At 33.4% G+C, this 66,133-nt stretch overlaps 6 protein-coding genes and 1 long non-coding RNA gene across 15 annotated transcripts; 4 read left to right on the top strand and 3 right to left on the bottom strand.

The window, feature by feature from the left end:
- Positions 1-10,062: 10,062 nt before the first annotated feature.
- Positions 10,063-18,161, top strand: LOC116137489 (ethylene-responsive transcription factor CRF1). Of its 3 annotated transcripts, none has more exons than XM_031423181.1 (3): positions 10,063-10,116; positions 16,388-16,587; positions 16,747-18,161. In XM_031423181.1, exon 3 carries the CDS (start codon positions 16,960-16,962, stop codon positions 17,956-17,958), a length of 999 nt encoding a protein of 332 aa, XP_031279041.1. In that variant the 5' UTR covers positions 10,063-10,116; positions 16,388-16,587; positions 16,747-16,959; the 3' UTR covers positions 17,959-18,161. The 3 variants fall into 3 exon arrangements, with proteins under 3 accessions (XP_031279041.1, XP_031279039.1, XP_031279040.1); XM_031423179.1 differs by lacking the exon at positions 10,063-10,116 and adding an exon at positions 16,115-16,235; XM_031423180.1 differs by lacking the exon at positions 10,063-10,116 and having other exon boundaries at positions 16,252-16,587.
- A 10,782-nt stretch (positions 18,162-28,943) lies between these two features.
- LOC116137512 (carbon catabolite repressor protein 4 homolog 5) lies at positions 28,944-34,551 on the bottom strand. 6 transcript variants are annotated; one of them, XM_031423211.1, is made up of 14 exons: positions 34,122-34,549; positions 33,806-33,969; positions 33,476-33,541; positions 33,320-33,372; positions 32,785-32,866; positions 32,386-32,432; positions 32,174-32,261; positions 31,676-31,768; positions 31,538-31,570; positions 31,321-31,418; positions 30,745-30,877; positions 30,533-30,618; positions 30,367-30,451; positions 28,944-29,107 (listed from the first exon to the last, which is right to left on the bottom strand). In XM_031423211.1, the coding sequence occupies exons 1-14, from the start codon at positions 34,459-34,461 to the stop codon at positions 29,039-29,041; spliced, it is 1,437 nt and encodes a 478-aa protein (XP_031279071.1). In that variant the 5' UTR covers positions 34,462-34,549; the 3' UTR covers positions 28,944-29,038. The 6 variants fall into 6 exon arrangements, with proteins under 6 accessions (XP_031279071.1, XP_031279072.1, XP_031279073.1 ...); XM_031423212.1 differs by lacking the exon at positions 28,944-29,107 and adding an exon at positions 29,127-29,430 and having other exon boundaries at positions 34,122-34,550; XM_031423213.1 differs by lacking the exon at positions 28,944-29,107 and adding an exon at positions 29,441-29,806 and having other exon boundaries at positions 31,381-31,418; positions 34,122-34,551.
- A 261-nt stretch (positions 34,552-34,812) lies between these two features.
- LOC116137508 (lysM domain-containing GPI-anchored protein 1-like) lies at positions 34,813-37,502 on the top strand. The gene is made up of 5 exons (XM_031423205.1): positions 34,813-35,698; positions 36,540-36,654; positions 36,752-36,913; positions 36,994-37,025; positions 37,112-37,502. The coding sequence occupies exons 1-5, from the start codon at positions 35,053-35,055 to the stop codon at positions 37,375-37,377; spliced, it is 1,221 nt and encodes a 406-aa protein (XP_031279065.1). The 5' UTR covers positions 34,813-35,052; the 3' UTR covers positions 37,378-37,502.
- A 2,543-nt stretch (positions 37,503-40,045) lies between these two features.
- On the top strand, positions 40,046-41,910 carry LOC116137471 (zinc finger protein CONSTANS-LIKE 16). 2 transcript variants are annotated; one of them, XM_031423166.1, is made up of 2 exons: positions 40,046-41,216; positions 41,365-41,910. In XM_031423166.1, exons 1-2 carry the CDS (start codon positions 40,194-40,196, stop codon positions 41,575-41,577), a joined length of 1,236 nt encoding a protein of 411 aa, XP_031279026.1. In that variant the 5' UTR covers positions 40,046-40,193; the 3' UTR covers positions 41,578-41,910. The 2 variants fall into 2 exon arrangements, with proteins under 2 accessions (XP_031279026.1, XP_031279025.1); XM_031423165.1 differs by having other exon boundaries at positions 41,314-41,907.
- Positions 41,911-49,961: 8,051 nt separating this feature from the next.
- LOC116137506 (NADH dehydrogenase [ubiquinone] 1 beta subcomplex subunit 10-B-like) lies at positions 49,962-53,891 on the bottom strand. Its single transcript, XM_031423203.1, has 3 exons — positions 53,568-53,891; positions 53,404-53,476; positions 49,962-50,271 (listed from the first exon to the last, which is right to left on the bottom strand). The coding sequence occupies exons 1-2, from the start codon at positions 53,854-53,856 to the stop codon at positions 53,442-53,444; spliced, it is 324 nt and encodes a 107-aa protein (XP_031279063.1). The 5' UTR covers positions 53,857-53,891; the 3' UTR covers positions 49,962-50,271; positions 53,404-53,441.
- Positions 53,892-55,810: 1,919 nt separating this feature from the next.
- Positions 55,811-56,902, bottom strand: LOC116137507 (LOB domain-containing protein 41-like). Its single transcript, XM_031423204.1, has 2 exons — positions 56,595-56,902; positions 55,811-56,496 (listed from the first exon to the last, which is right to left on the bottom strand). Exons 1-2 carry the CDS (start codon positions 56,782-56,784, stop codon positions 56,018-56,020), a joined length of 669 nt encoding a protein of 222 aa, XP_031279064.1. The 5' UTR covers positions 56,785-56,902; the 3' UTR covers positions 55,811-56,017.
- Positions 56,903-62,560: 5,658 nt separating this feature from the next.
- Positions 62,561-63,071, top strand: LOC116137487. The gene is made up of 3 exons (XR_004129194.1): positions 62,561-62,647; positions 62,718-62,875; positions 62,973-63,071. It is a non-coding gene; the product is annotated as an uncharacterized LOC116137487 (long non-coding RNA).
- Positions 63,072-66,133: the final 3,062 nt, after the last annotated feature.

Below are 66,133 nucleotides of genomic sequence, written 5' to 3' on the forward strand. Positions count from 1 at the left end.
CCAAGTGAAGGGATTTTTTTTTCCTCAGTTTAAAATATTTTTATTTCAATGATTTGAATATATGGGTTTTTTTTTTTTTTTTTCAGTACGTGGAATAATAAATATGACCTATCAATGTTAATGTTAACAGAAAAAAATACCGTGTGAGTGAATACTATAATGATTAATTATATATAATTTCATTTTCGCAATCTGATTGCATAAGATTTAAGAATGAATAAAATAAAGAAACAGGTGTAGCTGTTGATCAAAACATGACCATCAACAAAACTATATGATGAGACATTTAAATTCACCTAAAAATACTCGAATTTCAAAAAAAAAAAAATATATATATATATATTTGCAAGTTTTAATTTGTTTTCAACTTTATCATATTCCAAAAAATGATTTATTTTATGTAATAATTACCTTAATCAAATTGTAGATTGTATAAATTAAATTAAACATTCAGTATTCAAAGGGTTTACAAAATATTTACCCACAGATAAATAAAAGAAAAAAATCTAGAAGAATTTAATGGATTGAAGATGGGATGAGAATCAAAACTTTTCTTAATCCAAAGGTATTTTCACGTCTATTAAAAAAAGAAAAAAGAAAAAAATGATTCATATTCGATTCCTTATTCCTATTTCCGAAAACCAAGCATAAATTCTCTGTATCATCATCCCCATAAAGTATTTAATTAATTAATAATAATTAGAAGTTTAGTTACCGGATTAACATCCCATTTACTGCTCTGAATTCTGATTACCATATAACATAACATACAATGTAATAACTAATTAATTTAGCAGTGCTACTAGTCAAACCAAAAAAAAATAAAAATTGCAAAATAGCATAATAATAAAATAAAAAAACTATTTGCTCAGAGATGGAGAAACCACCACCGTTAATGAGGCTATAGTCCGGCATGCACAGAATAACTCAACCGGATGCGAAGTGGCTTTCTCCTCCCGGCACGGAGTTCAAATCCAAAAAGCCATTCTGATCTTCCTCCACCACAACCACTCTTTCACCTTTCTTCCTCGTCACCATTTCCTCCTTATCATTTCCTTCATCGTCACCGCCATTAATATTATCATTCTCAACCACCTCCGCCGCCGCATCCGGAGCCACCTCACTCTCAACCGCCGTCCTCCAACCTTCTCCAAAATACTTCACCGCCGCTTGCATCCTCTTCAGTATCGCAAAAAACTCCTCCACCTCCTCCTCCGTCGCCGCGATCTTCTCCGCCCGCTCCAACTCCTTGCTCACCGTCTTCTTCTTCTTCTTACTCTTCTCTTCGCTATCTTTCTCCAACCTCCTCCTCTTCTCACCACCACTGCCTTCCATAATTTCAAATCTAGCAACACAAAGTTATACTACCAGAAATTATAACACTTTTCACGAGTCTTACATGCTATATAATCTAAAGATTCTAAGCCTGAGTACGAAAGTTACATGTAATTATCAACGGTACTGTAAAAAAACTAGAATCACGGGAAGAATTTATTATTATTATTTTAAAAAATTTGTGACCAAAGGGGTGTATTTTTCTGGTTTAATCTCTAATACTTATTCTGACGATGAATTGTCGTTTTCTCGGAGGGTATGATGACGAAGGGAGACTTTGATGGAGCATGCGATGTCGTTTTATGTACTGGTGGTTGAGGAAAGACTGTGGCGTACGATGACCTCATGGAGGTGACGTTATCGACGTCTAATGGGGCTTCTGTAGTTTGGGTCCCTTGGGAATCCTAATGTCAGACGCGGATTAGTCGACGCGTTTGCATCATGTGTTGGTAGGTTGATGGGGCCGGGGCAAAATATCGTGTAAGTTGTAGTTTTGGTTTGCGCGTGACTGGTTGCGCGTGGGAATGGCTGTTTTAAAGTTTCTTGTGTTCCTTGGTGTGATGATTCCACGAAGAAGTCCAAACAGATCCCTAACGAGTCAACTTAATTAATGCGGGAAAACAGAAGTGACGGCTGTTACTCAGGTGCATATAAATGTGCTGGGCTTTCGCCTGAAAGTACGCGTGGCATATAATTATTGGGATATAATATCTTGTTGATCCCGCAAACAACTACCATTGGACCTTTTCAGTTTTAACTATCTACTTGACAAGAGTGGTTGTAATAACCCATATTAAAGGGTTAGAATTAGATTATTCATTATTATTTGATTTATGATTTAAAAATAAACTTTAGGATTATATTTAAATTTATTAACAATAAACTTTTTTTAAAAAGTTTATTTAAAAAAATTATATTTAAATTCTATATCAACTAACTTTAAAGAATTGGAAAAAAATAAAGACACCCAAGAGTAGTGTATTGAATCTGTGCACCAAATGACGTGGTATAATCATGAACGTCGATTAATTATAATTTAATATTAATCGACGGTCATGATTGAACCACGTTATTTGATGCACAAATTCGATACATTACTCCCGATAACTGTAACATTACTCTAAAGAATAAAATTACATGTTCAAAAGTCTATACAAAGCTATATATAGAATATGATTGATATATTTAATACAAAAATATAAATTAATAAATTCACTTTAAATGATGGAGAATAACATATTGTAATATAAGAGTAGTGTCATTTCACTTTATATGTAAAATTTTGTAAGTGTAATATTATTCAAATTCAAATTCTATATTTTTAAGGTCTTTTTTTTTTTTTTTAACCAAGGTGTCTGGACCAGCTTGTGTGCATCTCAACTAATCCTCGAGATCTATTGAGCATCTTATAAGTTCAAAAAATCAAATAAATCATAATGTTATTATGATAGATAACACCAAGTTTTGAACCTATGAACTCAATGAAGAGAGCAAACATCTTTGATCGCCAAACCAATCTTTTGGGGTTAAGGTCTTTTATTAAAGGGTTTGTTGTCGCTTCGATCACCTAATTTTGTAGATTAAATTTCATTTTTACTGTTAATGTGTGGACAAATAAATTTGACAAAAAGAAAAAATGTAGAACAAAAGTTCAACTGAAAGAGAGTTGTGTATTGGTTTAAAGGGGGGGCCAATATTCATCCCAAATACAAAAAAAAAGATACATTTGAAAATTGGTGTGAACAAGAGAAAGATTAACAATTTCCAACTATATGATCATGGAAAACATTACCAAGTGTTTCAAGCCTATCTGTGAGAGTGGGGCTCTTTGGTTTTCTCAAATAATTGAGTTCCACCGCTTCAATTTATAAACACGCATTAAATTTTATACACATGGTAGTGTTTCACTTTCGCCTATTGAGATTAGGTAACCATCGTTTCACTTATTAAGATTAGACCGGTTTAATCATTTTAAAACGAGTTAATGGCATTTTTCTCCCCGAGGTATAATTGAATGACAAAAATGCCCATACTGTTATATTTTAGTTGTAAAATAAACAGTAAAAATATATTTTGATAAATAGTATAAGTTTTAACAGTTTACTAACCCTTCATTAACAGTAGGAGTACTTTTGTTATATTAAAAATACATCAAACCTCATGGGGGTGTATGTCTTTAATTCTTTTAAAAGTATTAATTTTACATAAAGGTGATTATGGAATATTAACTTGTATAAATTATTTTTAGAAATAGATTATACTGGTTTTAAAATTCAAAAGCTGCTTATATAAATATCAATTCCTAAAATACCCCAACAATTAAGCAAATTTTTAATTTTTAATAAATAATTATTCAATTAAATTATAATTTAGTAAATAATATAAGAATCATGGATTGGTGGGGACCTCTCTAGTCTTATTATGGGCCCAAAATTATATATATGTGATATGGCCGACCACGTTAGCTAGTGCTGTAAAATTCTAAAGTTTATGGGCCCATTTGTAAAGTTTGCTTTGACCAAATTTGCTCCTTACTTTTCTATGCAGTCTAATTATTTTATTTTTATTTTTTTTTTATCGTCGGCAGTTGCATATACATAAACTAATCTTGAAGACCCATTGAATATTTTATAAGTCTAATATTTAAAGGTAAGTTACAAAGTCCAATATTTTAGAATAAGCTACAAATATAGTAAGTGACCCTATTGTGGTTCGAACCTAATAAGTCAATAAAGGGAGTTAACTTTTTTGACCACCAAGTCAATTTTAAGGGTTAAAAACCTTCTTCACCGTTAGGTCAATCCTAAGGGTTAGAATGTGCTAAGTGGGACAACTTTTTTATGAAAAATTCCTATGCAGTCTAACTTTGAGGATTTTATGGGATGTGTAATTTCAACTATATTCCAAAAAAAGATATTGAAAAAAATAGAAATATGTAACTTTGACTGTAAGATTATAATAATACATATTTTAAGATATATAAATAATATTAAATGTAAAATCGAAACATGACATGTAAAATTTAGGATAATCAATCTGAATTAACTGTTATTAGTCGCAATGTTGATTCCATGACTTATAATTTTGATTTATATTCTTATATAATGTTATTAATTAAGAATTTTAAAGGAATCCTTTTTCCAACCATGTAAAGACTAAAGAGAGATTTGCTTTTAAAAATGAATCTAAGGAAATCTTATTATAATATTTTTAAGGGGTTTTAATTTTAAAATTATTAATTGTTTAAATATAAATTTAAAAAACAAAAATAAAAAATTAAGAAATTATATTATGACAATATAATTTCTTAGTTTTTTGCTTTGTTTTTAAATTTATATTGTCATAATTTCAAGGCTTCAGAAGATTATTTGAGATGCATATAAATTAGTCCGAACACCTCAATCAACAAAAAAAAAATTATATCGTCATATTCTACGATGATAGTCAATAGAACATTTGTTTAGATTGGACAACCACTCAAATAAAATACAAAATAGAGAAAAAGTTTTCTACATTAGAAACTTCATAGTAATTTTAAAAGGCATGCTAGGCATGTGCTAAATTATTATTAAAAAAAAAAAAAAAAAAAAAAAAAAAAGTCAAGTAGTGACATTCATAGAAATCTTTGGAATTTTGTATAGAAAAGCTTTCCACTTAGCTGACCTATTCTTTTTTGTCATCGATAAGGACAAACCATTTGAAATTACTTAAATCCCCCTAGAAAAAAAGTGCTGGTTAATTCATCAAATTTTTGAGAGATAATTAAGTCGTACTATTCCAACGATTTAAAAAAAAAAAAAAATTGAATACTCTTTAAATATGAATCATTGGGTTTTTCTTTTTTTTTGGGGGGGTGGGGTGTCAGACTATTAGACACACAATTTATGATCATTAATTCATATATAATAGTTTTTTAAAATCTGGAGACTAAACGACCCCTCGAGGGCGGATGTAATGAACCTAAGAAAGTGGCGTCAAGCTTCCAAGAAACATTCAAATTTAGAACACTTTAAAAAAGTCAAGTGATAATTTCCAATCCATCTCGTCAAATCTTGCGAAACAATTAGTTTCTAAGGTTTAATGTTCTTCTATTGCCATGAAATTTAAAATATGTCAAGTAATTAATGTGTTGAATTTAAATTTTATAATTTGTCAATTTGCCTAACTAACTTATTGTGCAAGAAAATGAAATGTATTTATTGAATTAGTCAAATTAATGGTTTGTTCCAATTACTTGTATTTTCATAATAGTATTAATTTAAAAAAAAAAAAAAACTCAAATTGATCTTGTATTACTTTTACTAGCAAATAGATTAGTCAAAATTAATACTCCCAATAACGGGCCAAAAATCAGTCAAATATCATATAACATCGGTTTGATGATGTTATCGACTATCTTCAATTTTTGGATCTAATGCTTTTCATTAGTTTCATGGAAATATAAAATGGATTTTCAAAAGTAAAAATCACTTGTCCAAAACATTTAACATTTAAACCAAAATGAAGTCTTATATATATCACGTCTCAGAATGTATCATATTATTTTATATTTGTTACTCATTATCAAATAAATGTATCAAATATCTTGAAATTAGAATATTCATTAATAATAATATACAAAAATATTCATGAACTTTATGTATTTTACATTCATGAATCTTTTGATTGTTATAGTAATAAGTTTTTTTAAAATAATAAAATAATTTATTGTTGCAGGAGATACTTACAAAACAGCTGAGATTTCTCAAGAGTCAACATAGTTCAAGGTTTCTTCTTCGTCTTCTTCTTATTAATGAAAACAAAAGACACGGTTTAGATAATTAATTTAAATAATTAAGTTGGTCTAGGCAATTAATATTTGAGGTTTAGATTAGGTTGTGTTGTCGTTTTGACTGTCCAGTCAGATGGAAACAATTAGCATATATTTAATAATATAATTATAAAAAGCAAGATATATTTAATATGTGCTCTGCAGTCCGCAGGTTAGGGTTTGTTTGTTTTCCAAGAAAATAAAAAAACAAAATTGACGTCACACTTCCAAGTCAATACGACTTTAGTATTTTTATTTTGCAAGATTAAATTAAATTTAAATACAGTTATTTGTATTTAGTTTGATTTAATATTGGGTTATCATTTATTACTATATAATTTGTATTTAGTTTGATTAAATATTGGGTTAACATTTATTACTATATAATTTGTATTTAGATATTAGACTTATCTTGTAATTATACCCTTTACACTAAAGTATTGGGCCAAAATTTAATGGTTGACCCTTGGGCCAAAATTTCAACTAGTTCCATAAAGTATTAGGCCAATTCACTTTGACCTTACGAATGGTTTACACAAAGTCCAAATTCTTTATGGGCTTAATTGGGCCGAGGGGTGTACGAGAGTGTCTGGAAATAAATTTAAGATGGAATTGGGCTGATTTTTCGGTAAACTTAGAAATAGTATAAGGTTATTTAGCAAAAGCCTAAAGGAAATTGCAATCGGAGAAATTAAAAGAGTTATTTATCTGGCGAGAAATATCATGTTGGCTTAACCAGCCTTGGGTGGCCAACTAGAGTTGTGTAAAAAAATCCGATATCTTATATCCAATATTCGATTGGTTTCTATTAGAAAAAATCGGATATCCAAATTTCTGGATCGACTGTGCTAAACAACCAGATATCCTAAAATACGGATCAGATTTGGATTAGGTTTTATCCTAATCCGAATATTCGAATCGGATCAGAAAATTCCCCAACCGGATTGGATGTCCGGCTTGGCCCACCCCTACAAATAACTCTTAGAAATAGTAATATAACCTCTTGGTTGTATTACTCAAGAAGTTATGAGTTTGATTCCACTCGATTACTAACAGGGATGGTCAGTAGAGAGTTTATCTGGTCATTAACTTTAGGGCCCTAGGATTAGTCCCCTTAATTGCTAATAGGGTTGTCCACTGGAGGGGGTCGTTAACTTCAGAGTCTCGGGGGATTAGTTGAGGTGTGCGCAAGCTTGCTCAAACATCCCGGGCAGGGGTGTAGCCAGAAACTCATTCTAAGGGGGTCGAGACGTTAATTAAATTTAATAATACAATTGTAATAAACTTATAATAAATAATATATTAGGTATAAGTTATACAAAAATATGAGTATTTATTTATAATGCTCTTTATAATTAATATATTTATGATTGCGTTTTTATAATACTTTAATGAGTGTAAAATAAAACCATTTTTTTTTTAATAATAAACAAGTTATTAAGCCAACACAAATAACACCACCTCCAAATTAAACTACAATGAAATTTCTACTAATAAAATATTCAAAGATTTATCTAGCTTTAACAATAAAAGATTATAACTTTGTTGTAATTTAACTTTTATGTTTCGATCCCTTAAAATAACGTATCAAAATACATATTTTTGATATATTTTTTTTCTTAACTTCAATATTTTAATATAACCAATCTGTGGATAGTCTAGATGGTTAGAACGAATTGAGGATAGTGTAGATAGACATACAGTCTCAAATTCGATTTTCTATCTGAGCATCCGCAATTTAAGTAGGGGGCCGTGGGGGTGGGTTGTAAGCTAACCCTTATATATATATAGAAGTATTGAAACACAAAATAATTGACAATAGTTTTATTTGACAAACAAATTTTAGAAATGATATTTATTTTATAAAATATATGAAAAAATATACAAACTTTATTTATTTTATTTTTTGGACAGTTAAATAATATATATAAAAATTCATTATATAATTTATCAACTGCATTTATGGGATTTTTTTTTTTAATAAAATTAAGAATTTAATTTGATATATTTTGATGAATTTAAAAGTTATATATATAGATTTGATCATTTTGAAAAGTCAAGGAGGGTCAATTGTTGTCCCCTCTTCCCTTCGCCTGAATCCCGATCACAAAAAAACACAAAAAATGTAAAAAGTTATGATGAAATAAATAACTGTAATTAAAATTTTAAAAATTTTCATAAATTATTTATCGTTAATTCATAATTAATATAATTCTTCATTTTCTAGAATTCTCTGTAAGTTTTCTCTTACTGCCTCGCAAGCCAAACGTTTCATTTCAACTCTAGAAAATTATTGAAGATTTAAAGATCTTCATTATTCATTTATTAAACATAGTATCAAATTGTCTCCCAGTAATATGTCAATTGATTAAGACTCTATGAAATGACTAGACGATTTGTTAAGTGACGTCAGGGGCAAGGCACAGGCCCCTCCGGAAATTTGTCACCCAGTGGCCAGTAAAAGGCTAAAAGCATATTCTTAATCCATTACATAATTGTGCCCCCTCTAAAAAATCATTTCCCTTAATGTTTTTCTTTATTTCACCTTTGAAAATCTTATATAATCTTTATTTTAATAAATTATTTTTATATCAAACACTAATTTATCTTTTATTTTATTTAGCTAAATTACTATCACAAAAAAAAAAGTAAGAAAAATCTAGATAAAACTTTGACAAAAGTAGAATTATTCTTTGTAAAAAGGGTGACATAGAAGGACGGAATCTTTATAAATAATATTTCTAGATTTAGAATTTAAGGAATTAGACTTTTGTTTAATAGAGTTGGTATTTATTTGACTAATAAACAACATGACATGTTTCATGTTATTTTCTCATTTATCATTTCATAGTTGGAAACGTGGAATAATGAACTAAACATTAATTACTGACTGCCACCAAGCACAAAATAGGTGGAATATAGGAAATCTTTTAATTATTTCTTTATGATGTAATATTGTTCTAAAATTTGACATTCACTCATTCCAATGAAAATATTTTATTTCCATTTCAGAGAAAAAAGCTAGGTTATATGCCCTTAAAAAAAAAAAAAACTTTAAATTAGAATTTATTTTAAATATTAATAATATTACTGTGTAAAACATTGTTATGAGTACACATAGTCCCACCATTGAGAAAAGCCATTTTTTTTTTTTGGTTATTCCAAAATATAAATTTTATTTTAATTATAAAAATAAAAGTAAACAACTTCCATTTATAAAAATTTTAATGACACTTTCTACCCCGCCAATAGCCGATCGATTCTGGCATTTCCGTGATCTTATACCACTATTATTCTCTTTCCCAATTATTACTCACAAAAATCATTTAAACCTTACTTTCGTTAACCCCGCCAATCACTGACAATCGAACGATTAGGGTTTTTATAATCGTATCCCTCCAAAGTCAAATTCTGACCAATCACAACTATTAAAATCTAATTTTTCACCACAAAAAAACTCACCCGTCTCTTCTCTTTAAAAGTCCTATCAGTATGGATCGAATTTGCTCTCCGTTCACTATCAAGTTGAAAAGTATATTTTTTTGGGTGAAAAAATGGTATTTTAAAAGTGTTGGACAGAAAAAGTGTCATTAAGTCATTATTTAAGTGGACAAGCGGTATTTTAAATATTCCTTTTGCTGTCTTAATGGAAATTTTCATTATAATGAAAGAGGTAAATATAATAATAAACATTGTACACTCAAACTTTAGCTCCAAAAAAAACCTTGAATAATTGATAAATTAAATCTTACAAAAATTCGCGGGGCCACAGCCAGGGAGGATCTACAGTTTGGATTGGCTTAGGAGGGGTGGTCGTTGTTTGGTGCATGCGGGTTTCAAAGTCTTCCTTGATACTACCACTCACCGTAACAACAAAAAAAGGTTTTAAGTTTTTAAAGTATAAAGACACTCTCTTCAGGGATTCCCACACACAAATCAGCATTAAGCCCCTTTCCCATTCATTTATTTAAGTAAGCAACACAACATTTTCCGTCAATTTCTCTGTTTAATTTAGGTGCCATGCTTTTGTGTTTGTCATCAGTATGTTGTTTTTTGGAAACAAAAGCTTCGTGCTTGATGTTAAAAGTTTTAGTCTTTGTGTTGATTTCTTCTTCTTTTTCAGATTTTCTCGGCAAGCAAACAGAGGATATTTATGTCGTCTGAGTCTGATCTGTTAAACATCTCAAATCTAATTGCCATGAAATTTAAAATATGTCAAGTCAATTAATGTGTTGAATTTAAATTTTATAATTTGTTCAATTTGCCTAACTAACTTATTGTGCAAGAAAATGAAAATGTATTTATTGAATTAGTCAAATTAATGGTTTTGTTCCAATTACTTTGTATTTTAAATAATAGTATTAATTTAAAAAAAAAAAAAAACTCAAATTGATCTTGTATTACTTTTACTAGCAAATAGATTAGTCAAAATTAATACTCCCAATAACGGGCCAAAAATCAGTCAAATATCATATAACATCGGTTTGATAATGTTATCGACTATCTTCAATTTTTGGATCTAATGCTTTTCATTAATTTCATGGAAATATGAAATGGATTTTCAAAAATAAAAATCACTTGTCCAAAATATTTAACATTTAAACCAAAATGAAGTCTTATATAAATCACGTCTCAGAATGTATCATATTATTTTATTAATTTATATTTGTTACTCATTATCACATAAATGTATCTACATGATTCATGTATCAAATATCTTGAAATTAGAATATTCATTAATAATAATATAAAAATATTCATGAACTTTATGTATTTTACATTCATGAATCTTTTGATTATTATAGTGATAAGTTTTTTTTTAAAATAATAAAATAATTTGTTGTTGCAGGAGATACTTACAAAACAGCTGAAATTTCTCAAGAGTCAACATAGTTCAAGGTTTCTTCTTCTTCTTATTAATGAAAACAAAAGACACGGTTTAGATATTTAATTTAAATAATTAAGTTGGTCTAGGCAATTAGTATTTTAGGTTTAGATCAGGTTGTGTTGTCGTTTTGACTGTCCAGTCAGATGGAAACACTTAGCATATATTTAATAATATAATTATAAAAAGCAAGATGTATTTAATATGTGCTCTGCAGTCCGCAGTTTAGGGTTTGTTTGTTTTCCAAGAAAATAAAAAAAACAATATTGACGTGACACTTCCAAGTCAATACGACTTTAGTATTTTTATTTTAGTAAGAATAAATTAAATTTAAATACAGTTATTTGTATTTAGTTTGATTTAATATTGGGTTAACATTTATTACTATATAATTTGTATTTAGATATTAAATTTATCTTGTAATTATACCCTTTACACTAAAGTATTGGGCCAAAATTTAATGGTTGACCCTTGGGCCAAACTTTCAACTAGTTCCATAAAGTATTAGGCCAATTCACTTTGACCTTACGCATGGTTTACAGCAAGTCCAAATTCTTTATGGGCTTAATTGGGCCGAGGGGTGTAGGAGAGTGTCTGGAAATAAATTTAAGATGGAATTGGGCTGACTTTTGGGTAAACTTAGAAATAGTATAAGGTTATTTAGCAAACGCCTAAAGGAAATTGCAATCGGAGAAATGAAAAGAGTTGTTGTTGATCTGGCAAGAAATATCATGTTGGCTTAACCAACCCCGGGTGGCCAAATAATTAGGGGTATGCAAAAAAATTTGATATCCGATTGGATTCTATTAGAAAAAATCGAATATCCAAATTTTTGGATCGGATACAAGATTACAATTTTGGAAAATCTGAATTTCCAGATTGGATACCAAATTGGCTGTGCTAAACAATTGAATATCCTAAAATCTAGATCGAATTTAGATAAGGTTTTATCCTATTCTGAATATTCGAATCATATTAGAAAAATCCCCAACCAGATCGGATATTCAGTTTTGCCCACCCCTACAAATAACTCTTAGAAATAGTAATATAACCTCTTGATTATATTACTTAAGAGGTTATGAGTTTGATTCCACTCGATTGCTAATAGGGGTGATCATTAGAGGGTTTATCCGGTCATTAACTTTAGGGCCCCAAGATTAGTCCCCTTGACTGCTAATAGGGTTGTCCATTGGAAGGTTTATCCGGTCGTTAATTTTAGGGTCTTTAGGGATTAGTCGAGGTGTGCGCAAGCTTGCTCGAACATCTCGGGCAGGGTCATAGCCAAAAACTCATTATAGAGGGGGTCAAGACGTTAATTAAACTTAATAATATAATTGTAAATAAACTTACAATAAATAATATATTGGGTATACGTTATACAAAAATATAAGTATTTATTTATAATGCTTTTTATAATTAATATATTTATGATTGTGTTTTTATAATACTTTAACGAGTGTAAAACAAAACAAAAAAAATTTAATAATGACCAAGTCACTAAGCCAACACAAATAACAGCACCTTCAAATTAAACTATAATAAATTTTCTACTAATAAAATATTCAAAGATTTATCTAGCTTTTATAGTAAAATATTATATTGTAATTTTACTTTTATGTTTCGATCCCTTAAAGTAACGTATCAAAATACATATTTTTATATTTATCTTTTTTTTTTTTTTTTAACTTTAATACTTTAATATGACTCATCTGTGGGTAGTTTAAATGGTTAGAACGAATTGAAGATAGTATAGATAGACATACGGTTTCATATTCGATTCTCCATCTGAGCAATTGCAATTTAAGTAGGGGCCGTGAGAGTGGGTTGTAAGCTAGCTATATATATATATAAGTATTGAAACACAAAATAATTGACAATAGTTTTATTTGACAAACAAATTTTAGAAATTATATTTATTTTATAAAATATATGAAAAGATATACAAACTTTCTTCGTTTTGTTCTTTGTATAATTAAATAATATATAAAAAAATTTATTATATAATTTATTAAATGTATTTGTGAGATTTTTTTTTCGTAAAACTAAAAAATTAATTTGATATATTTGATGAATTTAAAAGTTAATTATATATATATATCTGATCATTTTGCAAAGTTAAGGAGGGTCAATTGACGCTCGTTGACTCCCCCTCCATCTGCCCCTGATCTCGAGTAAAAAGAAAAAAAAAAAAAAAAATTGTAAAAAGGCATAGTGAAATAAACATGTGTAATTAAAATTTTCATAAATTATTTATCGTTAATTTATAAGTAATATAATTCTTCATTTTCTAGAATTCTCTGTAAATTTTTTCTCTTACTTTCTCTCAAGCCAAACATTTCATTTCAACTCCAGAAAATTATTGAAGATTTAGGTTTCGTTTGGTTGGATTTTGGGAATACTACTTTTAGTATTCCCAAAAAAGTTAAACAGTAAAATACCCAAAAACTCATAATATTATTCAACTTTATTCAACTTTTTTTAAACCCCTAAATTTATTAATTTAATTAAATACCCCTAAATATTTTTAATGTTTTTGTTATAGCGACTCCGACCACCCTCCAGCGGTGGTGGTCGGCTGTCCGTATTTGAGGGTGGGTTGGAGGTGTTTTTGTTAACTTTTAATGTTTTATTATAGGGGGTGTTTTGTAAAAAAACAAACATAGAAGGTATTTTATTAATTTGTAAATCTTACATCGTAATACCCGCCCAATTCAATTTTTTTTTTAACTTTTTTCAAAACACTTTTCCCAAAAACCCAAAATTTTGAACCAAAAGAAGCCTTAAAGATCTTCATTATTCATTTATTAAACATAGTATCACATTGTCTTCCGGTAATATGTCAATTGATTAAGACTACATAAAATGACTAGACGATTTGTTAAGTGACGTCAGAGGCAAACCTTGAAAGACCATCTCCAATTCATTACACCAATTTGATATAAGTAACTGGTGTAAATTTTGGTATAAAACATTATTGCATCTCCAACCCATTACACCAAATATTACACCAAAAAACTTTTTTTTTTATTATAATAATCAATAATTAATCTATTTCACTCATTATTTTTGTATATATTAATTAAATATTGAGAATTATATTTTTATTAAATAATAATTACTTTGAAAATTATACTAATTTAATAAAATTTAGCATTTATTTAATCAAATAAATATTACATTTAATATAGAAAAACATTACATCTAATATAAAAGATACAAAAAAAAAAAAAAAAAAAAAACAACAACAACATAAAAGTAAAATTTCTATTGATAGTAATTTAATTTTGAATTGTATGTTCTTCCCACAATGATCAATTATGTATTAAAAAAGATGTACTGTCCATTCAAGCTCAAAAAGATGTATTGTCCATTCAAGCTTTTTAGATTTAGTGTTTTTAAATTAGTGTTAATTTTTATTTTGACTTATTGTAGTTTAATATTTGCATTCAATAAGTTTTATTTTAATTTTTCATATTTTTTGAATTATATCATTATTATGAATGTATTATTATAATAATAATCAAATTAAATAAATCAAAATAATCAAATTGGTTGTGATTTTGATATAAAATTAATATCAAATTAACTTAACAATTAACAAAAAAAAAAAAAAGCTACAGTGCCACGCCATTTTGGTGGGGGTGGGTTGGAGATGCCCTAAGGGGCACAGGCCCCTCTGAAATTTGTCACCAGTGGCCGGTAAAAGTATCCGTGATATCTTAATCCATTACATAATTGTGCCCCCTCTAAAAAATCATTTCCCTTAATGTTTTTCTTTATTTCACCTTTGAAAATCTTATATAATCTTTATTTTAATAAATTATTTTTATATCAAACACTAATTTATCTTTTATTTTATTTAGCTAAATTACTATCACAAAAAAAAAAGTAAGAAAAATCTAGATAAAACTTTGACAAAAGTAGAATTATTCTTTGTAAAAAGGGTGACATAGAAGGACGGAATCTTTATAAATAATATTTCTAGATTTAGAATTTAAGGAATTAAACTTTTGTTTAATAGAGTTGGTATTTATTTGACTAATAAACAGCATGACATGTTTCATGCTATTTTCTCATTTACCATTTCATAGTTGGAAACTTGTAATAATGGACTAAACATTAATTACTGACTGCCGCCAAGCACAAAATAGGTGGAATATAGGAAATCTTTTAATTATTTCTTTATGATATAATATTTTTCTAAAATTTGACATTCACTCATTCCAATGAAATATTTTATTTCCATTTCAGAGAAAAAAGCTAGGTTATATGCCCTTAAAAAAAAAAAAAACTTTAAATTAGAATTTATTTTAAATATTAATAATATTACTGTGTAAAACATTGTTATGAGTACACATAGTCCCACCATTGAGAAAAGCCATTTTTTTTTTTTGGTTATTCCAAAATATAAATTTTATTTTAATTATAAAAATAAAAGTAAACAACTTCCATTTATAAAAATTTTAATGACACTTTCTACCCCGCCAATAGCCGATCGATTCTGGCATTTCCGTGATCTTATACCACTATTATTCTCTTTCCCAATTATTACTCACAAAAATCATTTAAACCTTACTTTCGTTAACCCCGCCAATCACTGACAATCGAACGATTAGGGTTTTTATAATCGTATCCCTCCAAAGTCAAATTCTGACCAATCACAACTATTAAAATCTAATTTTTCACCACAAAAAAACTCACCCGTCTCTTCTCTTTAAAAGTCCTATCAGTATGGATCGAATTTGCTCTCCGTTCACTATCAAGTTGAAAAGTATATTTTTTTGGGTGAAAAAATGGTATTTTAAAAGTGTTGGACAGAAAAAGTGTCATTAAGTCATTATTTAAGTGGACAAGCGGTATTTTAAATATTCCTTTTGCTGTCTTAATGGAAATTTTCATTATAATGAAAGAGGTAAATATAATAATAAACATTGTACACTCAAACTTTAGCTCCAAAAAAAACCTTGAATAATTGATAAATTAAATCTTACAAAAATTCGCGGGGCCACAGCCATGGAGGATCTACAGTTTGGATTGGCTTAGGGGAGGTGGTCGTTGTTTGGTGCATGCGGGTTTCAAAGTCTTCCTTGAAACTACCACTCACCGTAACAACAAAAAGTTTAAGTTTTTAAGTATAAAGACACTCTCTTCAGGGATTCCTACACACAAATCAGCATTAAGCCCCTTTCCCATTCATTTATTTAAGTAAGCAACACAACATTTTCTGTCAATTTCTCTGTTTAATTTAGGTGCCATGCTTTTGTGTTTGTCATCAGTATGTTGTTTTTTGGAAACAAAAGCTTCGTGCTTGCTGTTAAAAGTTTTAGTCTTTGTGTTGATTTCTTCTTCTTTTCCAGATTTTCTCGGCAAGCAAACAGAGGATATTTATGTCGTCTGAGTCTGATCTGTTAAACACTGGGGCCGTCAACAAGCTCTGGTTTTTCACTCTCTCTTGTTGCTTCTTCTTCTTCTTCAACTTGTGTGAGAACTTTTTGTCTCTTGAAAAGAGCAAGACTCAGAGGTTTTTCAGTTTTCGTATGCAATCCAGGTCAAAAAGGTGAGTGGGTTTGTCTTATTTGATTTGTTTTCATTGCATATTTGTTTGAAATCCAGTTGTTAATGTGTTTGTTTCATGATTTATGAGATGGGTTTTAGGCTGTTTCTGATTTTGTTCTGCTCTGCTCTGTTTTGTTTTGTTTTTGTTTCTTTATTGCAGGGATTCTTCTTGGGTTGAGTGCTTTGAGGCTTGTTTAAGAAAACATCATAATTATTATTGTTATTATTCAATTTTGGGTTTGTGGATTTTGAGTTTTTCTTGATAATCAAGTAGTCAAATTTGCGAAAGATTTCCTTTCCTATTTTGATTTATTTAGGGATTTAAGAGGTTATTGTTTTCCTTGTTCAAGTTATAGTCTCCTATAATAATATAATGCCAGGCCTCCAAAGGCAAATTTTGAATCAAGAGATGAATTTTCGCAAAACAAAGCCAAAAAGAGAAGAGAATTCGTTTTCAATGAGGAAGCTTCGCATAATCTACCATGATCCTGAGGCCACAGATTCCTCAAGTGAAGATGATGATGACTACCATCACAGAAGAACTCAATTTCATGGTGTTAAGCGTTATGTTACAGAGATTTCTCTTCCGGGTTCGCTGCACGAAGCCAGTGGAGAAAATTCTTTGCAGCAAAATGTTGTTGAAGGCAAAACTAGTAAAGATGGTGATGGTACTAAGTTGGAAGAAAATAAGAAAACTCATAAGTCATCTACGATATATAAAGGCGTTCGGCGTAGGCCTTGGGGGAAGTATTCAGCAGAGATCAGGGATCCATTCAGGCGGGTTCGAGTTTGGCTTGGAACTTATAATACTGCAGAGGAGGCTGCTATGGCTTATCAGAACAAGAAGCGCGAGTTTGAGAGCATGATTGAATCGGAGAAGATCAAGAATTTGTCAATTGTATCAACTGAATCAACTTCAGTGTCTGAAGAGACTAAGGATATGTTTTCTCATCCATCGCCATCGTCAGTGCTGGATGTAACGACTTCAGCTTCACTTGCTAATGCATTTGGAGATCGAATCAAAGAAGAGAACGGCATCGTGGAGGAGTTTGTGAAAGGATGCAATGTGGAGAAGGCTGCCAGAAGAGAATGCAATTATGAAGATGAGCAATCTATTTCATATCTGCTGGAAGTGCCAGACTTATCACCATCAATGAGTGAAGATTTGGGCGATTTTGGTTTTGAGGACATGTTTAAGCAATGCCAGGACGACTATGGCCAATTCTACGGAGTACCTAATCAAAATTACATTGAAGATTCTTGTGTGGTTGAAGATTTGGGAAATGGCGAGGTGATTAGTAATTTATTTGATATTGAGCCTAGCCTGGAGGACTTTGCTTGGGCTGATGGAACTCTGAGTTTTTCATGCTGATAAATTTTTGCAGTTAGGAATATGATTTTAGTAAATGTGGTTAATAAAATCTCAAGAACATCATGCATCAAAGTTCTTGAGAGTTTTGTCATATTTGTCACAGAGAGTCTTGAGTTTTTTGTCTCTCCTTCTTGGAGCTTCCAAGATTTTGCAACTCCTTGTACCTAATGAAACTTTTGATATAAATTTTCTTAGTTTTCCTACCTTCTTTATTCAGTATCTCTAATCTCTTATGTTATTTAAATTTTGATTCTTTAAGATCGTTCACCCCAGAAAATAGTGGGTACATCCAAAGTATCACGTCTTTTCAAGTAATTTGAACCGATGCATAAATCTAAAATTTCAAAAAAAAAAAAAAAAATCGTCAACATATTCATTACATGTTTTTCAAACTGAAAAAAGTTAATCAATAATAGAATCAAATTTAAGGTCATTGATTGGACTTCCTTTTGTAGCACTGTCCTGATATATCAGTTGGACTTGAGAGTGCATCGAATCAATAAAAATCAAATCAATCTGGTTGTTTTTGTAATACAATTGTAGCAATTTCCAGCGACAGCTATGACAATAAGAATGAAAAAGAAATAAAAATTCGTGTAATGATAATGTGGCGGCCGATAATGGGAAGAAGAAATGTCTTGTTTCTCAAGCAAAATGGGTGGACTTTGAACTTTCCATGATGTGTGTTAGTTAAATGTACTTGTCAATTGCAATTATAATAGTAATACCCAATAATGCTACTACTTTCCATTAGAGCAAAGACAATATTTCAAGTGAATCGTGACAACTGATTTTTTTATTTAATTTTTAATAATCAAATCAACAATTTACCAATTATAATAAGAACAACCCAATTTAGTATCTTGTATTACATTTCAATACCTTGAAGAATAGTATTATAGGTGGATACTTAGAATTTAGAAAAATAATGAGAACCCAATTCAAAATCTTGCAAATGAGCTTTGGTGTCAAATCTGTTGGAGTCTAAAACCGACTAGACACACTCAAGCCTATTAGTTTATAAGAAATAGTAATCCTCTCATTCAATAAGACCTTATTGGGTGAGGAGTTAGGCCCACCTCAAATTCTATCATGATATCAGAGCTAGGTTCAGTTGAGCTGAGTGCTTGACCAACGAGTGAGGAGTTATAGCCGACAACTACCTCCAATAACAGGCATGACCCAACATATGGGCTTGACCGTGAGGGGGAGTGTTGGAGTCTCACACCGATTAGACACGATCAAGCCTATTAGTTTATAAAAAAGGGTAATCCTCCCATTCAACAAGACTTTATTGGGTGAGAAGTTAGACCTACCTCAAATTCTATCAAAATCATGGCTCTTGAATTTTGTCTAAGTCTTGGTTTATGTGGGCTATGGTGGTGGAATTTTCTACTTGTCATTTACAACGGGGATTGGTTAATGAATTGAAAGATGTCTAATTTTGTAGAAAGTTAGTAGTGTATTATGGAGAATCAAAGTCAATTTTTTTTTTTTTTTTTTTTTTTAGGTTCAAAGTTTGGGAAGATTGTGATTTGTGTGGCCTCCATTTTTTCGGCCACTAATATTTTGTGTTGTTTCTTTCCGTTCTTTTGCCTCCACTATCATTCTTCTGCTTCCCAAGACCAATCAAAACGACACAAAGACTTTTGATTGATTCTTCTCTTCTTCCAATTTTCTGGTTGCCCATGTAATGATAATAATAAAAAAGTTATTATATGATTGATTAATTTGAGATATACCGTAACTCTTATTGAAGATTTTTGATAAGATTTTTAATAATTTTATAAAGGGTTTTTAATAATTTTCAGTGATTTTTGATAATTAAAAAAAGTAGACAATGTTTATTCAAAAAAAAAAGACATAAGTTTTATTTGTATCAATCAGGAGATAATTTTATCATTTAATAAATACTTATTTATCAATAAACAAAATATATATGAATGATAAAAATAATCGATTTTTAATAAACTCTCTCTCTCTCTCTCTCTCTCTCTCTCTTTTAATAAATTTTAAAATAAGTATTATCTAAATGATAACACTCTAATAATAACTATTAAAATTTTTATTTGGTCGATATTTTTAGAACTTTAGAGAATTAATTCAAGTACGTGTAAGTTGATATGAATATCTTAATCATAAACAAAAAGCACACTCTAATAATAAATATATGATTAAGATTAATTCATAATTTTCTTATTTAAAAATATAAATACATGGTTAGAATCACGCGATGGCATTGTAGCTTCTAAAACTTTTTCAAAAGAGTTTGAAATTTGTAGAGCAAAAAGGCATTGATTTGGGGTTTTCTCATAGGCTGGCATTGAATTAAATGACATGCTTCTTTTTTGTGTTTGTCAAAAAGAAACTATTTGACTACCTGCCCATTTATTAATTCCGTTAGGTGAAAAATCATCACCAACTTAATAAATAATAAGGTTTTAACAAGTCAACCGACAATGACCAATTTCTTGTAAACCTTCAAAACATTGACAATGGAAGTTACAACCTGATTGACTAGGTCAAAATTAACTTCAGATAATTGTTAGCTGCAAGTATGAGATACTTTGTAGCCAATGAATTCTGAATTAGGTTTCTAAGTGCACACCAAAAAATTATTCCAGATATACAGCATAAGAATATCTCTAATGGAACATCGAGACTTCAATTTCGAATTCAAGTAAATGATTGAGTTTCGAAATTCGACTCCCAACTTTATCTGTGTAACATTACCCTCTATATATAACTTGCTATTAAAATTAGAGGAAACGACTTTTTCCCACCCAGGGTTTGCCTTAATGACATTTTTCAACCCAAAGTTTATATTCTAACCAATCGTTGGCTAATTTTAGCATCGTTGCGACCCCATACCACCATCATTGTCTTTCCCACTCATTACTCAGCAAAACCCCTCAAACCTTGCTCCTATTGAGCCTGCCAATTGCAGAAAATCGAGCGATTTGTGATACGCATAGCTGCCCCCAAGTCAAATTCTGACCAATCTCACCACCAAAATCCAACCTGCCACCATGATGGGAATCAACCAAAAACAACCCAACAAAACAATCCAATAATCCTCACACAAACAAGAGTATCCAGAATTGATTGATATATTGCTGAACCAAACACAATTGACAAGTATTTAAGATAGATGATAATAAAGAAAACAATGATATAAAAGATGATAAAGGAAACAACAAAACCCAGGCTGCTAGCAGTTTGAGGAGCTAGCGAACTCCCAAGAATTTCTGAAATTTACTGATGATTTTTACATGGTTTTTCCCCTCTTATATACTAGAATGAAGTCACACTCTCAATGCCCATTTTTTTTAGAGTCCACGTGGCAGATTCCTTTTTAACTAATTCCCCACTCAATTCCCCTTTCTGCCCCTCCCCTTCTTCTTGTTGTAAATTTGGGTAATCTGGGTTAGAGGAGGCTTATCAATACCCCCCCTTCAAGAACCACCTTGTCCTCAAGGTGAAATTCTGAAAATTGAACATTAATTACATTGTAGGTTTCCCAAGTGGCTTAAAATGGAGGCAAGTATTTCCATTGGATGAGCACTTCCCGGGAACCATCTAGCAACTAGCGGCTTCAGAGGACAACTTCGGGTTGCACATGCAGCTCCAGATCCTCAGTAAGGAAAGGAGGCAGCGGCTGGACTGGAACTAAACTATGGAGGCTTATTTTGAGTCGAGACACATGGAACACCAGGTGAATCCAAGCTAAAAGGGGTAAGTCCAGCCGATAAGCAACTTGGCCAATTCTTTCTAACACCATAAAAGGTCCATAAAATCGTGGACTTAGTTTTTCATTCACCTTCTTTGCTGAAGAGCGAAATTGATAGGGTTAGAGCTTCAAATACACCAGCCCCAGGCTGAAAAATGACTTCGTATCTATGCCGATCAGCTTGCTCTTTCATTTGACATTGTGCTACTTTTAAATGGTGCTTGAGTGTATCCAACATGACATTTCTGTCCAGAAGTTTTTGGTTGACATCTTCTACCATTGAGGGACTATCAGTCAATTTGAGTAGGAGAGGGGTCTCGTCCATAGAGGGCCTTAAATGGGGTCATTTTTGTAGAGCTGTGGTAGGTTGTGTTATGCCAAAATTCAGCCCATGATAACCATTTAGGCCACTCTTTTGGTTGAGAACTGCAAAAGCACCTTAAGTAGGCTTCCACACACAGATTTACTACCTCCGTTTGGCCATCCATTTGAGGATGGTAGGCTGAACTAAACTTAAGGGTTGTTCTCGCAACTTTAAACATTTCTTGCCAAAACTGACTCATAAACACCCTATCCCTATCCGACACAATGGATTACGAAAAACCGTGGAGTTTGACAATTTCTTGTATGAATAAGGCAGCTACCTCTTTGGCGGTATAGGGGTGAGTTAAGAGGAGGAAGTGGCTGTATTTGGTGAGCCTATCAACAACTACCAAAATTGTATCATGTCCCTTGGCTCTTGGTAACCCCGCTATGAAGTCCATGGACAAGTCTTTAAAGACTTGGGTGGGAATTGGCAATGGCTGTAATAGTCTGGTAGGTTTGAGGGAGGAATGTTTGTTTAATTGGCATGTGCTACTAGATTTAACAAACTCCTGAACATCCTGGCGAAAGCCCTCCTAATACACAACACCTGATACCCTTTTGTAAGTGCAAAAAAACCCCGAATGTCCCCCATTGAGGCTGCAATGAAACTCAGCCAGAATTCTTGGAATAAAGTGTGATTGGCAAGGAATAAAGTGTTTGGAGCTTCGGATCTCGCTGTGCTTCAGCAGCCAACTCTTCGTACTCTAAAAACTAGACGGTGGTGAGGGCTGAGAGTTCCCCTTCTACCTCTCTTCTTGATAAGGTGTCAGCCACCTTGTTAGAGCTTCCCGGATACTAATAGATCTTAAACTAATACCCAGTCAATTTTGAAATCCACTTGTGCTGTTCCGGTGTTTTTACCTGTTGATTTGTCAAAAATTGTAAGCTTCGCTGGTCCATTTTGATGGTAAACTTGTGGCCAAGAAGATAATGACTCCATTTGTGGACGGCAAAGACAATGGCCATAAGTTTGCGTTTGTAGCTGTTTCAGTGTTTTTACCTGCTGATTTGTCAAAAATTGTAAGCTTCGCTGGTTCATTTTGATGGTAAACTTGCGGCCAAGAAGATAATGACTCCATTTGTGGACGACAAAGACAATGGCCATAAGTTTGCGTTCGTAGCTGTTTCGGTGTTTTTACCTGCTGATTTGTCAAAAATTGTAGGCTTCGCTGGTCCATTTTGATGGTAAACTTGCGGCCAAGAAGATAATGACTCCATTTGTGGACTGCAAAGACAATGGCCATAAGTTGGCGTTCGTAGCTGTTCCGGTGTTTTTACCTGCTGATTTGTCAAAATTTGTAAGCTTCGCTGGTCCATTTTGATGGTAAACTTGCAGCCAGGAAGATAATGACTCAATTTGTGGACGGCAAAGACAATGGCCATAAGTTTGTGTTCGTATACGGACTTCACTTTAGATTGAGCTGAAAAGGCCTTATTAATAAAGGCAATTGGCTTTGAATTTTGGACTAACACTGCCCCCATCCCATAGCGGGAAGCATCAGTTTGAACCTCAAATGGGAAGTCAAAATTGTTAGAGTAGATGCCATAGAGCCAATCAATTATTGTAGAATTGACTCTTTGTAATAATGTTCATTGATCAATAAAAGATATTTTATTCTATATCGCGTAAATCATCATTGTATGCATTGATATATGTCCTTAGAATGGTAGAACCATGACGAGGGTATCAAGTGTTTCAAATCTTGATAGTGAGAACCTTATGAGCACATATGGTGGCCATTCTAGAAACATCCGTAGCCCTAGTATTATTCTGAAGTAGGGGCACAGATAATACGGTAAGACTATCATAGTGTTGAACGACCCTGTCGAAAGGCAGTGACTGATCTCATTTGTCAAGGTTGTTTGGTGACAACCTGGTACAACACATAGGTGCTTGCTGTAGGCAAGTTCACTGGACTACCCACCAGAGGATTCCATATGGATGGTAACCTCAGTGTTTATGAAACAAATCCTCTAACAAATGGTGGTGCATGTGATCCTTAGACTTGAGATCATCGGAACGCCTTGTGCACCGATTGGTGTAGTTTGACACTAGCATAACGCAGTTCTATTCAGAGCTGTCAATACGGTGATGATTGACTGCATTAAGGAGTGTATCAAGACTATGGTGGATAGACAGAAGATTCATCACTCCTGGATATGGGAGAAGTTATCTCACGGCGCAATTCAATAAATGACAATGACACTAAAACTGTGGCCACAGTGGGATTGAGTTGTTGCTTTATCCACTTTATAATACAGGTCATTGGTCTAGTAACTGAATACATAATATCGAGAGTAATTGAAGGTTGACACTACTTTTATGCCTCGGTCTTGTTGAGATAACGGATGATGAAAGGATCGGATTGTACTGTAACCATGTCGTTGACAGGTAGCTGCTTCGCTGAATCCGAATCTATCGAGTGTCCATGATGCCTTGCTAGGGGCCAATCTTGGTCTGTGTGTAGTGAGACGATTAATTGGTGTTAATCGCGATACTACACACTATCAGTATGATGAAGAGTCTATAGGTCACACACATAGAAGATAATTTAAGAGCCAATTTAGAAGAAGAGCGTTTTCATCTTTTTAGGCGAAATGATATTTTGGTAATTTCACAGTGCAATTAAATTTGTTGAGGTCGTAGCCTTTATTTAATTTGATATTAAAATTAAATAAGTGAGATTACGTTTAAATATATGTTCGCATATATTTAAATAAATTATCATTATTGTTAAATGTTAATATATATTAATTGATTTTAATTGAGATACTAATAAATTGAAATTAAAATATCTAAATGGGAATGTTTAGATACAAGGGGTGTTTGGGTTGGAGCCCAAGCCTATTCCATAAGGGAATAGGGCAATTAGACTTGCACTATATAAGTGTAAGTTTCTTTGTGAATAAGTGAGATATTCATTCAATTCATTTTCATTAAAAAGGAAAACACTCCAGCCCCTTGAAAACAGTCCCATGCCAGATTGCTTATTTGCTTTGGAATCAAATTCTTTTGATTTTCTTCTTGGATCTTAAACGCTAAAGAGGATCTAGCAAATCCCTTTTTAGTTCCTTGAGGTTATCTTTGTGTGGACTACTATGGTTCGATCCTATACTTGGGTCGGTAGCAAAATACGTTCAGAGACAAGTTGGAGGAGCCTCCAAACGTGCGTATGATTTCTCAAACTCCAAACTGATTTTTTGCAGATTCTTGTTTTATATATAAACTGTAAATTTGTGCCCTAATCTTGGTTCTAATGAACGATCCATATTGTAAATAATTTTTGTTTTTTCGCTGCGTAACTGGATCGTTTACTAACAAAAATTGGGCACCGCGAGAACAGGAACAGTGGTCACGACAACCTTGAGATTGTCATAAGCGCTTTACGCTTCCTCATTCCACCCAAAAGAATCTTTTTTTAATAATTGGGTTAGGGGTTGAGCTATGCACCATATCCCTTTACAAAGCAGTGGTAATACCCTGTAAGGCCCAAAAATCCCCGTAAGCTTTTCACATTTTGTGGAACTGGCCAAGAGACCATCGATTCTATCTTTTGGGGTTCTGCCTCCACCCTTTTGGCTGATATTAGATGACCCATGTATTCCAATTTTTGTTTGGCAAATGAACATTTCTTTCTATTAACCACCAAGGAGTTTTCTTGAAGGATCCGAAAGGTTTGCCGCAAGTGGGTGGTGAAATCAGGGCTGTAAATGAGTATGTCGTCAAAGAAAACGGGATGAATTTCCTTAACAGCGCCCTAACAATTGTGTTCATGAGGGCTTGGAAAGTGGACAAGACATTAGTCAAGCCAAACGACATGACCAAGAATTGGTAGTGTCCTTCCTGAGTTCAAAGGTTGTCTTGTGTATGCCTTCCTCCATAACTCTAATCTAGTAGTAACCTGATTTAAAATCCAATTTAGAGAAGGCCATAGCCTCGGCTAATTCATCTAACAATTCTTTGATGGTTGGTATGGGAAACTTGTCAGAGATAGTAAGGTTGTTTAACGCCCTATAAGCAACACAGAATCTCCAGCTTCCATCTTTCTTTTTTACCAACAACACAGACTAGCAAACGGGCTAGTGCTAGGTTGTATGATGTTGACAGTTAACATTTCCTCAACCAGTTTTTCAATCTCATTTTTTTTGGTGGTAGGGGTATTTGTAGGGTCGAATGTTTGGGGGTTTGGCTCCAGCTTGGAGCACAATGGAATGGTCATGTTGTCTCCGTGTAGGTAGCTTAGTGGATTGATAAAAAATGGTTTGGAACTCCTACATTACTTCTACCACAATTAGGTCAAATTTTTCCTCCCCTGGTGTTCCCTTATTCTTAATGGAATTAAACTCTACTAAATACCTAGTATCCTCAGACTGTAATGTCTTAATCATGGATTTCAAAGACACTCCAGTCTTAATCAATGAAGGATCCCCTCTGAGCACCATTCTCTTTCCTTCCTTGTCGAACTCCATAGTCAGTTTTCCCCAATTCGAACACACATCACCCAGGGAGCACAGCCATGTAATACCCAACACCACATTAGCACCTCCCAACTTAAACGGAAAAAAATTATGTTGTATTTCTACCCCTTGATTCATCAATTTAACTCCCCGACAAATACCTTCCCTTTTAATCCTAACTCCATTCCCTGCCATTACCCCAAAAGCTTTAGACCTATCCACCGTGATTCCTAACTCCTTCACCAACTCTTGCGAGATAAAGTTGTGGGAAGCCCCACTGTCCACCAATACAACCACATCCTCCCCTCCAATTTGCCCCCTAAGCTTCATAGTTTGGTAAGAAGTAATTCCCACTATGGATAGAGCTAAGGACTTACCTTCTTCAGGAGTCTCTACTTCAGCTTCGACTTCCGATTCTCCTCCGTCAGTCTCATCACCATCCAAGACCAATAGGACTTGTAACGACTTGCTCTTGCACCGATGGTTTGGGCCAAATTTTTTGTCACATTAGAAGCACATAACTCTCTCCCTTTTACATTGCAGATCAGCCTCTGTTAGTCGTCGGAATCCATCCCCCCTGGATGGTGTCATTGTCCCTTCCATCGGTTTTCCTCCTCTTTCCTAGTTTGGACTTTGGTTGCCCAGATTTTGCCCCACTTCGTTGCCCTTCGTTGTTGAATTCCACCAATTTGGGCGAGTGAGTTCTGGGTTGGATAAGACCTAGGTATAGGACTCGGGTCGACCTATTTGGGCCTTAGATAACCTAGGCTTCATTTTATCTAAAGCCCAATTTCTCTCTTTAGTGCGGTAGGCTTGGTTTATTAAATCAAAAAGGTTTTTGGGCTTACTCAATCTCACTTCGGCCCGCAGATCTTCCTTCAGCCCATTAACAAATATACCCATGAGGAGGTCTTCTCCTACCTCGCGTAAGGGTGTTGATAATTCTTCAAATTGCTCTCTATACTTAGTCACCGTAGTCTGTTATAGAGCCACCAAGGCTTCGTAGGCGAACCCCTTATACGACAGCCAAAAGCGCTCAACTAACGTCGACTTGAAGGCATTCCAAGATAAGATCGGCAATCATGTCTCGACCCACTGGTACCAATTCAGAGCAAGCCCTTCCATGACACAGCGGCGACATCCACTTTCTCCTCCTCCTCCTCCTCAAAATGGTTCATTTGGAAATACCGCTCGACCCGAAATGTCCACCTACTTGGATCTTCCCTGTTGAAAACCAGTAATTCCAACTTCTTCACCTTCTTGTCTTCCTTGCTATTTTCAATTACCTTAAACCCCTCTCGACTACTGTTGCCTTCCTCTTTGTTTGACATGTTCCTTGTATAGGTTCTGTCCCTCTCTCGGTTTCTAGTTTCTTCTTTCTCATCCTTCAACCTCATCCACTCTCTGAGTTCCAAGAGATACTCTTTGACACTTCCTAAGTCCTCCCTCATCAACACCATTTCCTTCTCCACGTTTCGCATCTCTTTTTCCAACCCATCCACTATATTTTCCATTTTAGATTTAACCATACCCCAGCCTGGCTCTGATACCAATTTGATGGGAATCAACCAAAAACAACCCAACAAAACAATCCAATAATCCCCACACAAACAAGAGTATCCAGAATTGACTGAATGTATTTTGATATATTGCTGAACCAAACACAATTGACAAGTATTTCAGATAGATGATAATAAAGAAAACAATGATATAAAAGATGATAAAGGAAACAACAAAACCCAGGCTACTAGCAATTTGAGGAGCTAGCGACCTCCCAAGAATTTCCAAATTTACTGATGATTTTTACATGGTTTTTCCCCTCCTATATACTAGAATGAAGTCACACTCTAAATGCCTCTTTCTTTTAGAGTCCACGTGGTAGATTCTTTTTTAACTAATTCCCCACTCAATTCCCCTTTTTGCCCCTCCCCTTCTTCTTGTTGTAAATCTGGGTAATCTGGGTTAGAGGAGGCTTATCACACCACCATAAGACTCATTGGCATCTCTTATTCAAAAACCCTAATAGTGTAAACCAAGTTTGCTCCTTGTTCACCACCAAATCAAAAAGTGTATTCTAAGTAGCAAACGAAATATAAACTTTGAGTAGGAAATTGCTATTTTAAACTTTTTGGGTGAGAAAGTGTTATTAAGGCAAACCTTGGGTGGGAAAAAGTTGTTTACTCTTAAAATTATGAGGGAAAAACAAAGAATCTCATAGACAATAAAGAATAAGATTAGTGAAATCCGATGGGAAGTCCATAGAATATACCAAGCAATAAGCACAAAATTTTACTTTTTGCCAATAATATCTACTTGTACAACAGATAACATTGGATGCTACTTCCAAGTCTATGAAGCTATTTACATTTCATTTTTAATCTGAAAACTCCCAAGCAATGAATATTTGCGTCTATACAAGTCATTTTGCCGAAGAAGCAGTTTCTCCACAAGATTGGAACTCTTAAGAAGCCTAAGCTTTTCAAAATCAATGCTACCCGGTCCAAGGTTTTAATACAGGATCAGTAATCAGGTCTGGTCACCATTGTTTACAAAGGCCAGTTCACATACCAGCGCAAGATGATCACTGCCCCAACTCTGAAAAGTAAGATAAAAACTTTAAAAACAGATGCAAAGACGTCCCAAACTGGAAAATAGATTGTTCATAGCATAGCTTATTACATCCATGTGCGTGAATATTACCGGAAACAAAGAACAACCAGTCTACCATTCTCCAGATAAAGATTGTCACACTAGAAATAATTTGATGCCATTTAAACAATATAAAAAGTAAAAAATTGCTGAAATGTATTGCATAAATGGTAATGGTACTGTTGGTACTTTAATATTTGAAGATAGGCAAAGATATTCCCAAATAACATTCATCAGCTTCCACAAGAAAATGTATAACATCCGGACGTCTGCAAGTTAAAAAACATTTGAATAGGTAATTTCAACCCTTAGAGAAACCATGTTTGGGATTCTGCTTATACTTCTTGATTTTAAAATACTAAAACAAAGGCTGCATCATATGCTCTGAGTTAGTCAACTACAGAATCTTTAGATAACCCATATTTGAGACATTTATGCTTATATTTCACAGTTCTAAAATAATAAGAAGCCTGCATGCTCTGCTTTAGTCAACTACAAAATCAGTCAAAAAGTCAACTGTTTTTTGTAACTCTTGGAGTTAAGACAACTCTTCTACCATCAACCTGTCTCTTCTGAACTGCTAACCTCCTCTATTTTTCCCAAATCACATTTTAACTTCTGAAAAAAAATTATTTCCTGCAAAAACTGGTTTCAGTTGCAATTAACAAATTGAATGATTATTTTATTTTATTTTTTCAGTTTAGTTTATTGTTTACGTTGTTGTATAACTTTTCAATATTATTTATGTGATTTATGGATTTCAGAATCATTTGTAGAAGAGATATGAGTACTCATTGTTTGGTGTATCTAAGTGGATTGTTTATAATGCGATGCTGTTGTTTGATCTTTATATGTATAGAACATGAAAGTCAATAGAAGTTAAGATTAGAGAAATATTATGAGAATGAGATGTTGGATCATGAGTGATAATAAATGTAGCAAATATCCTTTTTCTAACTTGAATTAGTTCAATTTCATTGGATTTCCAAAAGAAAATCTAATAACCAATCCGATTAAAATTATACCCAACCCAATCTTATACACTAAACCAAAACTAATCAAAATTAGATTAGTTTGGGTTGGATTGATCAATTTGATTGAACTGGATTAAAATGTTTGAACACACCGAATTACCATTTATTCTCTTATTTGAGGCACATATAATGTAACGAATTAACATTAAAAGTTACAAACTATATAAGTACCTCACATGGGAGTCCTGCACTTCCTTTCAAAATGTCAATGGGTAAGGTTTCAAGAACCCTTACAGGAAGAAGTTCCTCTGTATGCCTGTGTCAAAAGGGCAATCAGTAAGAATGCAGGCTCAAATATAAATCTACTATTGTAGTTAAAAAAATGTAACTGAACTACCATATATAGTCAACAGTTCCCATAAACTTGCTGTGGTATGATGTAGCCAATGGTTCTCCATTATTGTCTCTTGTCTTACGACTTCCCTGATTGCAGAACCCCAAAAGAAGTTCAAAGTCTAAAGATTGCAAGTCCATAGAAGGATAAGAAAATTCATGATAAACAAAATGGAGATTCATAGACACATAAGATATCCAGAATAAACAGCTTACGGGAATCCCAAAATATGCACTGTGGAGCTTTAATTGGTGCTGAAGTTGTGTGACTTGCTTACTGCCAGTTGCAAGTCTTAGTTCTTCATCACTCCATCCATATATCAACGGTCTTGAGATAGACATCCAACCACTACACCAGACATCGAGTTGAAATACCACATAAATGTCCTAAATTTCACACTGTCTATGGTGTAATTGAATGTCTAACATCTGCTCTTAGAGAACACATTAAGGCCACAAAGAAACAAAATTTTTTATTATAATCAATACAATTCATTTAGGATAGAAAAGAAAGAATGAAACAAAATTGTTGCTTATAATCGTCCTATTCACAGTTTGATTCAGCAATTGGAAGCTTCTTTTTCTTAATAATCACTCAGAAATTACCTAAATTTTTAACAAAGGAATCAATTTCTTTCTCTACAAACCTTAAAATAAACCTTAAAGATCAATAAAAAAATAAATTACAGTCCTTTTGAAGCAACAGCAACTTCAAAGTTGACAATTAAGTAGATCTTTATGCATGTATGTATAGTTTCAAGGCCAAGACTTTCTGAGATATTGAAAAAATACCGGTTTCTACACCCATTCTGAAACTTAAAGTCTCTGCAGTTTGAAGAAAACTCAACCTGCCTGGACATATATCTACGATCATGTTGTTGAACATCCAACTGTAAAAAGTTGCAACAAAAATACATATATCAACTATTAGAAACCCAAATAGAAATATGTCAAGTTTTATTCGCAGAAGTAACCATCAGTTTGACATTTCAAAAGCATGGAAACTCACCTTAGAGGAAGCCAGAAACTGATAAATTGCACTCTAACCACGAGAAGAAAATAAAAATGAGATAATAAAGTCACAGAAATTCTAAAGCACACTGCACATGTAATATGAAGCTGATCAACTAAGAAGTACAAATCTCACCTGTGGACTACTGTTTAAGTCCCCAGCAAGTAGAACAGGAATCTTACTCCACTCTTGTGAAAGCTTGTAAGCCTTCTCAAGATACAGCCGAACCTACACAATTGTATTTTAAGTAAGAACATCAGCGGGGGCAAATTCATTCCACTAAAGAGGGTTGTCAGTTTCAGATGGGAAACTAAGCAGTTGACTATTTAGCTCCAAGGCAGGGAATACCTTATGGAAAACAAAAAAATTAAATCATTTCTTAGGCACTATTTCCATCAAAAGAATTACTATAATACTCTTCTTACTATAATTCCAGTCCAAACATGCAGTTTTATTATACATGAATTTCTTTTTCTGGATCAAATATTTTATTTAAAAAGTGAAGCCTTCAAAGAATCCAACCTTTTCTTTCTTCCTAGTCAAGTCATATTAATTGCATGGTGCCTCAAAAGAGATCACGGTCATGCTATAAGAACATTTCTAGTCCTTAAAAAGATCAGCACAAGGGAATACCTGGCCTAGTTTGATGTCTCCACGGTTCGGATTAAAGAGTACATGTGTATTTCCAACCACTAAGCTTTGACTTCGGGACAGTGTTGTCCTATAAATTTGCATGCATGTCAATTCTTGAACTAGTAATGTAATTAAAACAAAGTTCATCCATTGTCATCATCCAAAACACATATCGACACAACGATATACTAAAAGAGCAGATTTAAACTTACACTGATGTTTGCTCACATATTTCAGGCTCTGGTAAATTTTGTTTCATCTGAATAATTAGGAAAGAGAAAAATATAATACATGAAACAGTGAAGACTAATCTATCATTAAATATGATTTCTCACAATAATAGATTTAAAAATAAAATATTTAGGACTGAAATGAATAACAATATCGGCAACAAACACTTTAGGAGTACTTTTCTCTACCAATACAGAAAGTGATAAATGCTAGCGCAAATTCACTTTCACATACTTTTCTCTACCATTTAAAATTTTGCTTAGCCACAGTAAGATGACATCTTAATGAAAACTTTGAGTAGGTTCATATACCCAAAAGAAAAGCACCAAAAAACGAAATAGAAAAAGACTTACATGATACCAAATCAGAACCCTACATACCTTTAAAACACAAAATTGAGCAACATTGTGACGGAGGCCAAACTTCTGGAACTCAACATTTTCTTGATGTAAAAGGGTAAATCTGTGTTCAAAATTGACTTGCTGAGAGTTGGATATAAACAAAAAGAGAGAAAAATTCAACACCTAAAAACATCCATAGACAACATATTCATCAGCGAGGAGAACATTGTGAAATAGTGTTAGGCATACTCTCATCTTCCCCCCCAAAAAGAAGGAATAAAGAGGAAACAGGGATCCGAAGCCCACCCAGAATTTTTGTTACATGTACCAAATCTCTTTTACTTTAAGTAACGAGTCAAAGTAGCATTTAAGAAAATGATAAGATAAATTTATACTCCTCCAAACATAGCCTAGCAAAGGCATATCTAAGCGGTCTAGCTAAATATCAAGAAACAAGAAGTAAAACCACCTCCAGCACAAACTACGATGAATGCAGATGTGAAAGTCAAACTATATCAATAAATTCATTCGCCTTGATGGCAACATAATAAGAGCAGGGGCTTAGGAACCTCACAGTTTGTCTTTCCAGAATATAGCACACCCATCACGTGCATCACCGGTACGAGCCTGGAGCAAATCAAAATCACCAGTCCAAGGTAATCAAAACCAATTAATGTCATACTTGTTGGACTGCAAGTACTTCCATAGATGCATATCATATTCATTATACCTTATAAACACCCTTGAAGCCATCTTTCCGAAGAAGATAATCTAGATCATCAAAACGGTCAACCTCCTGCAGCCATGAGCAAAATACTATCAATTATCATAAATTGCAACTCAATTAACAATCATTTGCAACATCCGACTCCATCTAAAACTTCCTTCTAGAACTACAATCTGTGACATCAGTTTGTGAATTATGTTATACTCTAAACACACATGTTAAGGAACAAATCTCATTGCATTTGATGCATCGCATCATACGAATACTTTCAAGACTACGAATTATTCAAATATATAGGAAATAATTTTGAGTCACGAAAGAATTGAAACCTGCCTGAAAACACAATATGCTTGCATTGTAACGTTTAATCTCTTCACGTATGAGCCTTTTCCGCCTCTCCCACTCCAAGAATTCGGGCGGCACATCCATATACAAGTCTGGATGCTTCAATGCATTTTCAACTCCAAGTATATTATATGAAACTACCACAAATTTATCTGTACAAAAAACACATATATTTATTAAGAAAAAAGAAGAAGCAAATAACATATGCCACCAGAATTAAAATGCTATGTCACAAACCTTCACTAAATTCATGCGAAAATTCTTAATTTCCATAAAATTTGTGGGAAAGGTTTAAAACTTATACCTTTAAAATTAGAAAAATCTCGGGAAGAGAAGGTCCACTGGCGGTGGCATTCATCAGTAGCACTCGACTTCCTCCTCTTCCGCGTTTTATTTCGCTTTCGAGAAGAACGAATCGGTTCAAACCGATTAGAAGTGGGCGGGTTTCGAGACGGGTCGGGTTTCAGGGTAAATGTTGTTTGGGTTTCGGTCTCTGAGATCGTTAAGGTTTCTGAGACCGTTAATCTTTGCCTCTTGGCGTGTTTATTTCCTCTGTCAAATTGTTTTGACTTTAGAGAATGCTTCCGTTTGGTGGCACGTGAGTTCTCCGCTGCCGGCGGCTCTTCGCGGTTGCTTGACTTCATCTAGCCGGGTAGTTCGAGTGATGGCGCGTTGCTTGTTATTAGTACCTTTACTTGGGGTTCTTCTGAGTGTAATATACAGCCTGTTTGGTAAAAGATATTACGTTATTCTCCACCAGGTTTACTGCAGTCCCGAATACGGATTTTCCTTGATTTATTATCAGGTCTTTAATTTTTTTAATTTTATTTTAAGAAATGTTGGATAAATTAAAAAAAAAATAAAACAATTCATTAATTTCAGAATTTCTTGCTTTCCTTGCTGTGTGTAGAAGCATTTAATATAATTCTGCATTCATTCTATTTTGACTCATTATATTAAAGGCAAAGATTTCTGTACAAAAAATTTCTAAATAAAGTGTTCTTGGCCACACCAAAGAGACAAATTGCTGGTAAATTGAGTTAAGATGACCACCCATTTCATCGTCACCATCACCATTCATCCTCCTTTCAAAGCTACCAACTCTCCACAAGCAATAACTAACCCATGTTACTCTCATAATAACACCATTCATCCACCTAACACTTTCAATTCTTCTATATCATTCACATTGTCTGAATCATTCCAGAAATTTTCCCATAAACCAAACAACAAATATGACACATCAATTGCAATTATGTCTTCTTTTCTTCGTTTTCACTTCTTTAACACATGCAAAATCCGTCATTGAGCCATGTAACACTTCAGATTCTTGCCCTTCTCTTCTCTCTTATCTCTTACCTTATGACTCCAAGCTATCAGAAATCGCCTACCGTTTCCAAGTAAATGTTTCCGATATTTTAGCCGCAAACTCCATCGACCCGGTTGCAGTTCCCTCCCTCGCAAACCAAATTCTTCCGGCCAGGTCTCTCGTCAAAGTTCCCATTTCATGCCCTTGTGTTGATGGCATCAGACGCTCCGTATCAACCGCTTACACTGTCCAGGCGGCGGACACCGTTAATTCTATATCGGATGGATTCGGAGGGCTTGTGAGTGGTGAACAAGTTAGGAGTTTCAATGGGATTAATGCCACGAATCCGCTGACAAGTGGGGAGAGCTTGGCGATTCTTTTGCCATGCATTTGCTTTAACAACAGTAATGATAGAGTCGCCGCCGTGTATCTGTCGTATGTGGTGCGGAGAGGGGAGAGTTTGGGTGGCATTGGCCAGACTTTCGGGACTACAGTGGCGGAACTGGAGGCTGTTAATGGACTTGGCCAACCTGGAGTTGATCCTGGAGACATTCTGGCAGTTCCAATTCCAGGTTAGTGTAGAATACAACGGATTAGCATGTAAATTTACAAGGAATTTATATAATATTTTCTAAGAATTTTTAGATGTGGACTCCTACGTTTTAAAGAACATATATTATTAACTGATGTAATTAACACTAAAAAAATAATTTTTTTATAGTTTTCAATACGAAAAATTATCTGATTATTATATATTTTTTTTTGGATGGTTGCAAACAAAATAATGAGATTTTTTTTTTTTTTTTTTTTAGTGATTGGGGTTGTCAGAATAGTCTAATCTCCCGAAATCTTAAAATTAAAAGTCGGATAAACTCTCAAGTGATCCCACTAGTAGCAATTGAGGAAAATCAAATTTAGATTTTTTTAATAATATATCTAAGAATCCTTATCGTATCTAACCATAAGGGACAGTTAAATAATGAGACTGTTATTATCATATTTAGTGGTCCAGAGGACCATAGCTGCCACAATATATAACGTTATTTGGGTTGTCAATGTCAACTATGAATGTGAGAAGTACTTGATACCCACTTTTCCTCCCACCTAGTTTTATACGTGGCGGTACCTTATCTTTAACATTCATTCAATATATTTCTTACAATTTATTTTATGAAAAATACAGAGTTATCATCAACCATTCTTTTGCTTGTCATATGCAAGGTTGCTGTGATCAATTCTCGGATAATGTTAGGATATATAAATCTCAGTAGTGCATGGTTCATATAATAGACCCAATATCCAGAAATTCAGTCATATTTTCTCATGTTAAAAATTTTAGTCTTTATTGAGGTCAATATGAAAAATACAGAGGTCAAAAGGTTTGAAAATTTTCGTAAATGTTTATGGATGCAGCATGTTCATCAGCAAATCTAAACTGGTACAACGAGAGTCTTATTGTTCCTAACGGCTCCTATGCACTCACTGCCGCCAACTGCATCAAATGCACTTGTGGACCAACCGATCTCAAGTAAGTCTGAACGTTCTTCTAACGATATAAATATATATTCTTCATAAATATATGCTTTAACTCTAGTATTTTATAATATGATGGATTCGATGATCAGTTTGCAATGTGCACCTTCTGGTATAGTACCCTCCTGCTCTCATTTACAGTGTCAAGGGTCTGATCTCTTCATCGGCAACGCTTATGTCAATCATACACCCATTGGATGCAATATCACTGCCTGTGTTTATCGTGGCCATAATGGTGGCAAAATTTTCCGAAGGTATAGCAGAATTTTGTATAATGTAGTAGCCTTTAACTATAATTAAGTGGAGCTTATATATGTTAATTATTTGTTTGCAGTTTATCAAATTCTTCAAATGTACAATGCCCCGGTAAGATTGTTGCCTTTTCACGAATCTGAGAAAATTTTCTGGTATTAACAATTAATAAATGCTCCCCTCATAATATTTTTCTACAGTTAACCAAAGTAATAAAGCAGTGCCACCAAGGGCGTCTCCATCATCTAATCCGATAGTTCCCTTTGTAATATTATCCCCGTCTCCATCACCATCACCATCTCCATCTGCTTCTTCTAATCCAACTATGGGAATGAACAACACAAACCCTCGAAGCAAACAAACTTCCAACACTTCTACCCAGGGAAGCAGATTGCCTGGTCAGGCTAGATTATTTTACATTTTGTTGCCATTAGAATTGGCCCTGTGTTTTATATATATCTCATGATTTTTGTATTAGTTCCTTGTTGAGCAATGATACGAAATTAAGGGGATCTTGGAGGCATTGTTACTACTTGATCATATAGGCCTGATTTAGTTTTGTTTTAAAGGAATACCAGCACGGGAAACTAAATAAAGGTTGCGACTGAATAAGATGTGTTCTTCGATGAGCTTAATTGTGTCATTAATACTTTGTATAACAACGCAAATTGACATTATTATGACATGATGTTTGCATCGAAAAAGGACAAAATTTTAGTATTGCAGATATCATAAACATGTTTCTCTATCGGTATATATAATTTTTAAAAACTCCCCATATTAAAATTTGGGGAAGTTAAAAATAGGAAAATAGAATAGAAAAATATCTAAAAGATGGCTTAATTGAGTAGAAACCCTAACTGATCAAACCCTAAATCATTCCCCTTTGTTCAAGAAAATCTTTAGTCTATTGATATATATTTTGAGTGACTCATGGGAGAGCGGAACAAGGGTCAAATGATAACAGATTTCATCCTTCATTTTACAAGATTTGATTTAGACCCACTATCATCAAATGTTTGATAAGACCTCTCAGCTAATTAGAGACCTCGTTCGTTCCCATGGAATATCAGTTTGTCTCGTACGTTTCGTCTAATTAATAAACTTATCCATTGATAATTTAACACCATTATCTCTCTCTGTTAAGATGTATTAATCGCTTTGATTAAAACATTATTTGAAAAGCTTGCAATTAATATGAAGATCGATCCATGAGACAAAAAAATATCAGCCAGAAGCATATGGATGACGATGAAACTTGTAAGTAATATATCTGTTGACAAGTAAATTATGAGTCAATTTTTTGTAACTTGGCTCAAAACTCAGAAGTTGTCCATGTCTACTCCATATTCCACATTGACATTTTTACAACTTAAAAAAATATGGATATATTTATCATCAGCTCCATTTCAACATCATTATACCAAGTAATTATCTTCTGCCAAACTTCAAATATATATATATATATATATATAAAACTGGGATCGTCCGAACCAACTTATGTTAAATCTTGAGAAGATTAAATACACAGATTTGATTATTATTTTTATCTAGTTTAATCAACATCTATATTATTATCTCGAGAAACTTTCTATCATATATATTGACATAACATAACATATCATGATTGATTGAATATATGACTGGTAGTAGAAAATTATCTTCTATTATAGATATTCTCTGTTGGGAGATAATCCTCTCAAAGAAAACCGTATATATCCATCATCAATAATTATTGTTCTCTTGATAATAATTTTTTTTCTTTTGTTGTTATTGAACACATTGCATTATGGTAAAGAGTAAGATTACATACTTACCAATTCTATAAACTGACTCTCCATCTCGGTTGATGTGGTCGGCATGGAGATTCTCCACGTTACACTCCATGTCAATCGGGATGGAGAGTCGGTCTATAGAATCGATAATTATAGTATTTTCCATAAGTAAATCACAACTACACTATACATGTATAGATAGTTGCATCCTGGTATATATAAAAGCATATTAAGTTGTCAAGACTTCTCAGTCAAATTGCATGCATATATACATACTCTACTTTTTTGGTTGACTATATAATCAAATTATTGCTTTTCATTCAAAATACTATGATAAACAGTGATCAAATCAACCTATTTTATCAGTGCTTGTGGCTACTAGCTTTCTAAATTTTGTAAAATTCAACAAATAATTTGTTTGTTTTTAGTTGCACAAGAGATCAAATTTGCCTTTACAAATTATTCTTGACCGCCCAACCCAACTCTCAGAAAAATAATAATAAATAAAAATAATTTTCTATTTGAACAAACAATAAGACATCATCTAAAGCTGCAATTGAAGCGAAGCTTTATGTATATATGCGGCGACTCCAATGAACATGAACTTTATGTTTTCTTTTCGTTTCGGGACACTCGTTTGAGGCCACAATCTATGGCTCAAATTAATTTGACATCGATATAAGAACTAACTCAAACTTGATGGTTGTATTTTTCTGCTGAAAATTAAAGGAAATTGTAAATTTTTGGTGGTTAAAACTCATGCACAGGAAACCTGATTTCTGGTGCTCATTGCCTATTGAAAAGCAGAGGCCAGTGTGTCTACTTCTGTGAATGGCTTAAATTTTTCTTGAAACCTGAAAGAAAGGTAACAAATTAATGGAAATGGCACAGTAATAAACGATCCTGAATAAGTCAAAATTTATATTAAAGTTCTGATGCAGGAAGTTGGTGAAATATCAACTGGAGGAGAATCGTTGGGCGGAGAGACTCAGTGTTTGTACCACAAGAGGGGTTTGAAAACAACCCACAGGGGACCACAAAACAAGAGTTATAAAAGTTGAAATAGGAATAATTGAGATATGGAGACAAGAAAACAAAAGGTTCTTATTCAAGAATTTGTATTGAGAGCTTGCCATACTTTGTGTTGGTCCCATGAGGAATCCCCAGTGAAGACAGGCAACCAATCAGGGCTCATAGATTAGGATGGATTTCAAAAGTTTAGCCAATGAACACTGAGATAAGACCAATTTCTGGGTCCCAAATTGATGTGCTACGGAATTGATGAGGATACGTAATTAGTGCACAGTAAAAGCGTCATTATGGGTCACTATGGCTTACTACGTTACACTCTCAACTCTCTCAACTCTCAACACAATAATTGAATCACAAGAGTCTCAAAATAAATACTTTCAAGGCACTCCAATCTGACTTGTAATAGCCAACTTCACAGGCCTTTTTGAGTTTGTTGATTTCATCTTTCAAACTGAATATATTCAGTCTTTGCGCTATGATCACTGAAAAGAAAGCCGCAAATGCTATGGGAGGAAAGACGGCGAGAGCCTGCGATGGCTGTTTGCACAAGCGGGCGCGTTGGTATTGCGCCGCGGATGATGCGTTTCTTTGCCAAGCTTGTGATGCATCTGTCCACTCGGCGAACCAGCTCGCGAGTAGACACGAAAGGGTTCGACTTGAAGTTGCGTCAGCGAAGCTGAATGGAGCTTCGAACGATAAAGATGTAGCTCCGGTATGGCACCAGGGGTTCACCAGAAAGGCCAGGACCCCCAGGCCTAATAAGAACTTGTTGATGCGACAAGCTAAGGAAAAAGAGAAAGTTTCAAATTTTAATAATGATCCTCTTGTTCCTGAGATTGGTAGTGAAGACGGGTCGCTAGAGGAGAATTCATCAGAAGAACAGCTGCTGTATCGGGTGCCGGTATTCGATCGGTTTGATTCGGATTTATGCTGTGATATGGATGGAAGTGAAGGAACCGAAACCGCTATGGTAAAGGAAGAAGATCAAAACATATTTGTTGATGGCTATGGACAAGAAGGAGCTTCTGATTTGGATGATTTACATGGGTTCTTGCAATCGGATATGGATCTCGCTGAGTTTGCAGCTGATGTTGAGAGCCTACTAGCTAGTGGGCTTGATGAAGATTGCAAAGAAGAAACTGATTATCATGCCAATGTTTTTTTCGGAGACAAAACAGTGAAGGTTAAAGATGAAGAAGAAGTGGAATTAGGTCTTACCGCTTGCCATTTTGATCCCGGTTTTAACATAACAAGAGAAGGAACAGACTGGAACTTCGACTATGGATCATCACTAGTACCCGAGGGAGAAGGAGAGGAGAAAGTGGCGCCTCTAGCCGATACAGCAATGAACAACGAATGCAAAGTTGAGATGAAGAGAAACGTATCTTTGAGGCTAAATTATGAAGCTGTCATCAATGCGTGGGCAAGCCAAGGTTGTCCATGGACAACAGGAACCCGACCGGAGGTTAATCCCGAAGACGGTTGGCCCGACTGCATGGTATATACTCTCTCGATCATCGATCGAACTATTTTTCAGCGTTCTTTTAAATTTAAAAAAAAAAATTAATTATTTGGTGTATGCAATTATATTATAGGGCAATTGTTCTAAAGACCATGTTCATCACTTCTATGGCGGAGCACTGCAGTGTCACGCAGGCGGTGATGGCGGACGAGAAGCGAGAGTATCGAGGTATAGAGAGAAGCGTAGGACGAGATTGTTTTCGAAGAAGATAAGGTACGAAGTCAGGAAGCTGAACGCGGAGAAGAGGCCTAGAATGAAAGGGAGGTTCGTTAAGAGGACTAATAGTACTTCATTTATAGGGACTGCAGCTGCTCTTCGTCCTTACATCAAGAAATAAATGGTAATGGCCAAACTGAGAGATTGCTTGTCTCTAGGTCAGGGTTGGTGTTGATTGCTATTAATGGCTAGTTTTACTATAAAAGGAAGCTGAATAGGTAGATAAATAAATAACTGTTGGGAGTACATGCACATATGTGTATATCTAGATCTCTAACAGGAAGAAGAAGAACCCGTTGTAAAAAGCTGAAGCACTGAGGGTTAGTGCGTTGCTTAATTAACAAGCTGTATGAACAAGAAGTTGTTAATTTGTTGTTAACAAAGATCTTGCTAATTTTCATTAATTAGCCATTATCTTATATATATTCTTAAATCTTCTGGCATGAGTATGAAAATTTTGCGCATTTACTAGTATAAGGAACTGAAGAAATGAAGTGAAATATATTGTGTTTCTAGCTTTAATTTCTTGCAGCATCAAGCTTCATCATCTGAGATCAGGGGCGTGGGCAGGATTTTTAGTGAATGAGATCAAATATTAACTATAAACCGAAGTCTCAAATATTATAACTTAGGTTTTTTAAACAATTTCTACTAACTTAATAAAATTCAATTCAAACCAGGAAAACTCATCAAATCGAACTCTAAGTATCAAACAATTAACAATATATCAAAATTAAACCAAATCTCAAAATCTCTACAAGTTCATCATTCTTAAACTCATTTAAAATTAATTCAATAACTAACCAAAATTTATCAAACCCAACTTAAAACAATAACTGATTAACTCATATCTGAACAAACAAAAATAAATTAAAACTATATCAAAATCTATAAATTTAATCTTAAATGTAAACTCATTTATTAACTAACAAAAACTCATAACTAATGATTTTTATAATAAGAAAATTGTAAGAAATGATTTTAAAAAAAAAAAAAAAAAAAAAAGAGTATCATTTTACCTTGTAAACTCCAAAGGAGTAACTTTTTGAGTAATCCAACTAAAAGAAGAAGAAAGTATGAGAGAAATGAAGAAGGGAAAAAGGTGAAAAAATTTTAATTAATATGAAGCTTTTTTTTTTTTTTTTTTTTTCAAAGTTTGAATGAGTTCAATTGAGCACATATTTTAATACCAGTTATGTCTTTGGTGACATATATATTATATACACAAAATCTAGAGATCCATAAATGAATTCAATAAAAATGAAAGGCAGACCAGACTAGACGATCAATCGAAGTTTTCAGTTATGAAATCAAAAGCATTTAAACAATGTAAAAGAAATTATTGTGATTGGCACAGGTACCAATCTTGATTATTATGTAATCTTAGACTCGATGGGGAGGCATGCAGTACAAAAAAATGTGTGTTTCAATCGGAATACGATGCTTCTTCTAAAGCAATTCATGTTGCAATCCTTTAATCGTCAGTTTGGTACACTACATTAAATCACAGTATCTGGAATTAATAGTGGTACTTGATGACTGCTCTTTCGAACATGGGAATTAATACAAGAAGATGATGATATTTGTTAGTGCGCACGTTGGCATCGGAGCAAGTGGTTTTTTCCAACGAAATAGATGTCATCGGAAAATAACAAATTTCTGTATGTATATGTTGGTGACTGCAGAAGATAATTAATCATCTAAGTTCATGAAATATAACACAAAGGGTGTGTATGACGAAGCTTGACAAGAAATTCACAGCAAAAACTCCTCTCAGTTACTGGAATTATAAGAATTAAGATAATATGATCTTTCAATCAGTGATGGGCTGGTTTTGCTCATCACAAGAACTTGCAAGTGTAACTGCATACTAAGAAAAATGTGCACTGGAGGGTAGAAAATGTAGCTAGGAACTCCAAAATCATTCGCAACTTCAATCATGTCCGCACAGAACATATCGAGAACGAACCCGGCGAGTCGAGGTGAGTCACCAGAGGCTGACTCGGTCTGAATTAGCTTAGTGACTGCTTCTTTGACGAGGGGTTAATGGCTTTTGACGAACGAATCCATGAAGCTTATACGAGAAGATGATTTTGAAGGGGAAAGATTGACTTCTGGGAGTTGAATGATTTTGAAGTTCGGGTTGAGTGGAGAGAGAGAGAGTGAATGAAGGTAGACGGGAACTTTGGTGTCGAAGGGGAGCTGCATGACGAAGACGGTGATGGAGAGGCGGTGGTCGCAGTGGACCAGGAGCTTTGCCATCTCCACCATCGTTACAACGTGGCTATTTTAATTCATATTTATCTATTGAAATTTAATTATTTATATTTTACAGCCATGAACGATTCCTGGATAATGAAACTTAGGTAGTGTTTGTTTTTTTCTTTATCCAAAAGTTGAATGAAACTAATTGTTGAATACATATGAATGTATAAATTTTATCTGATAAATTTTTTTTTTTTCATTGTTTGATTATAAGTGTTAAATTGTTTGTTTTTATCATGGTTGTTAGTATCCTACGATACCCGATACGTATCATACGATACGATTCGATACAGGTCGCCAATGATATGTATCAGAGAGTATATCCTAAACCATTCGATAGATTGATATGTATCCTACGATACAATACGTATCCGTTCGTATCCTTAAAAATATCGATACGATTTTATTAATTTGGGCCAAAGGTCAAAAAAAAAATTCGGGTCGAAACCGGGTTACCCAACCCGATTCACTAAAACTTGTCCAAATTTACCTATTTTACATGGAGAAAGTGAAGAGGAATATGTATTGCCCATTTTACATGATAATAATAATATAAGTGGAGATATAGATATTGACATTAATCTTGGAATTTTGTGATTAATTTTGATTATATAATACCATAATTTAAAGTCAATAATACCACAAAATTCTTTTATTAATCCTGGGGATTATATTAATTTTTTTGAAAAAGGCGTATCTTACGATACGATACGATACGATACGCGATACACGATTAAAAAAATTAGGTTTTCGATACACGATACGATACACGATTTGATAACCATGGTTTTTATGGGTGTTTTGGCACGTATATCATGGTTATTAGTATCCTACGATACACGATACGTATCTTACGATACGATTCAATATGAGTTGCCAACGATACGTATCAAAGAGTGTATCATAAACCTTTTGATGCATTGATATGTATCCTGTGATACGATACGTATCCATTCGTATCCTTAAAAATACTGATACAAATCGATACGAATTTATTAATTTGGACCAAAGGCTAAAAAAAAAATCGGGTTGGATCCGGGTCACCCAACCCGGTTTACTAAAACCTGCTCAAATTTACCCATTTTGTATGGAGAAAGTGAAGAGGAACATGTGTTGCCCATTTTGCATAATAATAATAATACATGTGCAGATATAGATATTGACATTGATCTTGGAAATAATATTAATGATTGAGAGAAAATGATATAGATTCTTAATTTTGTGATTAATTTTGATTATGTAATACCATAATTTAAAGCTAATAATACCACAAAATTCTTTAATTAATCTTTGGAATGATATTAATTTATATTTTATTTTTTTATTTTTTTGAAAAAGGCGTATCCTACGATACGATATGATATGATACGAGATACACGATTCAAAAAATTAGATTTTCGATGCACGATACAATATGCGATTTGACAACCATGACGTATATCCTTATGAAGTTAATTTTATTTTTTTAAACTATATTATTATAAATTATGAAAATCAAAATAAAATAAATCATATAAAAATTAATGATAACTATGTTATTACATTGTGTTTATATAGTAATTAAAATTCTATTATAACGAAAAATTAAAAATAATTAAATTAATTAGATCCTAGAAAGAGTTAATTTACAATTTGGTCTGGTATTGTTGTATGAATATTTGATCAATTATTTGAAGTAAGCTGATTGAATTTGATGGTTGATTTTGATCCGTGTAGCTATGATAAATAAAGAAGACAAAAATATATAATATAAAAGTTTTGATAAAAATGAAATTATATAAATTTGATAGGGATAAAACCTTAAAATTTCATGCAAAATTTCACAGACTAAAGGATGGTCGATCTCAACTGAATGCAACGTAGCTATTATTTGTCATTCAAATTTCTAAATCTGCAGAGAAGACGCCAGCGCATGTTCTGAATTTGTCTTTTCGAACCAGATTGAAGGATGAAGAAGACAACTCAGAGTGGAAAAATTAAGTCACTCCACAGGCCTTGCCGGGTCTATGTCTCAATCCGTTCATCAATTTAATTTCATTTGTTTTTTTCTTTTACTAATAATAATAATTATTATTATGTTCTCAAATTATTGCTGTAAATAAATATCTTCTTTATTTTTTAATTTTTTTTACCAAAAATAATAATTCTGTTCTCCTGTAAAGGCCCAAGTTTAAAGGCATGTCAAGTCGGCCCACAAATCCACTTAACACTTGACCTAAAAAACTAATAGATTCACATGAAACTTTTTTTTATTTTTTTTTATTTTTTATTTTTTTTTAATGACCGAGGTTTCGAAGCTTCCATTTCCTTTAGATCCACTTCAAGCCGAACCCAAGACATGCTAGACCCGTCTAGTTCTCGAGGTCTATTGAATATCTTACAAACCTAATAGATTGGATAAGTCACAAATGTGATAGATGATCACTCCCTTAGTGATACGAACACAAGATTTTTAGGTCCATTTACAAGCTGAACCCAATTGTTACTTGTTGAAAGTTGAAACACAAAGATTCAAGCTTAAAATCTTCAACTTCAATACCATATTAAATTAACATTTAAAACTTAAACTATTGGATAATTAACATTTAAAACTTAAACTATTGGATAATGGTCTAACATTAATATTTAAATACAATAACTAATTTTTTAAATTCATATATAATTATATCAGTATTATCTCTTAAAAGTGTATTAATTATATTGGCCACTCTTATTTATCAAACTAGACACTTCAACCCCAAATACAATTTCTCTACTTCCGCATTTATCAATCCAAATCAATTGTTGTAAAACATTGCAGCAATCTCAAATGAAAAAACTAGCCACTCATCTAAAACTTCAAGATGTTTGCATCCAGGGACGTAGCCAGGATTCTTAGTGAGTAAGTTCAAAACATCAAAATTGATAAATTTACAATAAAATATATAATGAAATAATAAATATAAAAAATGTACTTTTAAAAGTTTTAAATATCAAATTATCAATTCTACAATTGTCATCAACGATTTTCATATTCTAAAAACATTGCATAATTGCTTCATTGACAATTCTTAGGGTTTCATCAATTCTAAATATCAAGTAATTAACCATTCAAGCAATTAACCAATATATCAAAAAATTAAATCAAATCTCTACAACTTAGGTTTCATCAATTTTGTAAAGCACTCAAAATTAACTAAAAATTATCAAACCCTACTTAAAACAATAACTAATTAACCCATACCTCAACATAAACAACATTAAATTAAAACCCACATCAAAATCTAGGAATTTAATCTTCCAATTTCAAACTTATTTATTAAACTCATAGTTCATGATCTTCATTAATTAAGAAAGTTAAAAGAAAAAAAAATTAAGTAAAAAAATGCTAATTAATAATTCATTTTTGTGAGGTCAACATGAATCCATCAAACATTGGGACTTTTTTGAATTTTTAAAAAAGTTGAGTGCTGTTTGCATATGATAAATTTTATTTATATATATGTATTATTTTCAAATATGATGGTTTACAAAACAAAACTTGGTTGAATGTAAGAGTGTTTGGTTGTGTTTAGAAAGGGCTGAATTTATTTGTTTGGAATGAGAATAATATGGTACGGCTGTATCAAATCAAAGATTCCGCTAGTCCAAACAAAAACAATGATATCTAGTCAAAGAATCAAATCTAAAGTCTGTTCTTTCACATGTGAACGGGAGAAGGTTTTCATATCATTCGTGATTTTGTCTCCGGTGATGAATAGGTCAAGAAATAGTATCACTACACCAAAAATAAAATAAATTAGTATTTAATATAATATATATGTGTTTGTAATGTATTTCATTTTCTGGACTTCCCACCAGGAAGAATTTTTCAGAATAATAATACAGCTAAAATTCATAATATTTTATTGGAAAATTGACTTATTAATCATTACTATAAAAAGATTAATGACAAATCTATGGAAATACCAACAATTTTATAAGCACAAAAAATGGTACTAGACCTCCATTGACAGTGCCAAAAGGTTATGGAGTTTATGTATGCGGAAAACTATGATAGCTAACATACATGGAGATAACCGATCAACATGACGATCAGTCAAAACTCTCTTCTTATTCCACACACACATTCATCAAGACTAATCCACCAATCACAGATATTTTCACAAAATCTAGCTAAGAACCATATAAGAACAGTAGAAACTTGAGTATTAGGTTTAAGCATGTCAGCTTGTAACCAGGCTAGGCTAGCATCTACAAAGCTGAAAATAAGTAGCTAGAACAAGTCTTCATTTAACAGTATCAAATTTGCTTTATTAAACATTGACCATTTCCCAGCTAAAACATAAGAAAATGAAAACGCAAAATACAAAATACAAAAGCCAAAAAAAAAAAATTAAATTAAATTAAATGGAAATTTATGCCTTTATATCAAAATGATGTATAGCCAATTGCACTCAGGAAGAATATTTAGGCTGGCAATTCTAGTACATGTAAAATTGTGCTTTGATCTGTCACATTGTGATTGCAAAACTAGAATCTCATTTGAACCAAGGAGGAATGAGGTATTCAAAATTGAAAAGAGACAAAAACTTGGAACCCCATATGAATACCTCAAAAGAATGACAAGATTCTCATAAAATTTATAAAACTAAACCATGTTCACTCCCAAGGAGACTTGACATAGTATTTTATATAATTAAAACCCTCTTGTGGGAGTGTGAGAAGTTGTATTTAAGGAAGCAAAGAGTGAAGTTGTGGTCCATAATATGTTCTCTCCTAAGTTGGGAGAGAAAGCAAACTGAGTTGGGGAGCTCCTTTCAGGCCAATAACGAGGGCTGAGAAGCGGCTAGAGCTGCCATCTCATGCACTGGGCTACGCTTAATATTTTTTCAACAGACGGGCAATAATAATAAGTGTTGAGTTTAGCCAGGTGCATGGTGTGGGAGCAACTCCTTCCGCTTACTTCGTCCGCATATTGGACTGAAGGGAGCTCCTGGACATAGCATTTGCATCAACTACATCCTTCTTTAAACAAAACTTAGTTACTTTTATTTAGCTCTGCTTGTTTCCTCTAATTTGTGCATCTCTCTTCATCATGTTCATGCATGTTCTAGTTTCAGTTTCAGAAACTTTCCAGTTTGCTTGATTTTTTTGTTATTATTGGTTGCACCATATGCTAATTTTATTTTATTTTAATTTACTTCTTTATATTTCAGGTGTTGGGTCCGGAGTTAGCTGGAGTGGAGTTCACAGAGCAACTTCTTTTGTCTCTCCTCTTCTCTTCACTTCCGTTTCTTTCTTTTTTTTTTTTTTTTTTTTTTTGGAATGTTTATTTTTTAATAGGCATACAGCTATCCAGTTGGAAGTGCCGTACTGTTGTAGTTGCTTTTTTAAAAATAAAAAATAAAAAAATTCGATGGAGCATCTTTGTTTGGAGTAGTCCATTTTATCGATCGATAATACTATAGATAAAATAATAATTAATAAGAAGAAGAAGAAGAAGAACGTAATGAAACTTTTTTCGTTGCCAAGGAAGTCAGCTTCGAAAGTTAAATCTCTTTCTTTAGGTTCTTCCATTACAGTCTCCATTTTTAAGAAACATAAGGATTATGTTTTTGTTTAATTGTGCTTTCTGGAGTGAAAGCACTATCTTTGAAGTTACGAAGATTGCTTTATGTTATGGCCAAGAACCAAAACAATATCTTTGTTTGTAGTAATCCATTTTATCGATTCATGATACTAAGATAAGCTTTTGCATAATGGACCAAACTACTAAAAACCATACCGATAAAAGATGCTTAAGGAACTGATCCATGGAAGAAATTTTCAATTTTTTCTTTCATCACTGCAAATGAAAACATCTGTAAGCAATATGCAAATTCCAGAATTGGACAAATAAAATGGATCACACGAAGTTTCCAAAACCTAACATCAGTGGTTTTGGACTCCAAACACTCCCCCTGTCCGAACAAGGCAGACACATCTAGATTTTTCCTACTTATAGAAATAAAATTTTCAAGAGACCAAAAAACCAAATGATCCACAACAATCTTGACAAATTACTGCAGCTTTTCCATCTTGATGCTGCTGAACTCTTCTCATCCAAGAAGGCTGACATATGATAATAACTAATCACAAGTTACATTATCATAAAATATAAAGTTTAGAAGTATACCGCCCATACAATATGGTGAAAGGATGTCAATATGTCCTTTTCCTTCGTCAAATCAACAACCGCGTAACCAATCAGGCCACAAATTTAGAATCAACTGATGGATTACTGAAGCAAGTATTGACAAGAAACTTATTAACATTATCTGATGTACTTTTCATTTCTTCACTGAGTCCAAAATGCAACCAAAAGTTAGATGCTAAGTAACACTAACAGTTGAGACACAAGCAGAAGCCAGTAGCATCTAGCCACCATACATATCATGAAAGGAAAGGAAAGAAAAGAAAAGGAAGAGAAAATGTTTTAATTAGGACAAACGATAAGAACAACTGGTATGTAAACTGGCCCAGTCTGCCCTCCACTTTAGGCATTCCTCCATTGGCCAAGTGCAATCACCTGCAAGAAGAATGCAAAACTTACATTTCCTCCCTCTATTACCTTTCAAAAACTAATAACTCAAATGCAGTATTATTATGTATCAAGGCCAAAAATCATAATAGAATATGCAAAAGGATTGATTGCAACAATTATTAAATGATATCCCAGCAATCAGAGGTAATACTATTTCAGGTATTACACAATACAATAATCACAAAATCGACATCACGATTTAATATTATCCATGGAATAGACAATGAATATTTTATACAGGAAAATCTTGGACAGGAAGCATGTCTACCGGAATCAATTTTATTCCATTAGATCTTTTAGATGACAAAAGATACCTAAAAGTTTTAAATACTGACCAACATGTCATTTCCAACCAACAAAATATGCACAATGATAAACATATATATCCTATGATCTCATCATTTGATTAATTAATTTGATTGAGGCCATGCTGTTCAATGGTGATATATCCATGCCAATCAGAAGATCTCATCCTTTGATTAATTAATGTGATAGAGACCATGCTATATATCCTTTTCAATGATGTTTTATAAATGCACCTCAATCGATCTCATCATTTGATTAATTAATTTAATTGACACCGACCCATACATGCTCCTAAATGGTGATTTATCCATGCCAATCAATCAAGATTGCTCTTAACACATAATTCCTCTGCATTTTGACTCAAAAAGAAAGTACATTCATTCACACCAAATTGAACCCGCCAAAAACCTAGATGACCATCAAATCCCTAGTTCATAATCAACTATCAAAGCTTCTTTTTTTATTGATGAATAAGTAGACTTATACAAAGACCTAAAATATTGGTGAAATATCAAGATGAATTATAAAAATCCAAATGACATTTTCTTGAGTTCATTTGAGCCTATAGATAGGACTTTGCTAAATCAATAATATTGATGCAAAGTCAGATGTATCTTTCTGGCTTGCCAAGGGAGGGTGCCCAAGCCCTTATAACCCACATGCCCACCCTTTTCCCTTCTAATGTGGGATCCTAACATTCCACCAAGCTTCCATAACCAACATCCACGTTGGCCTCTTTACCCTCGTTGGCCTCTTTACCCCTTGGGTGACTACGCGGATCTCCTTTCCTTCGACCCGCCATGCCTTTTCTCGAGGTAGCAGCCCGGGCCCAAGGTCAACCTGCCATGGGTCAGCCTGCCACATAGGCAACATTTATGTGGGTGTGGGATCATACTCTGATACCAATTGATAGGAACCCACTCCAATAACTTAACAATTGGGCTGGGCCATGAGTCTTTCATGGGCTTGGGTAGAACTTTCCTTGGAAAACCGGCTTGCCAAGGGAAGGTGCCCAAGCCCTTATAACAAGCTCCATTTCTTTATACACCGTTTCCACTCTAACAGTTTCTCTAGGATGTGCTTCTGTTATGAAGTGAATTTGCCATATTTTCGACAATCTTATCATATAGCAAATTTAATCAACTCTGAGCAAACCTCCGCACAGGAAGAAAAAATAACAGCTTAAACAGGTTGTTTTCCCCTTTTTTGTCACACAATGATAGTTAATATAAGCCAATCAGCCATTCTTCATTCAGAATTATGTGATGAATCAATAACAATCACAATGCAACAAAATGATACCATTATCGGCAATAATTTTTTTTAAAAAAGAAAAGAGTTATCATATCATTTCAATTTTCTTTTTGGTTCTTTGGGAGGTCAATTCATTTTTCCTGCTAAAAAGCATATGCATGGAGTAAAGAATTATTGAAATTCATAAAAGAAAACCAATATCAATGCTAGTCAATATTCCTATCATTGCTAAAAGCTGACAAGAAACAGCAAAATGAAAAAGGACTCTAATTTAGTAATATTCCACTCAATTCACCCTCCATCTCATAAGTCCCTAGCAAATTATAGCACGAATAAACTTCTATTTCAACACCATAATTATGGAATGCGAATTATCAGGATACCAAAAGATTTTAAGTTAAAGGATGTTGTTAGTTCTCCATTAGACCTTGGGTTTAATAGTCCACTGGTAGTATTTCAAGGGCCCAGGACTCCTTTCATGACACAATAACCCTTGCACGAATCTCTTTCCAAAATCAGTTAAACCTCAAAAATAACGTACAAACTGATCTGAAGTTTTTTTAGGGGTTCAACAATCTCATCACCATATCAGTTGAGTTTAATTGCTGCTCAGAAATTTAGAACCATTGATTTTCAGGCAACATTAATAGAATACAACTTACGGCTGCCACAGCATTCTCAGTTGTACAGACACATAATAAACCAACTTGAATTTCAAAATATTAAGCAGCAATCATCACTCGATTAGCATATCGGTCAAAATGGTGGAGTTAAACTTCAACTACAATTATATCCAACTGATCTTATAGCGAAAAATAAAACATAGGTGCTCTCATGCCAGAATTGCATGTAACCAAAAAGTTTTCAAATAAGAAGTTTGAAAGTAACGAAAACTGGTCTCAATACCTAACAACAAACTTAACTACTTACACAAGGTTAATAATTAAGTTTCCACTTAGTCTAATGTAACAATCCAATAAAACCAAATTTCCACACTTTTTAAACATGCTAACTTCGACTTAATATGACAAAGATGGCTTAACTATCTTAGTTGCAATCCATCCTTGAATAGCAATCTTTTGGCCATCTCCACTGGAACAATACTTATAAACTACCAGTACTCCCTTCCACAGAAGCAACCTCAGCACACTTAAACAAAAAGTAACTGTACAGAAGACCTACTATAAGACGTAAACCACATTTGGAAACAGTATAAACATATGCTAGCCACAAAATCATTGCCTAGAAGTCATTTATTGAGAATTAAAAAGACACCGTTATACCTAAAAACCAACTAAAATAAAACTCCAAATCCCTAAGTATAATAGTCAGAAGCTAGTAGTGATTTATTCTTCAAAATCGCATTCAATAAAGGCATTACACATAAAATTTATATCTTCCTGTAGAGCTTTATGAAATGCTACAAGCTATAATGCTACATTACCGTTGCCGGGACAACATTTTTATTACAGCTTAAAATATTAATATTTTACCACCAAAATAACCTACCAGTAGCGTTACAGTCAAAAACTTGAAGTAAACAGAAAGAACACGCACCTTATTAATTAATCCAAGGTAAAAATTTAAAAAACATCTCATTCTTCAGACTCGGCCGACTCCACCTTTGGACCTAACCGAAACACGGACAAATAAAATAAATTTGTATGCGCTCAAACAAACTATCAGTCAAGAAGTAAAAGAATGGAGAAATTGGAAGTAACCGTGGAGAGAAGGATGGCGGCCGTCCTTGCCCCAGCCGATGCCGCGAGTGGAGTCGAGGTACTGTTGGACGAGGTGGCGACATTTTTGGAGATGGTTTACTCCTTCGATGCGATAACACCATCTCAGCTTGTCTCTCAAGATCTTCGCCTTCTCGATTTGGATCCACTTCTCTCTCACCACGTGCTCCCTCATCTCCAGCATCGCCACCGGGTCCTTGTACGGATTCGATGGATCGAAGTCATCCGGCGCTGTTTCATCGAACTCAACTGTTCCCTTCTTCCGCCCCATTCCGATGGTCTTGGCCTTTACTCTTTTCAGTCTCCTTGTTTTTTATGTGGTGTGCTTTTGTTTTGGGTTTTGTTTGATATTATCTGGGCCGGGTCATTTTTGTGGACTTTAGCTAAGATGTGTCTTGGGCCTAACAAAAGTATCAAATAGTTTTTGAAATATCAAGGCCTCCTTTGGTTGGTTTTTGGGAATACTACTTTTAGTATTCCCAAAAAAGTTAAATAGTAAACTACCAAAAAACTCATAATATTATTCAACTTTTTTCAAACCTCCTAAATTTGTTAATTTAATTAAATACCCTTAAATATTTTTTTAAAAATTACAAAAATACCCCAACAATCCACATTTACCAGCAACAACGACCGCTTGTTGGCCATTGTTGACAAGCAAATACGGCCAGATCTAGCCGTCAATGGCCAGATCTAGCCGTAGATCTGGCCTTTGCTGGCCAGATCCACCGTGGATCTGGTCGGAAAAGGCCATATTGGAGCACGACCTGCAAAATCCAGCCGGTCATGTGCTGATATGACGATTTCAGCCACCCTCCGGCGGTGGTGGCCGGTTATCCGTATTTGAGGGTGGGTTAGGGGTGTTTTTGTTAACTTTTAATGTTTTATTATAGGGAGTGTTTTGTAAAAAAATAAACATAGAGGGTATTTTATAATTTATAAATCCTACATCATAATACCCACCAAATTCAACTTTTTTTTTTTACTTTTTTCAATAAAAAATTTCCAAAAACACAAAATTATGAACTAAACGGAGCCCAAATTATTGCAATTAAATTTTTAAAAATATTTATTCGTAAATAATTCATCTTTGCCAATTTAATATTGTTAAAGTAAAATTAAGAATAATTTATCTTAATATATTTGGACACTATTAAATTGATAAATTGAAAATAGCAAAACTACAATTATCGATTCTACAGATTGACTCTCCATCCCAATTGACATAAAATGCAATATGGTCGGCATGGAGACTCCTCATGTCGCACTCCACGGTTCGTTGAGATGGGAGACAGTAGTATTTTCCAGTTGAAAAAGATGAAGTCCTCACAATAATACCACGATGAGAATCCAATAAATTTCAAAACCCTTGGAATTTTCTTCAATCAAAATGAAAGACTATTTCCAAAGCAATAAGAGAATTAGAGATTAGACTAAAATACGTTATATTAAAAATGTTGTATATTATAAGCTTATGTCTCTATATTTGAATTTTAAACGAGGTTAGTTTAGCTCGTTTGTTACATTTTGGGAATACCCAATAAAATTAAACAGTAAAATTAACTTATTCTCAAAATATTATTTAATTTCTTTTAACTCCTTAAATTTATTAATTTAACTAAACACCTCTAATTTTTTTTAATAAAAATTATAAAAACATCTCAGCAACCCTCAAGTGGTGGCTGACGTATTTAATTGGTGAATTGAGAGTGTTTTTGTTAACTTTTACTATTTTATTGGTGTTTCGTAAATAAACAAACTGTTAATTTTCTAATTCTATATTGTAATACCCGTCCAATTTAACTTTTTCAAAATATTAAAAATGTTGTATATTATAAGCTTATGTCTCTATATTTGAATTTTAAACGAGGTTGGTTTGATATATTAATATTATATTATAAAGTGGCTAATTATAATTATAAGCATTAAATTAATATTATTATCCTTTGTATCGTTTAATCACTGTTGGCATTTTTTAGTAATACTATATGTATCTATAAAATTTATACTGTATCTCTTTTTTTCTTTTTTTACCAAAGTCGATTTCACTAATTTAGGTTTTGTCACACGGATGGATGGTATATAACGCTGTTATTACTCACTTTCAATTATTTTATTTAAATGATATTGTACCTATAATTCTATACTTATATGTAACAAAATTATCATGAAATATACTTTAATAATTATAAATTAGATAAGAAAAACAAATCAAGAATGCTATATGTATAATTTTTCTATAGCCTCTTTGTATACAGCCTATAATAACCACATTTGATCAAAAACAAAATTAATTCTGATCACTACAATGATAATTTTTCTTAATTTAAGACGTCAAAACTATTTCTAGTTTTCTACCATGGACTTGGCCACACCAGATTATGAATGACCAATAGCCGCGCGCGTGCCTGGCCACATAACGGGACCCACTTTTATAAACACAAAGTCAAGTCCAGCTCCACGTCACTTCCGTCGGCTCCATCAGCCTTAACTAGCTTAGCCTCCACCGTCTCAACTGACACGCTGTCACCTTCTCTGTTATCACTACCGTTACTAGGATGCTGACTCATCTCCGATTCATGACTCTTTGAGTCATCAAACTCACCCAAAAAGCCCTCTGGTAACTTTTTCGGATTCGGCTTAGGACCCGACCGCTTACACCGGCTCCGAGACTTAACTTTATGAAGCTTATCGGAGGAGTTCTTATAATCCTTGGAGACGTGGCGAATATCACAAGCTTGAAAAGCCGACTCAGAGTCGGAAGAAATAGAAGTGATCGGCTCGCCCTTAAGAACGGCTTCAACAGCGGCTTGACAGAGCTGCCAGCTCCCGGAACAGATCAAACCGAGGGATCCATGAATCGGGTTTACAATTCGCCCGCACGCCTCGAATAACAAAGATTTAAAAATTGCTGTAACAAACACAATTAACAGTTAAAATCAATACACACCAAAAATAAAATAAAATAAAATAAACGGACTCTTTCAAAGAAGAGAAATGAGTTAATACCAGGACGGAGATGCGGAGGACCGGCGTCGATGAGGTTGACAAGGCCGGCGCGGCCGTAGAATTTGGCGAGAAAGAGGGTGGCATTGGCTTGGGACTGGGGGTTTCGGATCCATTGGAGGCAAGGTCGGATGGTGCAGTCGTCGGAGCAGCCTTTGCGGAGGACGCGGCAGCCATTGCAGCTGATACGCATGGTTAGTGTGTGGTCTGATGTTGTTTGGGAAGGGGGGAAATGGTGGGAAAATTGGAGAGAAAATGAAGGGAAGAGTAAGGAGAAATATGATGAGAGAAAATGATGGGGAAATGGGTTAATTTATTAAAGTGGTGAAGTGAGATGGTGGGGACTTGGATTTGGAGAAAGTGGGGCGCAGTGGTTTCCAAGAAAACTGGGTGTGTAGTATGGTGGGTGGGGCAATCTGGTTTTATTCATTTGTCATTGTACTTGACCACGTTCTTTTAAGTTCTATGAAATTCCACCGGTAGCCTTCAAACAAAAACTCGAGGTTGTAAGGGATAAATAATTATTCCCACCCGAAGTTTGGAGACATCACAAGTTGGTACCTCTGATTCCATTTATTCGAGATTCCTACCCTTAAAGTGAAATTGTTAACATTTTTTAGGTTAAAAAGGGTGTTGTTACCATAATACTCTTAACAAATAAATTAATAAATTACTTATTAACACCTAAATTAGTAAGATTATAAAATTAACCATCTTATTTTTAAATTACTTCAATAACACCCTCGGTAATTGTGCACCCTATCGGTTTTTGCTCGATCTGGGATGTTTCTGACGCTATTGAACCCGCTGTTCACCTCCATCACCTTCCCCATAGGCCGTTGCCCAAAACCCCTCTGGTTCTTGACTCATTGGCCCTTTTGATCGCTAATGTCGTTAGGTTTAGGGTTTCACTGTTTTTCGCTAAATTTCGATGGCAACAATCCAATTCGACACCACCACTGTAACCAGCATCTCCAGCTCTACAAACCCCTTGTGTCCCTAACAACCGTATAGTTGTCGGTCGAGAGGTTCGTGTTCATCGCGTTTTTTGGAGCTGTCGTGGCCGAAAAACGGTGAGTTGTTGTGGCCGAGAAGGTTTGTGGTTTTGTAGGGGGGATACAAAGAGGCAAATGGTGGTGGTGGTTGCAGTTGCGATTGTCATCGCTCAAAACAACCGAAAACTGGCAAAAAACAGTCACACAATACGATTGTTGTGGCCGACGATTGACGAGTGATAAGGGGTTGTGAACGGTAAGGTTTTGTTGAGGGACTATGGGGGTTCAAATGGTGGTGATAAGGGTGATTTTGGTTGGAAGAATCGCCGAAAAGGGCAAAAAAGGTAGAGGCCAACGTCTGCTAATGTGCGCCTGACCGCCAGAGCACTATTAGAAGCAGTGATCTGCTAACATGCGTCACCTCCTGTAAAATGACCAATTTACCCCTTTGCCGTTATATTAAATAATTTTTCATCACTTTAAGGGTGAAAATTTGGAATAAATGTAATCAGAGGTACCAACTTGACATTTTGTCAAACCTTGGGTGGGAGTTTGTCCTTTACTCTTTTTTAAGTACAAAAGGATATTGATTTATTGTGTCATAAAGCCCTTAAAAGGGCATGTATTAGAAAGGATTTTTTCTCAAATTTTATGAAAATATTAATAAATTGTATCAAAATAGTCTTCAAAAGTCATATAAAAATCATTTATTACTTCCCTAAAATAAAAATAAAAAATGAAATAATTCAAGTAGAAAAACAATTTTACAAATTACTTTTAATTTTAATTTTTATGTTAAGAACCCATACGTTAATTCTTAGATCATCTCCAATGATGCTCTTTATTTTAAAAAGCATCTTCATCGATATTTAAATATAAATAACAAAATTTTTATTCAAATTTTTAAATTTTAGGAGAGAGGATATGTTTTTTAAAGAAAAAGAAACTTATTATAAGAGATAAATCATAAATAAAATGCATTAAAACTTACAATTTATTATTTAAAATTAGGATATAGTGAAATTGACTTTATAAATATAGAGAGTCAAACTCATACTTTAATTTATATTTAAATAATAAAAAGTTTGTTGAACTTTTGTTTTTATAGATAAACTCTTTATAATAAAGAGTTTGAGTCATATAAAGAGTTATTTGGAGATGTTCTTAGAGAACATATATTTACATTAATAAATTAATTATAATGTAATATTAAATCCACATCATTTTAGAAATTTAAATGTGTAATTATACATAAATTGATATTTAGTATTTATACATTGGGATAAATTTATAGTCATATTTTTTATTTAACTTTTAACGTTATGTTTGAGTTATTTGATTAATTTAAATCTAATATATTCCTAAAATGTATTAATTATGTGAATGTAATTGAATAATGTCTATTTAAAATACTTCGTGAAATTACCTTAGCGTGGGCAAAATGGTAATTAACATTCGAATATAAGGTATCATTAAAAGAACAAGAGATGCAAGTTGGTACAAAAGGCAATAAACAGCTAGCCAGCAACACGTGTTGTGACTTTTTATTCCGACGAGTCGCCACATCGTACGCACAACTCCATTTACATTCCCACACGCACGTCCCAACTACGCTTCAGATTATCACAAATCGACGGCCAGTAATCCCTATGCGTCCACATGGGACCCAGGAAAGAGATATAATTGTTCCGTGAAGCAAAAGGCGCGTGGATAAAAGAGGACGTGTTCAAATTTGGCTTGTGAGAAACGTCTACCACGTCCATGTTACGAACCAGCCGCTGGGTTGCCTCCTGGTATTGTGGAATGTGGAATCCGTACACCGGTTTTGAGAAGAGGACTGTGGGCGCCCTTTGATCTCATCCCCGTCAGCCTCTGGTTTTGGATTCCCTTTCGTTTTTCAACCTTCTTCTCACTTCAATGCTTATCCCGATTTGTCTGGAATCAAACAAGTATCTTCCTTTGACTTTGACTTTCATTTTTTTATCTTTATTACGGTGCCGGTGCTCTATTGACTATTCTCAATTGAAATTTGTATGTGGACTAATTGGTGCTGGTTTTGCTACGAGTATAACACATCGTTTAGCACGAAAAAATATAATTAGAATCAAAATTCACCAAAAATATATAAATTTCACTATACACTATTGTTGATACACTATCGTTGATATGTGATTTTGACATCAACAGAATTAGCACATACAAATTATTATGAATCTACACATGAGGTGATTATGTAAGTATTTGTGATACAATAGTATATATGTTTAAAAAGACATAAATAAAAAAATGATAAAGGAGATTTATATAGTGGTTTGAATGTTGTAAGTAAGTCTTACATCTATTGCCATTTTATTATTTTTTGATTGTTTTTCTGATATCATCTGTAAAGCGTACAAAGATGAAATAATATTTTGTTTACAGAGAAAAATAATGGCTTAAACTCAAATGTATGCCTAGCCTCTCTATGCATTCATTCTCATTCTCTTTTATAGGATGTTATTTAGCCGACTTCAAGGTGATGGTTACTTGACAGACTGCTCTTAATCTTGTTGTAGCACATGGAGAGTATCAACAATCTAAATTTTAACTTTGATAGCTAAGTTAAGATGGATGTTAATTATCAAAGTGAGTTGATGACAACTTATATTTCTCTAGCTCTTGCTACTGTTGGATCTTAAAAGGTGACCGATGCCTTTCTATGATTGATGACTGATTTTGGCACAACAACTATAAACTACGTTAATCTTATAAAACATAAGACATATAAAATATATAATATATATACACATAAAATTATATGGCTAGATATATCATTTATTCGCTCACTTCTCCCCTGGTGGTTTTGATGCTATTCGACTAAAAATTAGTTAATAGTCAGGATGCAACCGTATCTATATATTGCATTACGGACTAAATTCAACAATTGCAAAAGGAAATTAAAACTAACCACCTCTGGGTGATCGGATGGAGCAATAGAAATTCTTTGGTGTATTATTCTAAGAAGTTTTAAGTTTAATTCTTCTGAATTACTAATAAAGGTGACCACTTGAGGGTTTACTCAATCGTTAACTTCAGAGCCCCGAAGAATTAATCGAAGTGTGCGCAAACTGGCATGAACACCCCAGGTTGCCCAACAAAAAAAACTGAAACACCTTTTTTTTTTTTTTTTTCTTCCAAATGCTTTTTGAACAGAAAACAATATACTGTTTAATTATAGTATGGAAACAACCTTGATGAGAAAAAGGTTCCAACAAAAACAAGACCAATTCAAATGAATGTTAAATTAGAAGAACATTGTATAAATGCAAAAAAAATTAAAAAAAATCTTCTTAAAAAAACTTACACACACACACACGTATACATTTATTATTTATTAATCAAAGCAATAAAAGTCCAAAAAATATCCAGCACATAATGCGATTATTCTAACACATTGCTGGGCCTGGTCCTGGGCCAGATAGAGATTTAGAAATGAAGACCACTTTCCACGATTCACCGACCACACAAGGTCACGGTTAAAGTAAAACAGAAGAATTGAAGGACCGTCATGGTCGGGGTATGGAAACGTGTCAAACACCCAATTGGTTGAACTCCCACATTCAAGGTCTTTCTGAGTAGTTAGCAAGACCAACGGCAGCAGCAACGTACAATAGCTGTAAGTCTCCTTCCCTTGGACTTTCTTTATACCAGTTTTTTGGATCTCATTTCAATGTTTTTTTAATTCACATTCATATCCATTTCCTCAACCAATCTGCATTTCACCATTTTTAATTGTAGAAATCATTTTCTGGGTATGATTTTTCTTTGAAATTCCGTTGGTTTAAATGTATTTTTATTGTTTAAAATTTTGCAGGTTTCAATGTGTTAAACGTAATTTTAAGTCTTCTGTTTGCTGACTTTTGTGTTTATGCATATTTCTGCTTTGGGAAATTCTGTTATTAATGTGCTATATGATTTGCATTTCAGGTTCTGTTCATGGTTGGTCCCCGAGTTGTATCGAAACCATTGTGATAACTTCTGCTATCTGCATGCAAGGTGTGAAGATTTTTTTTGTTATTCAATATGACCAATTACATTTACATATAGTCATGCAGAAATTGTTATGTTTATCTGGTTTTTTGAGTATGCATTTCTCTTCGTCTTGATTCGAATTAGATAAAAATTGTTTGAATTAAACACATTGAAAAGGAGGCACTCTGGAAGCATAATTGTGAAGTTAACACAACAGTTGAAACAAAAATTCTAGACAAGGGATGGTAATTGGCAGGAATAATTTCAAATGGAGCATGTTCTGCTGTTTTTCAAGTTGGGATGCCGGTTCGACTAAAGTTTGTTAACGGGGTAGGAAATAAATTGTTGTTTTACCTTTTATCAATACGGACAAGCTTAATTGTAACATCGAGAGCTTTTCTTTCATTTTGCACTATGTTTATTCATTTACTCGGAGACTTGTGTTTTCTGGAGCTGAATGCTGGTAATTTTTTAGCCAAACTGTTTAATTCTAAACAATAAAAGATAGAAATTGAGTAAAGTTAGGGGTACTGACCTCGAAAAACACTTTCCCATGTCGAAAAGTGGCATGCTTGAACTTTATTTTGTAGAAGCAGTGGTCTTTAGTAACTAAGTAATTAAACTGTCAATGGCTTTATACACTCTTGCTTGTTAGTTGTTACTATTCAAGTCTTGAGTTGGCAATTAATTTTAGCAGTATATGTATCAATGCGGTTTTATTATAATCATTTCACATTTATCCAGAATCCTGCGATGTCCTTCTTTAATGATTTATTCCGGTTCTACTCAGTTCATGAGAATAGAAGTCATCTTGTGATAATGCTAATACTCATATTCAGGCAATTTTAGAACTAGTTACTTAATACGGACTATTTTATTTGTAAAGTTTTTATAATTGAGTTTCAAGTCTTGATGCCCATCTCTTGTGGATCATAATGAGTTCGGTATCCGCTCTCCGCACAAGAGAAAACAGAGAGCACAATGGATCCAGTTTAGCCGATAACGGGGAGGTTTCTGATACAAAAGCGAACGCTAGTCCTGAGGCTGAAGGTAAGGATGATTTTATTGCTGCTTGGTTTGAGCACTCATAACACTGAGTTTTTCTTTTTTCCCTTTGTAGCCAACCAACGTGCACTATTGGTGGAGTGGTTAAATAGTATTCTTCCACATTTAAATTTGCCAATAAAAGCTTCAGATGAAGAGCTGAAAGCATGTTTGATTGATGGCACTCTTCTACCTCAAATTTTGAAGAGGCTTAGACTAGTTTCATATAAGGAGGTTGTTGAAATCTAGTATCTTTCTGTTGCCAAATTATACTCTAAGTTGGTGATTAGATGGTTACTTTGTTGATTAAATGTTCGGTATTCTATTCTAGGTAGGCGATTTCAATCATTCTTCAGTTTCAAGCTAAGAAAATGTTAGAAGATTTCTGGAAACTCTGGATAAATTAGGAATTTCTGGATTTGCAATGTCAGACCTAGAGGAGGTATTGTTTCTTCATTTGAAAATTTTAATATCATCACCTAATAATATGCTGACATAAAAATGTTATTCTTGAAATTTTGAACATATCCTGAACCATATGATTGGATAAATTTGACTGGACATGAACAATCAGGCTTGTAAATCTGCTTGTCCTTGCATCCAATTATTCATATGCTTTTCTATGTATATGTTTCTGTGTATATATATTCTTCTATCGAACTATTTTATTTGTTGGGCTTGTGTTGGTTTCTGCACTGTGGAGATTTTCAATTTGTTCTTTTTCTCTACTTCCTAAAGTTCAGCTCTAAATCTTGCAGGGTTGTATGAAGCCTGTTATAGGCTGTCTTTCAAAACTTAGAGCAGAATTTTCCCCTACCAAAGAGAATTTTTCGGTCAATAGTACAATAACAAAATCTGGAAACAATGAAAAGGATGCGTCTTCTGGCGGCCCTCTTTCTCCAGTCTTTGGAGAAGAAAGGCGAAAAATTTTGTCAGAGTCCCAATTTCAAGGTGCTTCACGCAGTTCAGCAATATCAGGTAATGCAATTTCTTTGTGGATTGTTTGTGCACATGCATGCCTGTGGTTGTGTCTGCATGTTTGAATCTGGATGTGGTTTATTATCTACAATGTATTGATTTTATAATATGGCTAAAATACTGATACTACTACTTGTTCGGTTCAGTGGGCTGAGCTTAAAAGAGTTTCTGGCCATTTAAATAGCTTATATATGTGGCACACTTTTCCTCCTTTTACAGAGCAATCAGCTGCTTTATTACATCACGTTGGACATAAGTTCCATGAAGTTTAACTGAAACAAGGCGATACTCGGATCTTCCTGCTGCGAAGATTTCAGATATGATGAAATCAAATACTTTAGACGTGAGTCTTCAGTCTTATTATGTCGACAGACATTCATTCTATGTCATCCTCTTAAATTTCTATTGGTGATTAATGCTTTTTTAATGCCTTCCAGCTTCTCTTGTTGCAGAATGCTCCAACAAAGGGTACAGTAGAATATATGACCAAGTTTCAGGATTTAAAAATCATGGATTTAATTTTTTATACAGACTCTCTAGCATAAAGTGATAGATGATTGTGAGACTTTAAAATAAAAATAAATTAAATAATTAAAAAAAAGATTATATGATAAATATATAAAATTGTAACATCAGTTTGCATATATAACATTACTAAAAAGTTATTCATAGAGGACCAAACATATGCTTTTTCAAATAAAAAATTACAATGAGATTTTAATGGTGTGAAAGAGGCCAATGTATACGTGTCATACTTTCATTGCTAATTTCTGGCCAGCACACGAAGCACTCTCTCCACCGTCAACTTCATGATGAGTCAAAGAACGGAAATGAATCTGGTTTGACTTACCAGAGAAGAGTGTAAAACTCATACATATATATTCAGAAATGTTACAGAGATAAGTGTGTTGGTTTCAAGGGATAATATTTACAGGTTTCAAGGGATAAGATTTACAAGAGATTTAAAATATAAACAGAGGATTATGCCAACGCAATGTCTTTAACATCAAGCCGCAACGTCCTCAACATTTGAACGTCAAGTCACCATCTCTTTAGTTTGAATATTGTGGTCCTTATTCTTATCAATGAGAACTTTTGATTGTTATGTTAAAAAATTTCACTTGCCTTGGCTTCTTCTATAATATTATTGCTCAGTTTTTCTTCTGTGATGTGCATAAGTTATTATTATCATCTCTATTGAAAAAAAAAAAAATGTTTGTACAGTATTTTTTATTCTTGATTTTGATAATTTAATGTAACTTAAATTTAATCAACACTAATCAAAATTCAAAAGAGAGTCCAAAATTTAAATGCATCCTCTTAAATTTCTATTGGTGATTAATGCTTTTTTAATGCATTCGAGCATCTCTTGTTGCAGAATGCTCCAACTCAGTCACTTTGAAGTGTTGTGAACGGGATTCTGGATGAAAGCATTGAAAGTAACAAATAGTTTAAAATTAAATTAAAACAACATAATCAAAATGAAACCAACAACTTATATTTCTATTTAATTCAAGTCAAGACTGACTTTAAATAATAGATTTAGAGATAAAATTACTTATATCACGATCATCTTTGTCATTGTCTTCGTCAGCATAATCAATATCTACAAAAAATTGCAAGCAAAAATAAAGTTATTAGTTAAATGTTTTGATTGTAAACTAAATTGAGTAATATAATATAAAATCCACCTCATTTTAGAAATTTAAATGTATGATTATACATAAATTGATATAAAAATACATTCACATATTTAGTATTTATATATTGGGGTAACTTTAATAGTCATATTTTTTATTTAACTTTTAACGTTATGTTTGAGTTATTTGATTAATTTAAATATAATATATTCCTAAAATGTATTAATTATGTGAATGGAATTGAATAATGTCTATTTAAAATACTTCGTGGAATTACCATAGCGTGGGCAAAATGGTAATTAATGTTCGAATATAAGGTATCATCAACAGAACAAGAGGATGCACGTTGGTACGAAAGGCAATAAACCGCTAGTCAGCAACACGTGTTGTGACTTATCATTCAGACGAGTCAGCACATCGTACGCACAACCCCATTTACATTCCCACACGCACCTCCCAACTACGGTTCAGATCATCGCAGATCGACGGCTAGTAATCTCTATGCGTTCACATGGGACCCAGGAAAGAGATATAAATGTTCCGTGAAGTAAAAAGCACAGTGATAAAAGAGGACGTGTTTAAATTTGGCTTGTGAGAAACGTGTATCACGTCCAGGTTTCGAACCAGCCACTGGGTTGCCTCCTGCTATTGTGGAATGTGAAATCCGTACACCGGTTTTGAGAAAGAATAATATATATATATATATATATATATATATATTAGTTTCTCATTTTACCCTTGCACTTTCTAAAAATTCCATCTATGTCCCTTGGTCAATTACCAAAATACCCTCATTTTTATTAACTTCTCCATGTTATTCTACTTCTTTTCACTGCCCACTTTTTCAACTAATTATGAGTGAAAATACTATGTT

This window comes from Pistacia vera, unplaced genomic scaffold (assembly GCF_008641045.1).
Source record: "Pistacia vera cultivar Batoury unplaced genomic scaffold, PisVer_v2 Contig328, whole genome shotgun sequence".
NCBI classification, from domain to species: Eukaryota; Viridiplantae; Streptophyta; class Magnoliopsida; order Sapindales; family Anacardiaceae; genus Pistacia; species Pistacia vera.

Excerpts from the sequence above, each read along its gene's own strand:
- LOC116137489 (XM_031423181.1), top strand. The coding sequence starts at position 16,960 with ATGCCAGGCCTCCAAAGGCAAATTTTGAATCAAGAGATGAATTTTCGC.
- LOC116137512 (XM_031423209.1), bottom strand. The coding sequence starts at position 34,461 with ATGAAGTCAAGCAACCGCGAAGAGCCGCCGGCAGCGGAGAACTCACGT. Across the intron at positions 30,452-30,532 it reads GGAACTGTTGACTATATATG|GCATACAGAGGAACTTCTTC; the intron begins GTAGTTCAGTTA and ends CTTTTGACACAG. Across the intron at positions 29,807-30,366 it reads GTGCAGGACTCCCATGTGAG|TTTTTGCAGGAAATAATTTT; the intron begins GTACTTATATAG and ends AACTGAAACCAG.
- LOC116137508 (XM_031423205.1), top strand. The coding sequence starts at position 35,053 with ATGACACATCAATTGCAATTATGTCTTCTTTTCTTCGTTTTCACTTCT. Across the intron at positions 36,655-36,751 it reads TGTGGACCAACCGATCTCAA|TTTGCAATGTGCACCTTCTG; the intron begins GTAAGTCTGAAC and ends TTCGATGATCAG. Across the intron at positions 37,026-37,111 it reads TTCAAATGTACAATGCCCCG|TTAACCAAAGTAATAAAGCA; the intron begins GTAAGATTGTTG and ends ATTTTTCTACAG.
- LOC116137471 (XM_031423165.1), top strand. The coding sequence starts at position 40,194 with ATGATCACTGAAAAGAAAGCCGCAAATGCTATGGGAGGAAAGACGGCG. Across the intron at positions 41,217-41,313 it reads ACGGTTGGCCCGACTGCATG|GGCAATTGTTCTAAAGACCA; the intron begins GTATATACTCTC and ends ATTATATTATAG.
- LOC116137506 (XM_031423203.1), bottom strand. The coding sequence starts at position 53,856 with ATGGGGCGGAAGAAGGGAACAGTTGAGTTCGATGAAACAGCGCCGGAT. Across the intron at positions 53,477-53,567 it reads CCGCCATCCTTCTCTCCACG|GTCCAAAGGTGGAGTCGGCC; the intron begins GTTACTTCCAAT and ends TGTTTCGGTTAG.
- LOC116137507 (XM_031423204.1), bottom strand. The coding sequence starts at position 56,784 with ATGCGTATCAGCTGCAATGGCTGCCGCGTCCTCCGCAAAGGCTGCTCC. Across the intron at positions 56,497-56,594 it reads TCCTCCGCATCTCCGTCCTG|CAATTTTTAAATCTTTGTTA; the intron begins GTATTAACTCAT and ends TGTTTGTTACAG.